General features: G+C 36.3%; 23 non-coding genes and 51 pseudogenes across 23 annotated transcripts; all 74 read right to left on the minus strand.

Moving 5' to 3' along the window:
- Positions 1-533: 533 nt before the first annotated feature.
- On the minus strand, positions 534-652 carry LOC122336027. Its single transcript, XR_006249089.1, has one exon. It is a non-coding gene; the product is annotated as a 5S ribosomal RNA (ribosomal RNA).
- A 276-nt stretch (positions 653-928) lies between these two features.
- On the minus strand, positions 929-1047 carry LOC122335978. Its single transcript, XR_006249040.1, has one exon. It is a non-coding gene; the product is annotated as a 5S ribosomal RNA (ribosomal RNA).
- A 282-nt stretch (positions 1048-1329) lies between these two features.
- LOC122336037 lies at positions 1330-1448 on the minus strand (annotated as a pseudogene).
- A 284-nt stretch (positions 1449-1732) lies between these two features.
- Positions 1733-1841, minus strand: LOC122336144 (annotated as a pseudogene).
- Positions 1842-2119: 278 nt separating this feature from the next.
- Positions 2120-2238, minus strand: LOC122336145 (annotated as a pseudogene).
- Positions 2239-2516: 278 nt separating this feature from the next.
- On the minus strand, positions 2517-2635 carry LOC122336124 (annotated as a pseudogene).
- Positions 2636-2913: 278 nt separating this feature from the next.
- Positions 2914-3032, minus strand: LOC122335989. Its single transcript, XR_006249051.1, has one exon. It is a non-coding gene; the product is annotated as a 5S ribosomal RNA (ribosomal RNA).
- A 276-nt stretch (positions 3033-3308) lies between these two features.
- On the minus strand, positions 3309-3417 carry LOC122336153 (annotated as a pseudogene).
- Positions 3418-3699: 282 nt separating this feature from the next.
- On the minus strand, positions 3700-3818 carry LOC122336115 (annotated as a pseudogene).
- A 282-nt stretch (positions 3819-4100) lies between these two features.
- Positions 4101-4219, minus strand: LOC122336074. Its single transcript, XR_006249098.1, has one exon. It is a non-coding gene; the product is annotated as a 5S ribosomal RNA (ribosomal RNA).
- Positions 4220-4499: 280 nt separating this feature from the next.
- LOC122336071 lies at positions 4500-4620 on the minus strand (annotated as a pseudogene).
- A 274-nt stretch (positions 4621-4894) lies between these two features.
- Positions 4895-5013, minus strand: LOC122336143 (annotated as a pseudogene).
- Positions 5014-5289: 276 nt separating this feature from the next.
- LOC122336112 lies at positions 5290-5408 on the minus strand (annotated as a pseudogene).
- Positions 5409-5683: 275 nt separating this feature from the next.
- On the minus strand, positions 5684-5802 carry LOC122336127 (annotated as a pseudogene).
- Positions 5803-6082: 280 nt separating this feature from the next.
- LOC122336146 lies at positions 6083-6201 on the minus strand (annotated as a pseudogene).
- Positions 6202-6478: 277 nt separating this feature from the next.
- LOC122336149 lies at positions 6479-6598 on the minus strand (annotated as a pseudogene).
- A 276-nt stretch (positions 6599-6874) lies between these two features.
- LOC122336075 lies at positions 6875-6993 on the minus strand (annotated as a pseudogene).
- A 277-nt stretch (positions 6994-7270) lies between these two features.
- Positions 7271-7389, minus strand: LOC122336114 (annotated as a pseudogene).
- A 272-nt stretch (positions 7390-7661) lies between these two features.
- Positions 7662-7782, minus strand: LOC122336156 (annotated as a pseudogene).
- A 276-nt stretch (positions 7783-8058) lies between these two features.
- On the minus strand, positions 8059-8176 carry LOC122336155 (annotated as a pseudogene).
- Positions 8177-8452: 276 nt separating this feature from the next.
- On the minus strand, positions 8453-8570 carry LOC122336154 (annotated as a pseudogene).
- Positions 8571-8848: 278 nt separating this feature from the next.
- Positions 8849-8967, minus strand: LOC122335961. Its single transcript, XR_006249023.1, has one exon. It is a non-coding gene; the product is annotated as a 5S ribosomal RNA (ribosomal RNA).
- A 279-nt stretch (positions 8968-9246) lies between these two features.
- LOC122336131 lies at positions 9247-9364 on the minus strand (annotated as a pseudogene).
- Positions 9365-9644: 280 nt separating this feature from the next.
- On the minus strand, positions 9645-9763 carry LOC122336000. Its single transcript, XR_006249062.1, has one exon. It is a non-coding gene; the product is annotated as a 5S ribosomal RNA (ribosomal RNA).
- Positions 9764-10041: 278 nt separating this feature from the next.
- On the minus strand, positions 10042-10159 carry LOC122336108 (annotated as a pseudogene).
- Positions 10160-10435: 276 nt separating this feature from the next.
- LOC122336040 lies at positions 10436-10554 on the minus strand (annotated as a pseudogene).
- Positions 10555-10832: 278 nt separating this feature from the next.
- Positions 10833-10951, minus strand: LOC122336051 (annotated as a pseudogene).
- A 280-nt stretch (positions 10952-11231) lies between these two features.
- LOC122336126 lies at positions 11232-11350 on the minus strand (annotated as a pseudogene).
- Positions 11351-11625: 275 nt separating this feature from the next.
- Positions 11626-11744, minus strand: LOC122336011. The gene has a single exon (XR_006249073.1). It is a non-coding gene; the product is annotated as a 5S ribosomal RNA (ribosomal RNA).
- Positions 11745-12022: 278 nt separating this feature from the next.
- Positions 12023-12142, minus strand: LOC122336073 (annotated as a pseudogene).
- Positions 12143-12420: 278 nt separating this feature from the next.
- LOC122336041 lies at positions 12421-12539 on the minus strand (annotated as a pseudogene).
- A 278-nt stretch (positions 12540-12817) lies between these two features.
- Positions 12818-12939, minus strand: LOC122336088 (annotated as a pseudogene).
- A 283-nt stretch (positions 12940-13222) lies between these two features.
- LOC122336022 lies at positions 13223-13341 on the minus strand. Its single transcript, XR_006249084.1, has one exon. It is a non-coding gene; the product is annotated as a 5S ribosomal RNA (ribosomal RNA).
- A 276-nt stretch (positions 13342-13617) lies between these two features.
- Positions 13618-13736, minus strand: LOC122336123 (annotated as a pseudogene).
- Positions 13737-14011: 275 nt separating this feature from the next.
- On the minus strand, positions 14012-14130 carry LOC122336113 (annotated as a pseudogene).
- A 278-nt stretch (positions 14131-14408) lies between these two features.
- On the minus strand, positions 14409-14527 carry LOC122336164 (annotated as a pseudogene).
- Positions 14528-14804: 277 nt separating this feature from the next.
- On the minus strand, positions 14805-14923 carry LOC122336141 (annotated as a pseudogene).
- Positions 14924-15197: 274 nt separating this feature from the next.
- Positions 15198-15316, minus strand: LOC122336147 (annotated as a pseudogene).
- A 272-nt stretch (positions 15317-15588) lies between these two features.
- Positions 15589-15707, minus strand: LOC122336142 (annotated as a pseudogene).
- Positions 15708-15983: 276 nt separating this feature from the next.
- On the minus strand, positions 15984-16102 carry LOC122336132 (annotated as a pseudogene).
- Positions 16103-16378: 276 nt separating this feature from the next.
- LOC122336118 lies at positions 16379-16497 on the minus strand (annotated as a pseudogene).
- A 278-nt stretch (positions 16498-16775) lies between these two features.
- LOC122336042 lies at positions 16776-16894 on the minus strand (annotated as a pseudogene).
- A 277-nt stretch (positions 16895-17171) lies between these two features.
- Positions 17172-17290, minus strand: LOC122336033. The gene has a single exon (XR_006249094.1). It is a non-coding gene; the product is annotated as a 5S ribosomal RNA (ribosomal RNA).
- Positions 17291-17572: 282 nt separating this feature from the next.
- Positions 17573-17691, minus strand: LOC122336044. Its single transcript, XR_006249095.1, has one exon. It is a non-coding gene; the product is annotated as a 5S ribosomal RNA (ribosomal RNA).
- A 279-nt stretch (positions 17692-17970) lies between these two features.
- On the minus strand, positions 17971-18089 carry LOC122336056. Its single transcript, XR_006249096.1, has one exon. It is a non-coding gene; the product is annotated as a 5S ribosomal RNA (ribosomal RNA).
- A 279-nt stretch (positions 18090-18368) lies between these two features.
- Positions 18369-18487, minus strand: LOC122336068. Its single transcript, XR_006249097.1, has one exon. It is a non-coding gene; the product is annotated as a 5S ribosomal RNA (ribosomal RNA).
- Positions 18488-18766: 279 nt separating this feature from the next.
- LOC122336150 lies at positions 18767-18884 on the minus strand (annotated as a pseudogene).
- Positions 18885-19157: 273 nt separating this feature from the next.
- On the minus strand, positions 19158-19276 carry LOC122336120 (annotated as a pseudogene).
- Positions 19277-19553: 277 nt separating this feature from the next.
- Positions 19554-19672, minus strand: LOC122336081. The gene has a single exon (XR_006249099.1). It is a non-coding gene; the product is annotated as a 5S ribosomal RNA (ribosomal RNA).
- Positions 19673-19951: 279 nt separating this feature from the next.
- On the minus strand, positions 19952-20070 carry LOC122336093. The gene has a single exon (XR_006249100.1). It is a non-coding gene; the product is annotated as a 5S ribosomal RNA (ribosomal RNA).
- Positions 20071-20348: 278 nt separating this feature from the next.
- On the minus strand, positions 20349-20467 carry LOC122336055 (annotated as a pseudogene).
- A 282-nt stretch (positions 20468-20749) lies between these two features.
- On the minus strand, positions 20750-20868 carry LOC122336190. The gene has a single exon (XR_006249131.1). It is a non-coding gene; the product is annotated as a 5S ribosomal RNA (ribosomal RNA).
- A 276-nt stretch (positions 20869-21144) lies between these two features.
- On the minus strand, positions 21145-21263 carry LOC122336096 (annotated as a pseudogene).
- Positions 21264-21541: 278 nt separating this feature from the next.
- LOC122336097 lies at positions 21542-21660 on the minus strand (annotated as a pseudogene).
- Positions 21661-21939: 279 nt separating this feature from the next.
- LOC122336080 lies at positions 21940-22057 on the minus strand (annotated as a pseudogene).
- A 280-nt stretch (positions 22058-22337) lies between these two features.
- LOC122336105 lies at positions 22338-22456 on the minus strand. The gene has a single exon (XR_006249101.1). It is a non-coding gene; the product is annotated as a 5S ribosomal RNA (ribosomal RNA).
- Positions 22457-22736: 280 nt separating this feature from the next.
- LOC122336043 lies at positions 22737-22855 on the minus strand (annotated as a pseudogene).
- A 275-nt stretch (positions 22856-23130) lies between these two features.
- On the minus strand, positions 23131-23249 carry LOC122336029. The gene has a single exon (XR_006249091.1). It is a non-coding gene; the product is annotated as a 5S ribosomal RNA (ribosomal RNA).
- A 282-nt stretch (positions 23250-23531) lies between these two features.
- Positions 23532-23650, minus strand: LOC122336111 (annotated as a pseudogene).
- A 280-nt stretch (positions 23651-23930) lies between these two features.
- Positions 23931-24049, minus strand: LOC122336091 (annotated as a pseudogene).
- A 275-nt stretch (positions 24050-24324) lies between these two features.
- LOC122335967 lies at positions 24325-24443 on the minus strand. Its single transcript, XR_006249029.1, has one exon. It is a non-coding gene; the product is annotated as a 5S ribosomal RNA (ribosomal RNA).
- A 282-nt stretch (positions 24444-24725) lies between these two features.
- On the minus strand, positions 24726-24844 carry LOC122336030. The gene has a single exon (XR_006249092.1). It is a non-coding gene; the product is annotated as a 5S ribosomal RNA (ribosomal RNA).
- A 282-nt stretch (positions 24845-25126) lies between these two features.
- LOC122336076 lies at positions 25127-25245 on the minus strand (annotated as a pseudogene).
- A 279-nt stretch (positions 25246-25524) lies between these two features.
- On the minus strand, positions 25525-25643 carry LOC122336032 (annotated as a pseudogene).
- Positions 25644-25923: 280 nt separating this feature from the next.
- Positions 25924-26042, minus strand: LOC122336117. The gene has a single exon (XR_006249102.1). It is a non-coding gene; the product is annotated as a 5S ribosomal RNA (ribosomal RNA).
- A 278-nt stretch (positions 26043-26320) lies between these two features.
- Positions 26321-26439, minus strand: LOC122336026. The gene has a single exon (XR_006249088.1). It is a non-coding gene; the product is annotated as a 5S ribosomal RNA (ribosomal RNA).
- Positions 26440-26715: 276 nt separating this feature from the next.
- LOC122336128 lies at positions 26716-26834 on the minus strand. Its single transcript, XR_006249103.1, has one exon. It is a non-coding gene; the product is annotated as a 5S ribosomal RNA (ribosomal RNA).
- Positions 26835-27114: 280 nt separating this feature from the next.
- LOC122336069 lies at positions 27115-27233 on the minus strand (annotated as a pseudogene).
- A 278-nt stretch (positions 27234-27511) lies between these two features.
- On the minus strand, positions 27512-27630 carry LOC122336140. Its single transcript, XR_006249104.1, has one exon. It is a non-coding gene; the product is annotated as a 5S ribosomal RNA (ribosomal RNA).
- Positions 27631-27912: 282 nt separating this feature from the next.
- On the minus strand, positions 27913-28031 carry LOC122336066 (annotated as a pseudogene).
- Positions 28032-34262: 6231 nt separating this feature from the next.
- On the minus strand, positions 34263-34371 carry LOC122336159 (annotated as a pseudogene).
- A 12188-nt stretch (positions 34372-46559) lies between these two features.
- LOC122336160 lies at positions 46560-46668 on the minus strand (annotated as a pseudogene).
- Positions 46669-58859: 12191 nt separating this feature from the next.
- On the minus strand, positions 58860-58968 carry LOC122336161 (annotated as a pseudogene).
- A 6240-nt stretch (positions 58969-65208) lies between these two features.
- Positions 65209-65327, minus strand: LOC122336034 (annotated as a pseudogene).
- Positions 65328-66899: the final 1572 nt, after the last annotated feature.

The raw sequence follows: 66899 nt of genomic DNA on the forward strand, positions 1-66899 counted from the left end.
GAGGCACACTAAGTGCCATTATACTAGATAAGTAATGAATGAAATACAAAAAAATACTTCAAAATGAGCTACATTAAAGATAAGAGCATTAGTTAAGTAGTTAAAAACAGTCAAACTCTGTTTAAAGAACAGCTACTTTAAAGGCAATTGAATTAAATAAGCAGTAAGGGAAAGCAAAAGAGCTGGTCAAACTTTGACCACACTAAGGGCCAGTGTATTAGATAAGTAGTGAAAAAACTCAAAAACTTACAGCACCTGGTATTCCTAGGCAGTCTCCCGCCCCTATTTTAAAGAACACTACAAATTATACTAGATAAGTAATGAATGAAATACAAAAAAATAAAAATACTTCAAAATGAGCTACATTAAAGATAAGAGCATTAGTTAAGTAGTAAAAACAGTCAAACTCTGTTTAAAGAACAGCTACTTTAAAGGCAATTGAATTAAATAAGCAGTAAGGAAAGCAAAGAGAGCTGTTCAAACTTTGACCACACTAAGGGCCAGTGTATTAGATAAGTAGTGAAAAAACTCAAAACTTACAGCACCTGGTATTCCTAGGCAGTCTCCCATCCAAGTACTAACTAGGCCCAACTCTGCTTAGCTTCTGAGATCAGACGAGATCAGGCGTGAACAGGGTGGTATGGCCATAAGCAAAAGCTGCTGCAAAAAGCCCCTATTTTAAGGTGAGGCACACTAAGTGCCATTATACTAGATAAGTAATGAATGAAATACAAAAAAAATACTTCAAAATGAGCTACATTAAAGATAAGAGCATTAGTTAAGTAGTTAAAAACAGTCAAACTCTGTTTAAAGAACAGCTACTTTAAAGGCAATTGAATTAAATAAGCAGTAAGGGAAAGCAAAGAGCTGGTCAAACTTTGACCACACTAAGGGGCCAGTGTATTAGATAAGTAGTGAAAAAACTCAAAACTTACAGCACCTGGTATTCCTAGGCAGTCTCCCATCCAAGTACTAACTAGGCCCAACTCTGCTTAGCTTCTGAGATCAGACGAGATCAGGCGTGAACAGGGTGGTATGGCCGTAAGCGAAAGCTGCTGCAAAAAGCCCCCTATTTTAAGGTGAGGCACACTAAGTGCCATTATACTAGATAAGTAATGAATGAAATACAAAAAAAAAAAAATACTTCAAAATGAGCTACATTAAAGATAAGAGCATTAGTTAAGTAATTAAAAACAGTCAAACTCTGTTTAAAGAACAGCTACTTTAAAGGCAATTGAATTAAATAAGCAGTAAGGGAAAGCAAAGAGCTGGTCAAACTTTGACCACACTAAGGGCCAGTGTATTAGATAAGTAGTGAAAAAACTTAAAAACTTACAGCACCTGGTATTCCTAGGCAGGATCCCATCCAAGTACTAACTAGGCCCAACTCTGCTTAGCTTCTGAGATCAGACGAGATCAGGTGTGAACAGGGTGGTATGGCCGTAAGCAAAAGCTGCTACTAAAAGCCCCCTATTTTAAGGTGAGGCACACTAAGTGCCATTATACTAGATAAGTAATGAATGAAATACAAAAAAAAAAAAAAATACTTCAAAATGAGCTACATTAAAGATAAGAGCATTAGTTAAGTAGTTAAAAACAGTCAAACTCTGTTTAAAGAACAGCTACTTTAAAGGCAATTTAATTAAATAAGCAGTAAGGGAAAGCAAAGAGCTGGTCAAACTTTGACCACACTAAGGGCCAGTGTATTAGATAAGTAGTGAAAAAACTCAAAAACCTACAGCACCTGGTATTCCTAGGCAGTCTCCTATCCAAGTACTAACTAGGCCCAACTCTGCTTAGCTTCTGAGATCAGGCGTGAACAGGGTGGTATGGCCGTAAGCAAAAGCTGCTGCAAAAAGCCCCCTATTTTAAGGTGAGGCACACTAAGTGCCATTATACTAGATAAGTAATGAATGAAATACAAAAAAAAATACTTCAAAATGAGCTACATTAAAGATAAGAGCATTAGTTAAGTAGTTAAAAACAGTCAAACTCTGTTTAAAGAACAGCTACTTTAAAGGCAATTGAATTAAATAAGCAGTAAGGGAAAGCAAAGAGCTGGTCAAACTTTGACCACACTAAGGGCCAGTGTATTAGATAAGTAGTGAAAAAACTCAAAAACTTACAGCACCTGGTATTCCTAGGCAGTCTCCCATCCAAGTACTAACTAGGCCCAACTCTGCTTAGCTTCTGAGATCAGACAAGATCAGGCGTGAACAGGGTGGTATGGCCGTGGCGAAAGCTGCTGCAAAAGCCCCTATTTTAAGGTGAGGCACACTAAGTGCCATTATACTAGATAAGTAATGAATGAAATACAAAAAAAAAAAAATACTTCAAAATGAGCTACATTAAAGATAAGAGCATTAGTTAAGTAGTTAAAAACAGTCAAACTCTGTTTAAAGAACAGCTACTTTAAAGGCAATTGAATTAAATAAGCAGTAAGGAAAGCAAAGAGCTGGTCAAACTTTGACCACACTAAGAGCCAGTGTATTAGATAAGTAGTGAAAAAACTCAAAACTTTACAGCACCTGGTATTCCTAGGCAGTCTCCCATCCAAGTACTAACTAGGCCCAACTCTGCTTAGCTTCTGAGATCAGACGAGATCAGGCGTGAACAGGGTGGTATGGCCGTGTGCGAAAGCTGCTGCAAAAGCCCCTATTTTAAGGTGAGGCACACTAAGTGCCATTATACTAGATAAGTAATGAATGAAATACAAAAAAAAAAATACTTCAAAATGAGCTACATTAAAGATAAGAGCATTAGTTAAGTAGTTAAAAACAGTCAAACTCTGTTTAAAGAACAGCTACTTTAAAGGCAATTGAATTAAATAAGCAGTAAGGAAAAGCAAAGAGCTGGTCAAACTTTGACCACACTAAGGGCCAGTGTATTAGATAAGTAGTGAAAAAACTCAAAAACTTACAGCACCTGGTATTCCTAGGCAGTCTCCCATCCAAGTACTAACTAGGCCCAACTCTGCTTAGCTTCTGAGATCAGACGAGATCAGGCGTGAACAGGGTGGTATGGCCGTAAGCGAAAGCTGCTGCAAAAAGCCCCCTATTTTAAGGTGAGGCACACTAAGTGCCATTATACTAGATAAGTAATGAATGAAATACAAAAAAAAACTTCAAAATGAGCTACATTAAAGATAAGAGCATTAGTTAAGTAGTTAAAAACAGTCAAACTCTGTTTAAAGAACAGCTACTTTAAAGGCAATTGAATTAAATAAGCAGTAAGGGAAAGAAAAGAGCTGGTCAAACTTTGACCACACTATAGGCCAGTGTATTAGATAAGTAGTGAAAAAACTCAAAAACTTACAGCACCTGGTATTCCTAGGCAGTCTCCCATCCAAGTACTAACTAGGCCCAACTCTGCTTAGCTTCTGAGATCAGGAGTGAACAAGGTGGTATGGCTGTAAGCGAAAGCTGCTGCAAAAAGCCCCCTATTTTAAGGTGAGGCACACTAAGTGCCATTATACTAGATAAGTAATGAATGAAATACAAAAAAAAAAAAATACTTCAAAATGAGCTACATTAAAGATAAGAGCATTAGTTAAGTAGTTAAAAACAGTCAAACTCTGTTTAAAGAACAGCTACTTTAAAGGCAATTGAATTAAATAAGCAGTAAGGGAAAGCAAAGAGCTGGTCAAACTTTGACCACACTAAGGGCCAGTGTATTAGATAAGTAGTGAAAAAACTCAAAAACTTTCAGCACCTGGTATTCCTAGGCAGTCTCCCATCCAAGTACTAACTAGGCCCAACTCTGCTTAGCTTCTGAGATCAGACAAGATCAGGCGTGAAAAGGGTGGTATGGCCGTAAGCGAAAGCTGCTGCAAAAAGCCCCCTATTTTAAGGTGAGGCACACTAAGTGCCATTATACTAGATAAGTAATGAATGAAATACAAAAAAAAAAAAATACTTCAAAATGAGCTACATTAAAGATAAGAGCATTAGTTAAGTAGTTAAAAACAGTCAAACTCTGTTTAAAGAACAGCTACTTTAAAGGCAATTGAATTAAATAAGCAGTAAGGGAAAGCAAAGAGCTGGTCAAACTTTGACCACACTAAGGGCCAGTGTATTAGATAAGTAGTAAAAAAACTCAAAAACTTACAGCACCTGGTATTCCTAGGCAGTCTCCCATCCAAGTACTAACTAGGCCCAACTCTGCTTAGCTTCTGAGATCAGACGAGATCAGGCGTGAACAGAGTGGTATGGCCGTAAGCGAAAGCTGCTGCAAAAAGCCCCCTATTTTAAGGTGAGGCACACTAAGTGCCATTATACTAGATAAGTAATGAATGAAATACAAAAAAAAAAATACTTCAAAATGAGCTACATTAAAGATAAGAGCATTAGTTAAGTAGTTAAAAACAGTCAAACTCTGTTTAAAGAACAGCTACTTTAAAGGCAATTGAATTAAATAAGCAGTAAGGGAAAGCAAAGAGCTGGTCAAACTTTGACCACACTAAGGGCCAGTGTATTAGATAAGTAGTGAAAAAACTCAAAAACTTACAGCACCTGGTATTCCTAGGCAGTCTCCCATCCAAGTACTAACTAGGCCCAACTCTGCTTAGCTTCTGAGATCAGACGAGATCAGGCGTGAACAGGGTGTGGTATGGCCGTAAGCTAAAGCTGCTGCAAAAGCCCCTATTTTAAGGTGAGGCACACTAAGTGCCATTATACTAGATAAGTAATGAATGAAATACAAAAAAAAATACTTCAAAATGAGCTACATTAAAGATAAGAGCATTAGTTAAGTAGTTAAAAACAGTCAAACTCTGTTTAAAGAACAGCTACTTTAAAGGCAATTGAATTAAATAAGCAGTAAGGAAAGCAAAGAGCTGGTCAAACTTTGACCACACTAAGGGCCAGTGTATTAGATAAGTAGTGAAAAAACTCAAAACTTACAGCACCTGGTATTCCTAGGCAGTCTCCCATCCAAGTACTAACTAGGCCCAACTCTGCTTAGCTTCTGAGATCAGGCGAGATCAGGCGTGAACAGGGTGGTATGGACGTGCGAAAGCTGCTGCAAAAAGCCCCTATTTTAAGGTGAGGCACACTAAGTGCCATTATACTAGATAAGTAATGAATGAAATACAAAAAAAAAAATACTTCAAAATGAGCTACATTAAAGATAAGAGCATTAGTTAAGTAGTTAAAAACAGTCAAACTCTGTTTAAAGAACAGCTACTTTAAAGGCAATTGAATTAAATAAGCAGTAAGGGAAAGCAAAGAGCTGGTCAAACTTTGACCACACTAAGGGCCAGTGTATTAGATAAGTAGTGAAAAAACTCAAAACTTACAGCACCTGGTATTCCTAGGCAGTCTCCCATCAAAGTACTAACTAGGCCCAACTCTGCTTAGCTTCTGAGATCAGGCGAGATCAGGTGTGAACAGGGTGGTATGGCCGTGTGCTAAGCTGCTGCAAAAAGCCCCTATTTTAAGGTGAGGTACACTAAGTGCCATTATACTAGATAAGTAATGAATGAAATACAAAAAAAAATACTTCAAAATGAGCTACATTAAAGATAAGAGCATTAGTTAAGTAGTTAAAAACAGTCAAACTCTGTTTAAAGAACAGCTACTTTAAAGGCAATTGAATTAAATAAGCAGTAAGGAAAGCAAAGAGCTGGTCAAACTTTGACCACACTAAGAGGCCAGTGTATTAGATAAGTAGTGAAAAAACTCAAAACTTACAGCACCTGGTATTCCTAGGCAGTCTCACATCCAAGTACTAACTAGCCCCAACTCTGCTTAGCTTCTGAGATCAGACGAGATCAGGCGTGAACAGGGTGGTATGGCCGTAAGCGAAAGCTGCTGCAAAAAGCCCCCTATTTTAAGGTGAGGCACACTAAGTGCCATTATACTAGATAAGTAATGAATGAAATACAAAAAAAAAAAATACTTCAAAATGAGCTACATTAAAGATAAGAGCATTAGTTAAGTAGTTAAAAACAGTCAAACTCTGTTTAAAGAACAGCTACTTTAAAGGCAATTGAATTAAATAAGCAGTAAGGAAAGCAAAGAGCTGGTCAAACTTTGACCACACTAAGGGCCAGTGTATTAGATAAGTAGTGAAAAAACTCAAAAACTTACAGCACCTGGTATTCCTAGGCAGTCTCCCATCCAAGTACTAACTAGGCCCAACTCTGCTTAGCTTCTGAGATCAGACAAGATCAGGCGTGAACAGGGTGGTATGGCCGTGGCGAAAGCTGCTGCAAAAAGCCCTATTTTAAGGTGAGGCACACTAAGTGCCATTATACTAGATAAGTAATGAATGAAATACAAAAAAAAAAATACTTCAAAATGAGCTACATTAAAGATAAGAGCATTAGTTAAGTAGTTAAAAACAGTCAAACTCTGTTTAAAGAACAGCTACTTTAAAGGCAATTGAATTAAATAAGCAGTAAGGGAAAGCAAAGAGCTGGTCAAACTTTGACCACACTAAGGGCCAGTGTATTAGATAAGTAGTGAAAAAACTCAAAAACCTACAGCACCTGGTATTCCTAGGCAGTCTCCCATCCAAGTACTAACTAGGCCCAACTCTGCTTAGCTTCTGAGATCAGGCGAGATCAGGGTGAACAGGGTGTGGTATGGCCGTAAGCGAAAGCTGCTGCAAAAAGCCCCTATTTTAAAGTGAGGCACACTAAGTGCCATTATACTAGATAAGTAATGAATGATATACAAAAAAAAAAAATTCAAAATGATCTACATTACAGATAAGAGCATTAGTTAAGTAGTTAAAAACAGTCAAACTCTGTTTAAAATACAGCTACTTTAAAGGCAATTGAATTAAATAAGCAGTAAGGGAAAGCAAAGAGCTGGTCAAACTTTGGCCACACTAAGGGCCAGTGTATTAGATAAGTAGTGAAAAAACTCAAAACTTACAGCACCTGGTATTCCTAGGCAGTCTCCCATCCAAGTACTAACTAGGCCCAACTCTGCTTAGCTTCTGAGATCAGACGAGATCAGGCGTGAACAGGGTGGTATGGCCGTGTGCTAAAGCTGCTGCAAAAAGCCCCCTATTTTAAGGTGAGGCACACTAAGTGCCATTATACTAGATAAGTAATGAATGAAATACAAAAAAATTACTTCAAAATGAGCTACATTAAAGATAAGAGCATTAGTTAAGTAGTTAAAAACAGTCAAACTCTGTTTAAAGTACAGCTACTTTAAAGGCAATTGAATTAAATAAGCAGTAAGGGAAAGCAAAGAGCTGGTCAAACTTTGGCCACACTAAGGGCCAGTGTATTAGATAAGTAGTGAAAAAACTCAAAAGCTTACAGCACCTGGTATTCCTAGGCAGTCTCCCATCCAAGTACTAACTAGGCCCAACTCTGCTTAGCTTCTGAGATCAGACGAGATCAGGCGTGAACAGGGTGGTATTGCCGTGCGAAAGCTGCTGCAAAAAGCCCCCTATTTTAAGGTGAGGCACAGTAAGTGCCATTATACTAAAGTAATGAATGAAATACAAAAAAAAATACTTCAAAATGAGCTACATTAAAGATAAGAGCATTAGTTAAGTAGTTAAAAACAGTCAAACTCTGTTTAAAGAACAGCTACTCTAAAGGCAATTGAATTAAATAACAGTAAGGGAAAGCAAAGAGCTGGTCAAACTTTGACCACACTAAGGGCCAGTGTATTAGATAAGTAGTGAAAAAACTCAAAAACTTACAGCACCTGGTATTCCTAGGCAGTCTCCCATCCAAGTACTAACTAGGCCCAACTCTGCTTAGCTTCTGAGATCAGACGAGATCAGGCGTGAACAGGGTGTGGTATGGCCGTGGCGAAAGCTGCTGCAAAAGCCCCTATTTTAAGGTGAGGCACACTAAGTGCCATTATACTAGATAAGTAATGAATGAAATACAAAAAAAAAAATACTTCAAAATGAGCTACATTAAAGATAAGAGCATTAGTTAAGTAGTTAAAAACAGTCAAACTCTGTATAAAGAACAGCTACTCTAAAGGCAATTGAATTAAATAACAGTAAGGGAAAGCAAAGAGCTGGTCAAACTTTGACCACACTAAGGGCCAGTGTATTAGATAAGTAGTGAAAAAACTCAAAAACCTACAGCACCTGGTATTCCTAGGCAGTCTCCCATCCAAGTACTAACTAGGCCCAACTCTGCTAGCTTCTGAGATCAGACGAGATCAGGCGTGAACAGGGTGGTATGGCCGTGGCGAAAGCTGCTGCAAAAGCCCCTATTTTAAGGTGAGGCACACTAAGTGCCATTATACTAGATAAGTAATGAATGAAATACAAAAAAAAAATACTTCAAAATGAGCTACATTAAAGATAAGAGCATTAGTTAAGTAGTTAAAAACAGTCAAACTCTGTTTAAAGAACAGCTACTTTAAAGGCAATTGAATTAAATAAGCAGTAAGGGAAAGCAAAGAGCTGGTCAAACTTTGACCCCACTAAGGGCCAGTGTATTAGATAAGTAGTGAAAAAACTCAAAAACTTACAGCACCTGGTATTCCTAGGCAGTCTCCCATCCAAGTACTAACTAGGCCAACTCTGCTTAGCTTCTGAGATCAGACGAGATCAGGCGTGAACAGGGTGGTATGGCCGTGGCGAAAGCTGCTGCAAAAAGCCCCTATTTTAAGGTGAGGCACACTAAGTGCCATTATACTAGATAAGTAATGAATGAAATACAAAAAAAAAAACTTCAAAATGAGCTACATTAAAGATAAGAGCATTAGTTAAGTAGTTAAAAACAGTCAAACTCTGTTTAAAGAACAGCTACTTTAAAGGCAATTGAATTAAATAAGCAGTAAGGAAAGAAAGCAAAGAGCTGGTCAAACTTTGACCACACTAAGGGCCAGTGTATTAGATAAGTAGTGAAAAAACTCAAAACTTACAGCACCTGGTATTCCTAGGCAGTCTCCCATCCAAGTACTAACCAGGCCCAACTCTGCTTAGCTTCTGAGATCAGACGAGATCAGGCGTGAACAGGGTGGTATGGCCGTAAGCTAAAGCTGCTGCAAAAAGCCCCCTATTTTAAGGTGAGGCACACTAAGTGCCATTATACTAGATAAGTAATGAATGAAATACAAAAAAAAAAATACTTCAAAATGAGCTACATTAAAGATAAGAGCATTAGTTAAGTAGTTAAAAACAGTCAAACTCTGTTTAAAGAACAGCTACTTTAAAGGCAATTGAATTAAATAAGCAGTAAGGAAAGCAAAGAGCTGGTCAAACTTTGACCACACTAAGGGCCAGTGTATTAGATAAGTAGTGAAAAAACTCAAAAACTTACAGCACCTGGTATTCCTAGGCAGTCTCCCATCCAAGTACTAACTAGGCCCAACTCTGCTAGCTTCTGAGATCAGACGAGATCAGACGTGAACAGGGTGGTATGGCCGTAAGCGAAAGCTGCTGCAAAAAACCCCCTATTTTAAGGTGAGGCACACTAAGTGCCATTATACTAGATAAGTAATGAATGAAATACAAAAAAAAAAAAACTTCAAAATGAGCTACATTAAAGATAAGAGCATTAGTTAAGTAGTTAAAAACAGTCAAACTCTGTTTAAAGAACAGCTACTTTAAAGGCAATTGAATTAAATAAGCAGTAAGGGAAAGCAAAGAGCTGGTCAAACTTTGACCACACTAAGGGCCAGTGTATTAGATAAGTAGTGAAAAAACTCAAAAACTTACAGCACCTGGTATTCCTAGGCAGTCTCCCATCCAAGTACTAACTAGGCCCAACTCTGCTTAGCTTCTGAGATCAGACGAGATCAGGCGTGAACAGGGTGGTATGGCCGTAAGCAAAAGCTGCTGCAAAAAGCCCCTATTTTAAGGTGAGGCACACTAAGTGCCATTATACTAGATAAGTAATGAATGAAATACAAAAAAAAAAAACTTCAAAATGAGCTACATTAAAGATAAGAGCATTAGTTAAGTAGTTAAAAACAGTCAAACTCTGTTTAAAGAACAGCTACTTTAAAGGCAATTGAATTAAATAAGCAGTAAGGAAAGCAAAGAGCTGGTCAAACTTTGACCACACTAAGGGCCCAGTGTATTAGATAAGTAGTGAAAAAACTCAAAAACTTACAGCACCTGGTATTCCTAGGCAGTCTCCATCCAAGTACTAACTAGGCCCAACTCTGCTTAGCTTCTGAGATCAGGCGAGATCAGGCGTGAACAGGGTGGTATGGCCGTAAGCAAAAGCTGCTGCAAAAAGCCCCTATTTTAAGGTGAGGCACACTAAGTGCCATTATACTAGATAAGTAATGAATGAAATACAAAAAAAAATACTTCAAAATGAGCTACATTAAAGATAAGAGCATTAGTTAAGTAGTTAAAAACAGTCAAACTCTGTTTAAGAACAGCTACTTTAAAGGCAATTGAATTAAATAAGCAGTAAGGGAAAGCAAAGAGCTGGTCAAACTTTGACCACACTAAGGGCCAGTGTATTAGATAAGTAGTGAAAAAACTCAAAAACTTACAGCACCTGGTATTCCTAGGCAGTCTCCCATCCAAGTACTAACTAGGCCCAACTCTGCTTAGCTTCTGAGATCAGGCGAGATCAGGCGTGAACAGGGTGGTATGGCCGTAAGCAAAAGCTGCTGCAAAAAGCCCCCTATTTTAAGGTGAGGCACACTAAGTGCCATTATACTAGATAAGTAATGAATGAAATACAAAAAAAAAAATACTTCAAAATGAGCTACATTAAAGATAAGAGCATTAGTTAAGTAGTTAAAAACAGTCAAACTCTGTTTAAAGAACAGCTACTTTAAAGGCAATTGAATTAAATAAGCAGTAAGGAAAGCAAAGAGCTGGTCAAACTTTGACCACACTAAGGGCCAGTGTATTAGATAAGTAGTGAAAAAACTCAAAACTTACAGCACCTGGTATTCCTAGGCAGTCTCCCATCCAAGTACTAACTAGGCCCAACTCTGCTTAGCTTTTGAGATCAGACGAGATCAGGCGTGAACAGGGTGGTATGGCCATAAGCAAAAGCTGCTGCAAAAAGCCCCTATTTTAAGGTGAGGCACACTAAAAGTGCCATTATACTAGATAAGTAATGAATGAAATACAAAAAAAAAAATACTTCAAAATGAGCTACATTAAAGATAAGAGCATTAGTTAAGTAGTTAAAAACAGTCAAACTCTGTTTAAAGAACAGCTACTTTAAAGGCAATTGAATTAAATAAGCAGTAAGGAAAGCAAAGAGCTGGTCAAACTTTGACCACACTAAGGGCCAGTGTATTAGATAAGTAGTGAAAAAACTCAAAAACTTACAGCACCTGGTATTCCTAGGCAGTCTCCCATCCAAGTACTAACTAGGCCCAACTCTGCTTAGCTTCTGAGATCAGACGAGATCAGGCGTGAACAGGGTGGTATGGCCGTGGCGCTGCTGCTGCAAAAGCCCCTATTTTAAGGTGAGGCACACTAAGTGCCATTATACTAGATAAGTAATGAATGAAATACAAAAAAAAAAAAACTTCAAAATGAGCTACATTAAAGATAAGAGCATTAGTTAAGTAGTTAAAAACAGTCAAACTCTGTTTAAAGAACAGCTACTTTAAAGGCAATTGAATTAAATAAGCAGTAAGGGAAAGCAAAGAGCTGGTCAAACTTTGACCACACTAAGGGCCAGTGTATTAGATAAGTAGTGAAAAAACTCAAAACTTACAGCACCTGGTATTCCTAGGCAGTCTCCCATCCAAGTACTAACTAGGCCCAACTCTGCTTAGCTTCTGAGATCAGACGAGATCAGGCGTGAACAGGGTGGTATGGCCGTAAGCAAAAGCTGCTGCAAAAAGCCCCCTATTTTAAGGTGAGGCACACTAAGTGCCATTATACTAGATAAGTAATGAATGAAATACAAAAAAAAATACTTCAAAATGAGCTACATTAAAGATAAGAGCATTAGTTAAGTAGTTAAAAACAGTCAAACTCTGTTTAAAGAACAGCTACTTTAAAGGCAATTGAATTAAATAAGCAGTAAGGGAAAGCAAAGAGCTGGTCAAACTTTGACCACACTAAGGGCCAGTGTATTAGATAAGTAGTGAAAAAACTCAAAAACTTACAGCACCTGGTATTCCTAGGCAGTCTCCCATCCAAGTACTAACTAGGCCCAACTCTGCTTAGCTTCTGAGATCAGAGAGAGATCAGGCGTGAACAGGGTGGTATGGCCGTAAGCAAAAGCTGCTGCAAAAGCCCCTATTTTAAGGTGAGGCACACTAAGTGCCATTATACTAGATAAGTAATGAATGAAATACAAAAAAAAAAATACTTCAAAATGAGCTACATTAAAGATAAGAGCATTAGTTAAGTAGTTAAAAACAGTCAAACTCTGTTTAAAGAACAGCTACTTTAAAGGCAATTGAATTAAATAAGCAGTAAGGGAAAGCAAAGAGCTGGTCAAACTTTGACCACACTAAGGGCCAGTGTATTAGATAAGTAGTGAAAAAACTCAAAAACTTACAGCACCTGGTATTCCTAGGCAGTCTCCCATCCAAGTACTAACTAGGCCCAACTCTGCTTAGCTTCTGAGATCAGGCGAGATCAGGCGTGAACAGGGTGGTATGGCCGTAAGCTAAAGCTGCTGCAAAAGCCCCTATTTTAAGGTGAGGCACACTAAGTGCCATTATACTAGATAAGTAATGAATGAAATACAAAAAAAAAAATACTTCAAAATGAGCTACATTAAAGATAAGAGCATTAGTTAAGTAGTTAAAAACAGTCAAACTCTGTTTAAAGAACAGCTACTTTAAAGGCAATTGAATTAAATAAGCAGTAAGGGAAAGCAAAGAGCTGGTCAAACTTTGACCACACTAAGGGCCAGTGTATTAGATAAGTAGTGAAAAAACTCAAAAACTTACAGCACCTGGTATTCCTAGGCAGTCTCCCATCCAAGTACTAACTAGGCCCAACTCTGCTTAGCTTCTGAGATCAGACGAGATCAGGCGTGAACAGGGTGGTGGTATGGCCGTAAGCGAAAGCTGCTGCAAAAAGCCCCCTATTTTAAGGTGAGGCACACTAAGTGCCATTATACTAGATAAGTAATGAATGAAATACAAAAAAAAAAAAAATACTTCAAAATGAGCTACATTAAAGATAAGAGCATTAGTTAAGTAGTTAAAAACAGTCAAACTCTGTTTAAAGAACAGCTACTTTAAAGGCAATTGAATTAAATAAGCAGTAAGGGAAAGCAAAGAGCTGGTCAAACTTTGACCACACTAAGGGCCAGTGTATTAGATAAGTAGTGAAAAAACTCAAAAACTTACAGCACCTGGTATTCCTAGGCAGTCTCCCATCCAAGTACTAACTAGGCCCAACTCTGCTTAGCTTCTGAGATCAGACGAGATCAGGCGTGAACAGGGTGGTATGGCCGTAAGCGAAAGCTGCTGCAAAAAGCCCCCTATTTTAAGGTGAGGCACACTAAGTGCCATTATACTAGATAAGTAATGAATGAAATACAAAAAAAAACTTCAAAATGAGCTACATTAAAGATAAGAGCATTAGTTAAGTAGTTAAAAACAGTCAAACTCTGTTTAAAGAACAGCTACTTTAAAGGCAATTGAATTAAATAAGCAGTAAGGGAAAGCAAAGAGCTGGTCAAACTTTGGCCACACTAAGGGCCAGTGTATTAGATAAGTAGTGAAAAAACTCAAAAACTTACAGCACCTGGTATTCCTAGGCAGTCTCCCATCCAAGTACTAACTAGGCCCAACTCTGCTTAGCTTCTGAGATCAGGCGAGATCAGGCGTGAACAGGGTGGTATGGCCGTGCGAAAGCTGCTGCAAAAAGCCCCTATTTTAAGGTGAGGCACACTAAGTGCCATTATACTAGATAAGTAATGAATGAAATACAAAAAAAAAAATACTTCAAAATGAGCTACATTAAAGATAAGAGCATTAGTTAAGTAGTTAAAAACAGTCAAACTCTGTTTAAAGAACAGCTACTTTAAAGGCAATTGAATTAAATAAGCAGTAAGGAAAGCAAAGAGCTGGTCAAACTTTGACCACACTAAGGGCCAGTGTATTAGATAAGTAGTGAAAAAACTCAAAACTTACAGCACCTGGTATTCCTAGGCAGTCTCCCATCCAAGTACTAACTAGGCCCAACTCTGCTTAGCTTCTGAGATCAGACGAGATCAGGCGTGAACAGGGTGGTATGGCCGTGTAGCTAAAGCTGCTGCAAAAAGCCCCTATTTTAAGGTGAGGCACACTAAGTGCCATTATACTAGATAAGTAATAAATGAAATACAAAAAAAAAAACTTCAAAATGAGCTACATTAAAGATAAGAGCATTAGTTAAGTAGTTAAAAACAGTCAAACTCTGTTTAAAGAACAGCTACTTTAAAGGCAATTGAATTAAATAAGCAGTAGGGAAAGCAAAGAGCTGGTCAAACTTTGACCACACTAAGAGCCAGTGTATTAGATAAGTAGTGAAAAAAAACTCAAAACTTACAGCACCTGGTATTTCTAGGCAGTCTCCCATCCAAGTACTAACTAAGCCCAACTCTGCTTAGCTTCTGAGATCAGGCGAGATCAGGCGTGAACAGGGTGGTATGGCCGTGGCGAAAGCTGCTGCAAAAAGCCCCTATTTTAAAGGTGAGGCACACTAAGTGCCATTATACTAGATAAGTAATGAATGAAATACAAAAAAAAAAAACTTCAAAATGAGCTACATTAAAGATAAGAGCATTAGTTAAGTAGTTAAAAACAGTCAAACTCTGTTTAAAGAACAGCTACTTTAAAGGCAATTGAATTAAATAAGCAGTAAGGAAAAGCAAAGAGCTGGTCAAACTTTGACCACACTAAGGGCCAGTGTATTAGATAAGTAGTGAAAAAACTCAAAACTTACAGCACCTGGTATTCCTAGGCAGTCTCCCATCCAAGTACTAACTAGGCCCAACTCTGCTTAGCTTCTGAGATCAGGCGAGATCAGGCGTGAACAGGGTGGTATGGCCGTGGCGAAAGCTGCTGCAAAAAGCCCCTATTTTAAGGTGAGGCACACTAAGTGCCATTATACTAGATAAGTAATGAATGAAATACAAAAAAAAATACTTCAAAATGAGCTACATTAAAGATAAGAGCATTAGTTAAGTAGTTAAAAACAGTCAAACTCTGTTTAAAGAACAGCTACTTTAAAGGCAATTGAATTAAATAAGCAGTAAGGAAAGCAAAGAGCTGGTCAAACTTTGACCACACTAAGGGCCAGTGTATTAGATAAGTAGTGAAAAAACTCAAAACTTACAGCACCTGGTATTCCTAGGCAGTCTCCCATCCAAGTACTAACTAGGCCCAACTCTGCTTAGCTTCTGAGATCAGACAAGATCAGGCGTGAACAGGGTGGTATGGCCGTGGCGAAAGCTGCTGCAAAAGCCCCTATTTTAAGGTGAGGCACTAAGTGCCATTATACTAGATAAGTAATGAATGAAATACACAAAAAAAAACTTCAAAATGAGCTACATTAAAGATAAGAGCATTAGTTAAGTAGTTAAAAACAGTCAAACTCTGTTTAAAGAACAGCTACTTTAAAGGCAATTGAATTAAATAAGCAGTAAGGAAAAGCAAAGAGCTGGTCAAACTTTGACCACACTAAGAACCAGTGTATTAGATAAGTAGTGAAAAACTCAAAAACTTACAGCACCTGGTATTCCTAGGCAGTCTCCCATCCAAGTACTAACTAGGCCCAACTCTGCTTAGCTTCTGAGATCAGGCGAGATCAGGCGTGAACAGGGTGGTATGGCCGTGGCGAAAGCTGCTGCAAAAGCCCCTATTTTAAGGTGAGGCACACTAAGTGCCATTATACTAGATAAGTAATGAATGAAATACAAAAAAAAAAATACTTCAAAATGAGCTACATTAAAGATAAGAGCATTAGTTAAGTAGTTAAAAACAGTCAAACTCTGTTTAAAGAACAGCTACTTTAAAGGCAATTGAATTAAATAAGCAGTAAGGGAAAGCAAAGAGCTGGTCAAACTTTGACCACACTAAGGGCCAGTGTATTAGATAAGTAGTGAAAAAACTCAAAACTTACAGCACCTGGTATTCCTAGGCAGTCTCCCATCCAAGTACTAACTAGGCCCAACTCTGCTTAGCTTCTGAGATCAGGCGAGATCAGGCGTGAACAGGGTGGTATGGCCGTGGCTAAAGCTGCTGCAAAAAGCCCTATTTTAAGGTGAGGCACACTAAGTGCCATTATACTAGATAAGTAATGAATGAAATACAAAAAAAAAAATACTTCAAAATGAGCTACATTAAAGATAAGAGCATTAGTTAAGTAGTTAAAAACAGTCAAACTCTGTTTAAAGAACAGCTACTTTAAAGGCAATTGAATTAAATAAGCAGTAAGGGAAAGCAAAGAGCTGGTCAAACTTTGACCACACTAAGGGCCAGTGTATTAGATAAGTAGTGAAAAAACTCAAAACTTACAGCACCTGGTATTCCTAGGCAGTCTCCCATCCAAGTACTAACTAGGCCCAACTCTGCTTAGCTTCTGAGATCAGGCGAGATCAGGCGTGAACAGGGTGGTATGGCCGTGTGCGAAAGCTGCTGCAAAAAGCCCCTATTTTAAGGTGAGGCACACTAAGTGCCATTATACTAGATAAGTAATGAATGAAATACAAAAAAAAAAATACTTCAAAATGAGCTACATTAAAGATAAGAGCATTAGTTAAGTAGTTAAAAACAGTCAAACTCTGTTTAAAGAACAGCTACTTTAAAGGCAATTGAATTAAATAAGCAGTAAGGGAAAGCAAAGAGCTGGTCAAACTTTGACCACACTAAGGGCCAGTGTATTAGATAAGTAGTGAAAAAACTCAAAACTTACAGCACCTGGTATTCCTAGGCAGTCTCCCATCCAAGTACTAACTAGGCCCAACTCTGCTTAGCTTCTGAGATCAGGCGAGATCAGGCGTGAACAGGGTGGTATGGCCGTAAGCAAAAGCTGCTGCAAAAAGCCCCCTATTTTAAGGTGAGGCACACTAAGTGCCATTATACTAGATAAGTAATGAATGAAATACAAAAAAAAATACTTCAAAATGAGCTACATTAAAGATAAGAGCATTAGTTAAGTAGTTAAAAACAGTCAAACTCTGTTTAAAGAACAGCTACTTTAAAGGCAATTGAATTAAATAAGCAGTAAGGGAAAGCAAAGAGCTGGTCAAACTTTGACCACACTAAGGGCCAGTGTATTAGATAAGTAGTGAAAAAACTCAAAACTTACAGCACCTGGTATTCCTAGGCAGTCTCCCATCCAAGTACTAACTAGGCCCAACTCTGCTTAGCTTCTGAGATCAGACGAGATCAGGCGTGAACAGGGTGGTATGGCCGTAAGCGAAAGCTGCTGCAAAAAGCCCCCTATTTTAAGGTGAGGCACACTAAGTGCCATTATACTAGATAAGTAATGAATGAAATACAAAAAAAAAAAAAAAACTTCAAAATGAGCTACATTAAAGATAAGAGCATTAGTTAAGTAGTTAAAAACAGTCAAACTCTGTTTAAAGAACAGCTACTTTAAAGGCAATTGAATTAAATAAGCAGTAAGGAAAGCAAAGAGCTGGTCAAACTTTGACCACACTAAGGGCCAGTGTATTAGATAAGTAGTGAAAAAACTCAAAAACTTACAGCACCTGGTATTCCTAGGCAGTCTCCCATCCAAGTACTAACTAGGCCCAACTCTGCTTAGCTTCTGAGATCAGACGAGATCAGGCGTGAACAGGGTGGTATGGCCGTAAGCGAAAGCTGCTGCAAAAGCCCCTATTTTAAGGTGAGGCACACTAAGTGCCATTATACTAGATAAGTAATGAATGAAATACAAAAAAAAAAAATACTTCAAAATGAGCTACATTAAAGATAAGAGCATTAGTTAAGTAGTTAAAAACAGTCAAACTCTGTTTAAAGAACAGCTACTTTAAAGGCAATTGAATTAAATAAGCAGTAAGGGAAAGCAAAGAGCTGGTCAAACTTTGACCACACTAAGAACCAGTGTATTAGATAAGTAGTGAAAAAACTCAAAAACTTACAGCACCTGGTATTCCTAGGCAGTCTCCCATCCAAGTACTAACTAGGCCCAACTCTGCTTAGCTTCTGAGATCAGACGAGATCAGGCGTGAACAGGGTGGTATGGCCGTAAGCTAAAGCTGCTGCAAAAAGCCCCTATTTTAAGGTGAGGCACACTAAGTGCCATTATACTAGATAAGTAATGAATGAAATACAAAAAAAAATACTTCAAAATGAGCTACATTAAAGATAAGAGCATTAGTTAAGTAGTTAAAAACAGTCAAACTCTGTTTAAAGAACAGCTACTTTAAAGGCAATTGAATTAAATAAGCAGTAAGGGAAAGCAAAGAGCTGGTCAAACTTTGACCACACTAAGGGCCAGTGTATTAGATAAGTAGTGAAAAAAAACTCAAAAACTTACAGCACCTGGTATTCCTAGGCAGTCTCCCATCCAAGTACTAACTAGGCCCAACTCTGCTTAGCTTCTGAGATCAGACGAGATCAGGCGTGAACAGGGTGGTATGGCCGTAAGCAAAGCTGCTGCAAAAAGCCCCTATTTTAAGGTGAGGCACACTAAGTGCCATTATACTAGATAAGTAATGAATGAAATACAAAAAAAAAAAAATACTTCAAAATGAGCTACATTAAAGATAAGAGCATTAGTTAAGTAGTTAAAAACAGTCAAACTCTGTTTAAAGAACAGCTACTTTAAAGGCAATTGAATTAAATAAGCAGTAAGGGAAAGCAAAGAGCTGGTCAAACTTTGACCACACTAAGGGCCAGTGTATTAGATAAGTAGTGAAAAAACTCAAAACTTACAGCACCTGGTATTCCTAGGCAGTCTCCCATCAAGTACTAACTAGGCCCAACTCTGCTTAGCTTCTGAGATCAGGCGAGATCAGGCGTGAACAGGGTGGTATGGCCGTGCGAAAGCTGCTGCAAAAATCCCCTATTTTAAGGTGAGGCACACTAAGTGCCATTATACTAGATAAGTAATGAATGAAATACAAAAAAAAACTTCAAAATGAGCTACATTAAAGATAAGAGCATTAGTTAAGTAGTTAAAAACAGTCAAACTCTGTTTAAAGAACAGCTACTTTAAAGGCAATTGAATTAAATAAGCAGTAAGGGAAAGCAAAGAGCTGGTCAAACTTTGGCCACACTAAGGGCCAGTGTATTAGATAAGTAGTGAAAAAACTCAAAAACTTACAGCACCTGGTATTCCTAGGCAGTCTCCCATCCAAGTACTAACTAGGCCCAACTCTGCTTAGCTTCTGAGATCAGGCGAGATCAGGCGTGAACAGGGTGGTATGGCCGTGTGAAAGCTGCTGCAAAAAGCCCCTATTTTAAGGTGAGGCACACTAAGTGCCATTATACTAGATAAGTAATGAATGAATGAAAAAAAAAAAAAAATACTTCAAAATGAGCTACATTAAAGATAAGAGCATTAGTTAAGTAGTTAAAAACAGTCAAACTCTGTTTAAAGAACAGCTACTTTAAAGGCAATTGAATTAAATAAGCAGTAAGGAAAGCAAAGAGCTGGTCAAACTTTGACCACACTAAGGGCCAGTGTATTAGATAAGTAGTGAAAAAACTCAAAACTTACAGCACCTGGTATTCCTAGGCAGTCTCCCATCCAAGTACTAACTAGGCCCAACTCTGCTTAGCTTCTGAGATCAGACGAGATCAGGCGTGAACAGGGTGGTATGGCCGTAAGCAAAAGCTGCTGCAAAAAGCCCCCTATTTTAAGGTGAGGCACACTAAGTGCCATTATACTAGATAAGTAATGAATGAAATACAAAAAAAAAAATACTTCAAAATGAGCTACATTAAAGATAAGAGCATTAGTTAAGTAGTTAAAAACAGTCAAACTCTGTTTAAAGAACAGCTACTTTAAAGGCAATTGAATTAAATAAGCAGTAAGGGAAAGCAAAGAGCTGGTCAAACTTTGACCACACTAAGGGCCAGTGTATTAGATAAGTAGTGAAAAAACTCAAAACTTACAGCACCTGGTATTCCTAGGCAGTCTCCCATCCAAGTACTAACTAGGCCCAACTCTGCTTAGCTTCTGAGATCAGACGAGATCAGGCGTGAACAGGGTGGTATGGCCGTAAGCAAAAGCTGCTGCAAAAAGCCCCCAATTTTAAGGTGAGGCACACTAAGTGCCATTATACTAGATAAGTAATGAATGAAATACAAAAAAAAATACTTCAAAATGAGCTACATTAAAGATAAGAGCATTAGTTAAGTAGTTAAAAACAGTCAAACTCTGTTTAAATAACAGCTACTTTAAAGGCAATTGAATTAAATAAGCAGTAAGGGAAAGCAAAGAGCTGGTCAAACTTTGACCACACTAAGGGCCAGTGTATTAGATAAGTAGTGAAAAAACTCAAAAAATTACAGCACCTGGTATTCCTAGGAAGTCTCCCATCCAAGTAATAACTAGGCCCAACTCTGCTTAGCTTCTGAGATCAGATGAGATCAGGCGTGAACAGGGTGGTATGGCCGTAAGCGAAAGCTGCTGCAAAAGGCCCCCTATTTTAAGGTGAGGCACACTAAGTGCCATTATACTAGATAAGTAATGAATGAAATACAAAAAAAAAAAAAAACTTCAAAATGAGCTACATTAAAGATAAGAGCATTAGTTAAGTAGTTAAAAACAGTCAAACTCTGTTTAAAGAACAGCTACTTTAAAGGCAATTGAATTAAATAAGCAGTAAGGGAAAGCAAAGAGCTGGTCAAACTTTGACCACACTAAGGGCCAGTGTATTAGATAAGTAGTGAAAAAACTCAAAAACTTACAGCACCTGGTATTCCTAGGCAGTCTCCCATCCAAGTACTAACTAGGCCCAACTCTGCTTAGCTTCTGAGATCAGATGAGATCAGGCGTGAACAGGGTGGTATGGCCGTAAGCAAAAGCTGCTGCAAAAAGCCCTATTTTAAGGTGAGGCACACTAAGTGCCATTATACTAGATAAGTAATGAATGAAATACAAAAAAAAAAACTTCAAAATGAGCTACATTAAAGATAAGAGCATTAGTTAAGTAGTTAAAAACAGTCAAACTCTGTTTAAAGAACAGCTACTTTAAAGGCAATTGAATTAAATAAGCAGTAAGGGAAAGCAAAGAGCTGGTCAAACTTTGACCACACTAAGGGCCAGTGTATTAGATAAGTAGTGAAAAAACTCAAAAACTTACAGCACCTGGTATTCCTAGGCAGTCTCCCATCCAAGTACTAACTAGGCCCAACTCTGCTTAGCTTCTGCAATCAGACGAGATCAGGCGTGAACAGGGTGGTATGGCCGTAAGCTAAAGCTGCTGCAAAAAGCCCCCAATTTAAAGGTGAGGCACACTAAGTGCCATTATACTAGATAAGTAATGAATGATATACAAAAAAAAATACTTCAAAATGAGCTACATTAAAGATAAGAGCATTAGTTAAGTAGTTAAAAACAGTCAAACTCTGTTTAAAGAACAGCTACTTTAAAGGCAATTGAATTAAATAAGCAGTAAGGGAAAGCAAAGAGCTGGTCAAACTTTGACCACACTAAGGGCCAGTGTATTAGATAAGTAGTGAAAAAACTCAAAAACTTACAGCACCTGGTATTCCTAGGCAGTCTCCCATCCAAGTACTAACTAGGCCCAACTCTGCTTAGCTTCTGCAATCAGACGAGATCAGGCGTGAACAGGGTGGTATGGCCGTAAGCTAAAGCTGCTGCAAAAAGCCCCCTATTTTAAGGTGAGGCACACTAAGTGCCATTATACTAGATAAGTAATGAATGATATATAAAAAAAAAAATACTTCAAAATGAGCTACATTAAAGATAAGAGCATTAGTTAAGTAGTTAAAAACAGTCAAACTCTGTTTAAAGAACAGCTACTTTAAAGGCAATTGAATTAAATAAGCAGTAAGGGAAAGCAAAGAGCTGGTCAAACTTTGACCACACTAAGGGCCAGTGTATTAGATAAGTAGTGAAAAAACTCAAAACTTACAGCACCTGGTATTCCTAGGCAGTCTCCCATCCAAGTACTAACTAGGCCCAACTCTGCTTAGCTTCTGAGATCAGACGAGATCAGGCGTGAACAGGTGGTATGGCCGTAAGCTAAAGCTGCTGCAAAAAGCCCCTATTTTAAGGTGAGGCACACTAAGTGCCATTATACTAGATAAGTAATGAATGAAATACAAAAAAAAAAAAATACTTCAAAATGAGCTACATTAAAGATAAGAGCATTAGTTAAGTAGTTAAAAACAGTCAAACTCTGTTTAAAGAACAGCTACTTTAAAGGCAATTGAATTAAATAAGCAGTAAGGGAAAGCAAAGAGCTGGTCAAACTTTGACCACACTAAGGGCCAGTGTATTAGATAAGTAGTGAAAAAACTCAAAACTTACAGCACCTGGTATTCCTAGGCAGTCTCCCATCCAAGTACTAACTAGGCCCAACTCTGCTTAGCTTCTGAGATCAGACGAGATCAGGCGTGAACAGGGTGGTATGGCCGTAAGCTAAAGCTGCTGCAAAAAGCCCCCTATTTTAAGGTGAGGCACACTAAGTGCCATTATACTAGATAAGTAATGAATGAAATACAAAAAAAAAAATACTTCAAAATGAGCTACATTAAAGATAAGAGCATTAGTTAAGTAGTTAAAAACAGTCAAACTCTGTTTAAAGAACAGCTACTTTAAAGGCAATTGAATTAAATAAGCAGTAAGGGAAAGCAAAGAGCTGGTCAAACTTTGACCACACTAAGGGCCAGTGTATTAGATAAGTAGTGAAAAAACTCAAAAACTTACAGCACCTGGTATTCCTAGGCAGTCTCCCATCCAAGTACTAACTAGGCCCAACTCTGCTTAGCTTCTGAGATCAGGCGAGATCAGGCGTGAACAGGGTGGTATGGCCGTAAGCTAAAGCTGCTGCAAAAAGCCCCTATTTTAAGGTGAGGCACACTAAGTGCCATTATACTAGATAAGTAATGAATGAAATACAAAAAAAATATTTCAAAATGAGCTACATTAAAGATAAGAGCATTAGTTAAGTAGTTAAAAACAGTCAAACTCTGTTTAAAGAACAGCTACTTTAAAGGCAATTGAATTAAATAAGCAGTAAGGAAAGCAAAGAGCTGGTCAAACTTTGACCACACTAAGGGCCAGTGTATTAGATAAGTAGTGAAAAAACTCAAAAACTTACAGCACCTGGTATTCCTAGGCAGTCTCCCATCCAAGTACTAACTAGGCCCAACTCTGCTTAGCTTCTGAGATCAGACGAGATCAGGCGTGAACAGTGTGGTATGGCCGCAAGCTAAAGCTGCTGCAAAAAGCCCCCTATTTTAAGGTGAGGCACACTAAGTGCCATTATACTAGATAAGTAATGAATGAAATACAAAAAAAAAAAAATACTTCAAAATGAGCTACATTAAAGATAAGAGCATTAGTTAAGTAGTTAAAAACAGTCAAACTCTGTTTAAAGAACAGCTACTTTAAAGGCAATTGAATTAAATAAGCAGTAAGGGAAAGCAAAGAGCTGGTCAAACTTTGACCACACTAAGGGCCAGTGTATTAGATAAGTAGTGAAAAAACTCAAAAACTTACAGCACCTGGTATTCCTAGGCAGTCTCCCATCCAAGTACTAACTAGGCCCAACTCTGCTTAGCTTCTGAGATCAGGCGAGATCAGGCGTGAACAGGGTGGTATGGCCGTGCGTAAGCTAAAAGCTGCTGCAAAAGCCCCTATTTTAAGGTGAGGCACACTAAGTGCCATTATACTAGATAAGTAATGAATGAAATACAAAAAAAAACTTCAAAATGAGCTACATTAAAGATAAGAGCATTAGTTAAGTAGTTAAAAACAGTCAAACTCTGTTTAAAGAACAGCTACTTTAAAGGCAATTGAATTAAATAAGCAGTAAGGGAAAAGCAAAGAGCTGGTCAAACTTTGCCACACACTAAGGGCCAGTGTATTAGATAAGTAGTGAAAAACTCAAAAACTTACAGCACCTGGTATTCCTAGGCAGTCTCCCATCCAAGTACTAACTAGGCCCAACTCTGCTTAGCTTCTGAGATCAGACGAGATCAGGCGTGAACAGGGTGGTATGGCCGTAGCGCTAAAGCTGCTGCAAAAAGCCCCTATTTTAAGGTGAGGCACACTAAGTGCCATTATACTAGATAAGTAATGAATGAAATACAAAAAAAAACTTCAAAATGAGCTACATTAAAGATAAGAGCATTAGTTAAGTAGTTAAAAACAGTCAAACTCTGTTTAAAGAACAGCTACTTTAAAGGCAATTGAATTAAATAAGCAGTAAGGAAAGCAAAGAGCTGGTCAAACTTTGACCACACTAAGGGCCAGTGTATTAGATAAGTAGTGAAAAAACTCAAAAACTTACAGCACCTGGTATTCCTAGGCAGTCTCCCATCCAAGTACTAACTAGGCCCAACTCTGCTTAGCTTCTGAGATCAGACGAGATCAGGCGTGAACAGTGTGGTATGGCCGTAAGCTAAAGCTGCTGCAAAAAGCCCCTATTTTAAGGTGAGGCACACTAAGTGCCATTATACTAGATAAGTAATGAATGAAATACAAAAAAAAAAAAAAATACTTCAAAATGAGCTACATTAAAGATAAGAGCATTAGTTAAGTAGTTAAAAACAGTCAAACTCTGTTTAAAGAACAGCTACTTTAAAGGCAATTGAATTAAATAAGCAGTAAGGGAAAGCAAAGAGCTGGTCAAACTTTGACCACACTAAGAGCCAGTGTATTAGATAAGTAGTGAAAAAACTCAAAACTTACAGCACCTGGTATTCCTAGGCAGTCTCCCATCCAAGTACTAACTAGGCCCAACTCTGCTTAGCTTCTGAGATCAGACGAGATCAGGCATGAACAGGGTGGTATGGCCGTAAGCGAAAGCTGCTGCAAAAAGCCCCCTATTTTAAGGTGAGGCACACTAAGTGCCATTATACTAGATAAGTAATGAATGAAATACAAAAAAAAAAAAATACTTCAAAATGAGCTACATTAAAGATAAGAGCATTAGTTAAGTAGTTAAAAACAGTCAAACTCTGTTTAAAGAACAGCTACTTTAAAGGCAATTGAATTAAATAAGCAGTAAGGGAAAGCAAAGAGCTGGTCAAACTTTGACCACACTAAGGGCCAGTGTATTAGATAAGTAGTGAAAAAACTCAAAAACTTACAGCACCTGGTATTCCTAGGCAGTCTCCCATCCAAGTACTAACTAGGCCCAACTCTGCTTAGCTTCTGAGATCAGACGAGATCAGGCGTGAACAGGGTGGTATGGCCGTGTGCGAAAGCTGCTGCAAAAAGCCCCCTATTTTAAGGTGAGGCACACTAAGTGCCATTATACTAGATAAGTAATGAATGAAATACAAAAAAAAAATACTTCAAAATGAGTTACATTAAAGATAAGAGCATTAGTTAAGTAGTTAAAAACAGTCAAAACTCTGTTTAAAGAACAGCTACTTTAAAGGCAATTGAATTAAATAAGCAGTAAGGGAAAGCAAAGAGCTGGTCAAACTTTGACCACACTAAGGGCCAGTGTATTAGATAAGTAGTGAAAAACTCAAAAAATTACAGCACCTGGTATTCCTAGGCAGTCTCCCATCCAAGTACTAACTAGGCCCAACTCTGCTTAGCTTCTGAGATCAGACGAGATCAGGCGTGAACAGGGTGGTATGGCCGTAAGCTAAAGCTGCTGCAAAAGCCCCTATTTTAAGGTGAGGCACACTAAGTGCCATTATACTAGATAAGTAATGAATGAAATACAAAAAAAAAAAAATACTTCAAAATGAGCTACATTAAAGATAAGAGCATTAGTTAAGTAGTTAAAAACAGTCAAACTCTGTTTAAAGAACAGCTACTTTAAAGGCAATTGAATTAAATAAGCAGTAAGGGAAAGCAAAGAGCTGGTCAAACTTTGACCACACTAAGGGCCAGTGTATTAGATAAGTAGTGAAAAAACTCAAAAACTTACAGCACCTGGTATTCCTAGGCAGTCTCCCATCCAAGTACTAACTAGGCCCAACTCTGCTTAGCTTCTGAGATCAGACGAGATCAGGCGTGAACAGGGTGGTATGGCCGTAAGCGAAAGCTGCTGCAAAAAGCCCCCTATTTTAAGGTGAGGCACACTAAGTGCCATTATACTAGATAAGTAATGAATGAAATACAAAAAAAAATACTTCAAAATGAGCTACATTAAAGATAAGAGCATTAGTTAAGTAGTTAAAAACAGTCAAACTCTGTTTAAAGAACGGCTTCTTTAAAGGCAATTGAATTAAATAAGCAGTAAGGGAAAGCAAAGAGCTGGTCAAACTTTGACCACACTAAGGGCCAGTGTATTAGATAAGTAGTGAAAAAACTCAAAAACTTACAGCACCTGGTATTCCTAGGCAGTCTCCCATCCAAGTACTAACTAGGCCCAACTCTGCTTAGCTTCTGAGATCAGACGAGATCAGGCGTGAACAGGGTGGTATGGCTGTAAGCAAAAGCTGATGCAAAAACCCCCTATTTTAAGGTGAGGCACACTAAGTGCCATTATACTAGATAAGTAATGAATGAAATACAAAAAAAAAAACTTCAAAATGAGCTACATTAAAGATAAGAGCATTAGTTAAGTAGTTAAAAACAGTCAAACTCTGTTTAAAGAACAGCTACTTTAAAGGCAATTGAATTAAATAAGCAGTAAGGGAAAGCAAAGAGCTGGTCAAACTTTGACCACACTAAGAACCAGTGTATTAGATAAGTAGTGAAAAAACTCAAAACTTACAGCACCTGGTATTCCTAGGCAGTCTCCCATCCAAGTACTAACTAGGCCCAACTCTGCTTAGCTTCTGAGATCAGACGAGATCAGGCGTGAACAGGGTGGTATGGCCGTAAGCGAAAGCTGCTGCAAAAAACCCCCTATTTTAAGGTGAGGCACACTAAGTGCCATTATACTAGATAAGTAATGAATGAAATACAAAAAAAAAAATACTTCAAAATGAGCTACATTAAAGATAAGAGCATTAGTTAAGTAGTTAAAAACAGTCAAACTCTGTTTAAAGAACAGCTACTTTAAAGGCAATTGAATTAAATAAGCAGTAAGGGAAAGCAAAGAGCTGGTCAAACTTTGACCACACTAAGGGCCAGTGTATTAGATAAGTAGTGAAAAAACTCAAAAAATTACAGCACCTGGTATTCCTAGGCAGTCTCCCATCCAAGTACTAACTAGGCCCAACTCTGCTTAGCTTCTGAGATCAGGCGAGATCAGGCGTGAACAGGGTGGTATGGCCGTAAGCGAAAGCTGCTGCAAAAAGCCCCCTATTTTAAGGTGAGGCACACTAAGTGCCATTATACTAGATAAGTAATGAATGAAATACAAAAAAAAATACTTCAAAATGAGCTACATTAAAGATAAGAGCATTAGTTAAGTAGTTAAAAACAGTCAAACTCTGTTTAAAGAACAGCTACTTTAAAGGCAATTGAATTAAATAAGCAGTAAGGGAAAGCAAAGAGCTGGTCAAACTTTGACCACACTAAGGGCCAGTGTATTAGATAAGTAGTGAAAAAACTCAAAAACTTACAGCACCTGGTATTCCTAGGCAGTCTCCCATCCAAGTACTAACTAGGCCCAACTCTGCTTAGCTTCTGAGATCAGACGAGATCAGGCGTGAACAGGGTGGTATGGCCGTAAGCAAAAGCTGCTGCAAAAAGCCCCCTATTTTAAGGTGAGGCACACTAAGTGCCATTATACTAGATAAGTAATGAATGAAATACAAAAAAAAAAAAATACTTCAAAATGAGCTACATTAAAGATAAGAGCATTAGTTAAGTAGTTAAAAACAGTCAAACTCTGTTTAAAGAACAGCTACTTTAAAGGCAATTGAATTAAATAAGCAGTAAGGGAAAGCAAAGAGCTGGTCAAACTTTGACCACACTATAGGCCAGTGTATTAGATAAGTAGTGAAAAAACTCAAAAACTTACAGCACCTGGTATTCCTAGGCAGTCTCCCATCCAAGTACTAACTAGGGCCAACTCTGCTTAGCTTCTGAGATCTGACGAGATCAGGCGTGAACAGGGTGGTATGGCCATAAGCGAAAGCTGCTGCAAAAAGCCCCCTATTTTAAGGTGAGGCACACTAAGTGCCATTATACTAGATAAGTAATGAATGAAATACAAAAAAAATAATTCTTCAAATGAGCTACATTAAAGATAAGAGCATTAGTTAAGTAGTTAAAAACAGTCAAACTCTGTTTAAAGAACAGCTACTTTAAAGGCAATTGAATTAAATAAGCAGTAAGGGAAAGCAAAGAGCTTGTCAAACTTTGACCACACTAAGGGCCAGTGTATTAGACAAGTAGTGAAAAAACTCAAAAACTTACAGCACCTAGTATTCCTAGGCAGTCTCCCATCCATGTACTAACTAGGCCCAACTCTGCTTAGCTTCTGAGATCAGAGAGATCAGGCGTTTTTTTTTTTTTTTTTATTTTTTTTACACAAACAAACGATACAAACTACAATAAACCACCTGAAGGGGGAACCCTTTTACATGGGGAGTACACCTTTGTAAAATTAAACATAAAATTAACATACATAGGTTCCGACATCCGACTCTTTTAAAACATACATAAAATCAACTGTCGTCATCAGGCATCTTCCAGTCAAATTCTTCAAAGATCTTATATACATCATAAGTAAAAATGTGATAAAAGTCATTGAGTTTTCCCAAGTTCTTGTAGTAACAATACAAATATTTCAGATAGTTTTCAGCTTTTTCTTCAATATTCTTTCAATATCCAAGACAGATTTCTCTCTTTTTGCCACCACCCTTCTCTCCCATATTGCTCCTTTCATTAGCATGACAAGAAGATTAATGATTTTGCTATTTTTACACTCCTTATATTCACCCAACATTACAATTTTATTCCATTCTGATTCGTCTTCATAGTGCTCTCCTTTCAAAAGTTCAAACAGTCTTTTGCATTAGTTTTTAAAATGTCCAGTTCTTTGCAATATAAAAACAGGTGCAGGAAGCCTTCATCCTCTTTGTTGCACACCTTACAGATGGAGCTCTGCTCCATTCCAATCTTAATGTAAAATCACGTCTGTAAAAATAGCTTTGTGTCTGATTAAAAATTCCAGGTTTCCCAGTTTCGTTTCAACTATCCTTCCTTTTATGTTACTCCATATGTTTTCTTCTTTCAAGTCTTTATATTTCTGCTTCCAATAGTCATTTGCTTTAGGTTTCTTAAAAATCGTATCTCTAAAAACACCATAAAACATTTTGACAGTACATTCCTTGAAAATATGTAGTTTCTCTCTAAAAATAGCGTTCACATCTTTCTCCGGTTCACCTGGCTCCATATTTTCAATTTTTTCAATCCAGTCTTTTGGTATTGCGTTTTTAATCATGCAGTACTTATTTATGATTTCTTGTTTGGTATAGTCCTCCTTAGCTTCTTCCATAGTGTCAAAAACATATTGAACTGGTAAAAATCCCTCTTTGAACTCATACAGAACATCTCTTACTCTCGCTATCCCCACATCCCACCATTTCTTAAAAAACAACTCTTTTCCTTGATTCACAATATTCTTGTTTAAAAACAATGGTTGATTTAAAATGTCCTCTCGTCCCTTCGGGATGTAATGCACATGCTTTAAAAACTCTCCCCAGGCACTCAACTGTTCCTTGTAAAAATCTGGCAAATCTTTCCACATCCAGTTTTTCGTTCTCATCCATAAAATATTCTCCCCCATATTGACATTGCCACATTTGTTTAAAAAATACAACATAGTTTTTTTCCAAACAGTTTCAATTCTTGCATCCAGATATTTCTTCACCAGTTTAACTCTCAAACATTTCTTCCTTTGTGCAACATCAATAAGACCCAAGCCGCCTTTCTCAACAGCCCCTACAAGGGTGTCATCACGCAAATCCTCGGTGGCTTTCCCTCCCATAAATACTCAGTAAAACATTTTTTCAATCTTTTTTCAACCCACAGAGGCATACTTGTAACATATAAAAAATAACAAATCTTTGAAGTCATTAAAACATTCAAAATTAAGACCTTTCCTTTCAAGCACAGATTTCTTGTTTTCCACCAGTTCATCCTTCTTTCAATATCTCCTAAAATTCCTTCCCACATGATCTCATTTGTTTTCTTGTCATCCTCTCCCATGCTAACTCCTAAAATCTTCATTTCCTTAACTTCTTTAAAGTTAAAAGTGTCTGTTAAGGCTGGGGCTCCGCCAAATCTCATGTACATTGTTTTATCCTCATTTATTTTCCCCCCGGATTTATTACAGAATTCCTGAACTACGTCCATAGCCACCTTAACACTATGTACGTCTCTTACTATTAACGTTGTGTCATCTGCGTATTGGAAAATCCTATTCTCTGATCTACCTCCTTCAATATCGATTCCTCTCACATTCTTCTCTCCTCTTACTGCTAAGCCCAGAGGCTCTGCCACCAAGGAATATAAAAGCGCTGAAAGGGGACATCCCTGCCTTACAGATCTTGTGAGCTTAAAACATTTAGTTAAAAAACCATTGCATTTAATCCTCGTCACCACTCCTTTGTATAAAATCTTAATCCATCTGATAAAATTTTCCCCGAAGCCAAAACTCTTTAAAATCCCAAATAAAAACTGATGCTCCACTCGGTCGAAGGCTTTTTCAAATCAAGACTTACAATGTAACCTTCAGATTTTTGTCCTTTATATAACTTATTGTGTCCCTAATACTAATTGTAGTATCTGATATATCTCTGCCTTTCACTCCATATGCTTGATTTGTCTTGATAATTTTTGGCATCACCTCCTTTAGTCTATTAGCTAAAACCTTAGATAAAATTTTTAAGTCAGTGTTCAACATTGTCAAAGGTCTGTAATTTTTCAATTCTTTTTTATCTCCTTTCTTCTTATAAATAATTTTCATTAAACCCATACTCATTCTTAAATTCATGTGTCCCTTATTAAAAATGTCATCATACACTTCCTTTAAAATGCCAATTAAAATACCCTTGAAAACAATATAAAATTCATTGCCTAGACCATCAATTCCTGGACTTTTATTCCTGTTCAATTCGTTAATGGCTCTTTCTATTTCTCCTTCATTTATTTCCATATCGCAAGCTTCTTTGTCTTCTTTTTCAACTTTTGTTTCAATTATGTTGAACAATTCTTCACATTCATCTTGCACCCCTTCAGTTGTAAAAAGTTTCTCATAATACATTTTTATCTCTTCTAGTATTTCTTTGTTATCCTTTATTTCTTCTCCATACTCATTTTTAATAGCTGTTATCATTTCAGCTTTCCCCTTCCTCTTTTCTAGATTAAAGAAAAATTTTGTACATTTCTCTCCTTCCACTATATATCTAGCTTTACTTCTTAAACGTGCACCTTCATATTTTTCTTCTTCTAAAACTTTAAGTTTATCTTCCAGATCTTTTATTTTTGACACATTCTTCTCATTATTCTGATTAAGCTCCTTTCTAAGTTCTCTCTTGTTTTTATTTCTGTGTACCTTTTACATCTCTCCACCGATCTACAAAACTGTATAGTATGTCTTTTAATTAGAAACTTAACGTTTTCCCACCATATCCTTTTATCTTCCACATACATTTCATTCTGTTTTTCTTTTTCTATCAATTCTTTTATGTCTTGGACATAGCTGTCTCTTTTTAAAACCTCAGCATTTAAAACCCAAACACCTGGCCCCCTTTTAATCGTGCTCCAGTCCACTTTCATAAATAGTGGCTTATGGTCATAAACTTGTTTCCTCATATCTCATATCTTCAATAAAACCCTCTACATTTCTTGAACACAAAATAAAATCAATTCTCGTTTGGCACATAAAATTCCCTACCATTTGCCTTCTAGAATATTGTCTTCTTTTCCCATTTCTCTCTCGCCACACATCTACCATATTATTGTTTTTCATCAACAAATTCAATTCCTTCCTTCCTGTATCGGTTTTAAAAACCATTCCGTCAGCCATATCTAACTTGCTTAAAACAGTATTAAAATCCCCCAATACAATAGCATACTTATATTTCATTAAAAATATCCTTAGATCCTTAAAAAATCCTCTTTTCCTTCTCTTCAACAGGCGCATGGACATTTACCACAATTACTTTGTTGTCATCATGTTCCATTTCTATTGCCAAACATTTCCCTACATCATCTTTGTAAACAACTTTGTAAACCACATTCGTGTTTCTTCTTATTAAAAAGGCCACCCCTCTGCCATATCTTTTATCCTCATTGCTGCATAATATATCACCATCCCATCTTTTGCTTATTTCACATTTGTGCTTTTCTCTCCAGTTTGTTTCTTGCAATACTATTACATCTACATTTTTAAACATCTCTTTCACCTTTTCAAACTTGTTAAAATCTAAGAGCCCTCTGGCATTAAATGTAGCCAGACTTAAAACCATAAAAAATGAATAAATAAAAACGTTCATAAAACCAATGTCTTTAGCTTGTGTCATCCAAACCCTTTAACAGTTCAAATCGATTCTTTAAAAAGTCTTTGTTAGCATTTCTTTTCTTTATCCCATCTAAACTGGGTTTTACCTTGATTTGACGTTTTCTTATGCTTATTTTTGATGTTCCTACTGCCATTTCTTCTGTGTCGTCTTTAACATCCTCATCTGCATCCGAAATATCCTCAAAGTCCCTAGTAATGTCGATCGGTGCCAAAATTCCTTCTGTCTGTTTCGCTTGTGCATGCTGGTCTTTTTGTTCCTCCATGATTTTACATCGTCTGTCTTGTGATTGTCTGTCCTCCTCATTCTTCTCTGTCTCATCAATAATGTTTTGAACTTCAGTCTTCTCCATTTGTTTCAAACGTTCATTGTCCATATGTTCTCCAACCCCCTGGCCCTCAATAATGTCTTTGCCCGCCGCTTGATTTTCTCTTTGCTGTGGTAAGCCTTCTTCTTGTTCGACTACGCTGTCCCGCTCATGCACCTGCCCACTCACATGAGTCTCTTCATCCACATACCAACAATCACACTTATTTAAAACCTTTTTACAATCCGGGCACTTAACCGCATTGCAATCCCTGGCAAAATGTCCTCTCTCTCACACTTAAAGCACTTAAAATCTGGGCAGTCTTTCAAGACGTGCTCAGGGCTCATGCACAGCCGACAGGTTTTAACCTGATGGCTGTGCATCACCCTAAAATACTGAAGCCCTTCAGCTGTTTCCAGCCTTGTGCTGTACGGAGAGACACTACTTCCCTTGGGAAGCGACATTTTACAAATCGTGTGCCATCTTCAACAGTTGTGCCCGGATAAACACGTCTCTTGATGTCCGAAATAGGGTAACTCCCCACCCTTGCAGTTTATCTAAAAATATCTGATCGTCAATGTAAGCGGGCATGTGCATGAATGAGACAACGTAGTCTCTGTTTTGCAACCTCTTTACTTCGCACAGTGTCTCTTTTATCATTAAACCTTCAACCAACAGTTCAACATCGTCGATATTCTCTAATGTCACTTCGTATTCCTTATTTTGTTTAGGTCTTACCGCCAAGACATTTCCTTTGCCGACCTTTTCCGTTACAGCTTTTATGATGTCCTCAGCCCTCGCATTCACATTACAGATGTCCACCGTCACAGTTGCTTCTTTCAGGTAATCCTTCTTTGACTTGTTTCTCTTTTGTTCCTTATCTTTTGCATTCCCATCTCGTCGTTTATTTCCAGTTCCGTGTTCATTAACCAATTCTGTTTCTCCAGCCAAGTCCAAGTTCATAGCCATCTGTCCGTCCGCCATAGATGAAAGAAAAAAAAAAAAAAAAAAAAAAAAAAAAAAAAAAAAACTGAATAAAACCACCTTCCAGACAGCACTAGGCTGCTGTTAGGTGGTTTAAACACTCACAAAAACACACAAAAACTAAATTAAAGTCCGAAAAAGTTCACAAAATAAACACTAATAATAAACACAAAATGGAGGAGAGCCTTCCTCTCCCAACTACTGCTGCCAGTCACTTTCTGTGTGCTCTCTAGCGCCAACAGGGTGGTATGGCCGTGGCTAAAGCTGCTGCAAAAAGCCCCCTATTTTAAGGTGAGGCACACTAAGTGCCATTATACTAGATAAGTAATGAATGAAATACAAAAAAAAAAAAATACTTCAAAATGAGCTACATTAAAGATAAGAGCATTAGTTAAGTAGTTAAAAACAGTCAAACTCTGTTTAAAGAACAGCTACTTTAAAGGCAATTGAATTAAATAAGCAGTAAGGGAAAGCAAAGAGCTGGTCAAACTTTGACCACACTAAGGGTCAGTGTATTAGATAAGTAGTGAAAAAAACTCAAACACTTACAGCACCTGGTATTCCTAGGCAGTCTCCCATCCAAGAACTAACTAGGCCCAACTCTGCTTAGCTTCTGAGATCAGGCGTGAACAGGGTGGTATGGCCGTAAGCAAAAGCTGCTGCAAAAAGCCCTCTATTTTAAGGTGAGGTACACTAAATTGCCATTATACTAGATAAGTAATGAATGAAATACAAAAAAATACTTCAAAATGAGCTACATTAAAGATAAGAGCATTAGTTAAGTAGTTAAAAACAGTCAAACTCTGTTTAAAAACAGCTACTTTAAAGGCAATTGAATTAAATAAGCAGTAAGGGAAAGCAAAGAGCTGGTCAAACTTTGACCACACTATGGGCCAGTGTATTAGATAAGTAGTGAAAAACTCAAAACTTACAGCACCTGGTATTCCTAGGCAGTCTCCCATCCAAGTACTAACTAGGCCCAACTCTGCTTAGCTTCTGAGATCAGACGAGATCAGGCGTGAATTTTTTTTTTTTTTTTTTTTTTTTTTATTAAAATATTTTTCAATCAATCAAATACAATAAAAACATACTTTCTCTTGTACAATATCCACATCACATATCTCATAATTTCATACATTATTTAAACAAATTCTTCGCTCTCCGGTAGCCCCCACATAAAATCTTTTAAAACACGATAGACATTTCGTGTAAAAACAACATAAAATGCATCTAGGATTTTTTCACTTTTAAAATACACATACAATTTGTCCATATATATTTCAGTTTTCCTTTTAAAGACAGTCCAAACATCCAAAACAATTTGTTCCTTTTTGGCCACAATTCTCCTCTCCCATATTGCACTTTTCATTAACATCACAAACAGATTAATAAAGGCTTTGTTTTTACACTTCTTTTCCCATCCAAACATCAACACTCTGTTCCATTCCATTCCATTTTCATCCCATTCTTCAGTCAAGTCTTTGATTAAACATTTACATTTCCTTAAAAATGCCTCCAGTTCCTTACAATATAAAAACAGATGTAAAATCCCCTCTTCTTTTTCTTTGCACACTTTGCACATTGCATGTTGTTCCATCCCTATTTTTTGTAAAATAACTTCAGTAAAAACAACTTTGTGTCTTATAAAATACTCCAAACATTCCAACTTTGTTTCGACACACTTCCCCCTCATGTTTCTCCATATACATTCTTCTTTTAGATTGTTGAATTTTTCCACCCAGTACTTATTTACAGTTGGCTCTTTAAAAACACCATCTCTAAAAACACAATAAAACATTTTTACAGTACATCCCTTAAAATCATAAAATTTTTCCGCCAGTTTCACATTAAAATGTTCCTCTGTTTGCTCTTCTTCTGTACTCTCTATTCTTTTAATCCACTCTTTAGGTATTGCTTTTTTAAGGATTTCATATTTGTTTGTTATTTCTTGTTTGCTATATTCTTCTTTTGCTTCATCCATTGCATCCACAATATATTGTATTGGTAAAAACCCTCTTTAAATTCATACAAGACATCTCTCACTCTTGTTATCCCCACTTCCATCCATTTCTTAAAAAATAGTTCTTTGTCTTGTTTTAAAATGTTGTTATTTAAGAACAGGGGTTGATTTAAAATGTTTTCTCTTCTTTGAGGGTTGTATACAATTTTACTTAAAAATTTTCCCCAGGCACTAAACATTTCTCTGTAAAACTCAGGTAATCCTTCTGTCATCCAAATTTTTGTTTTCATCCATAAAATACCATCCCCCATGTTAAAATTCCCACATTTGTTTAAAAAGTATTTCATTGTTTTTTTCCACTCAAATTTGCTCTCTTCTTGTAGGTATTTCTTTACTATTTTAACTCTCAAAGCATTTTTTCTCTGTTCTACATCCATTAAACCTAATCCCCCCTTTTCCACCGCCCCTAAAATCGTATTATATGCTATTCTTGCTGGTTTTCCCTCCCATAAAAAGTCAAGAAAACATTTCTTCAACCTCTTTTCTGTCCACAAAGGCATCTCAGATACATTTAAAACATACCACAGCTTAGAAACCATTAAAACATTCAATATTAAAACCTTCCCTTTTAAGTTTAGTGTTCTCAGTTTCCAAAAGTTTAACCTTCTCTCTATTTCTGTTACTAGTTCCTCCCACATTTCATCTCTTACTTTTCTCTCATTTTTCCCCATTAAAATTCCTAAAATCTTAATTTGTTCCACTTCCTTGAAGTTAAAACAATCCGTTAAAATCATAGCTTTCCCAAATCTGATATATACTGTTTTCTCCTCATTTATTTTACTCCCAGATCCTTTACAAAATTCTTTTACAACATTCATAACTTCTTTGACACTATCCTTTCCTTTTACAATTATCGTTGTGTCATCAGCATATTGATAAACCTTCCCTTCATTGTTTTCGTCAATTTCTATACCTATTATTCCTTCTTTTTGTTTTATAGCCAGTCCCAATGGTTCTGATACAAGTGAATAAAGTAAAGCTGAAAGCGGACAACCCTGCCTAATTGATCTTGTGATTTTAAAACAGTCTGTTAAAACCCATTACATTTTATCCTTGTTAAAGCACCCTTGTATAAAATCTCTATCCATTTGATAAAATTCCCCAAAACCAAAACTCCTTAAAACCTCAAATAAATACCTGTGTTCCACCTATCAAAAGCTTTTTCAAAGTCCAAACTAATTATATATCCATCTTCACCTTTATCCTTCATGTACCATATTGTATCTCTTATACTCATTTTTATGTCATCTATATCCCTTCCTTTCACTCCGTATGCTTGGTTTGTTTCAATTATGCTTGCATAACTTCCTTTAATCTGTTTGCTAAAACCTTGGCTAAAATTTTAAGATCCGTGTTCAACATTGTAATTGGCCTATAGTTTTTTAAATCTATTTTTTCACCCTTCCTTTTATATACCAGCTTCATTAACCCCATCCTCGTTCTTTCATTAATTTCTTCTTTTTCAAAAATTTCTTTAAAAACCTCATTTAAAATCTTTGTTAAAACCCCTTTAAAACATACATAAAATTCAGTTCCCAAACCGTCTATTCCCGGACTCTTTTTTTTATTCAGTTCATTTATTGCTCTTTCGATCTCTTCTTCTCTGATTACTTGGTCACAATCTTTTTTATCTTCCTCACTTACTTTTGCTTTTATCTGATTCAGCAGTTTCTTTTTTTCCTTCTCTTCCACGCCCCTTGCACTAAACAGATCCTCATAAAAATCCTTTATTTCTTTTAAAATATTTTCATTACCTTCTACAATTTCTCCATTTTTCCCTCGTATTTCCTTTATAATATCAGCTTTCCCTTTCTTTTTTTCCAAATCAAAAAAGAATTTTGTGCATTTTTCACCCTCCACAAGATATTTAGCTTTGCTTCTTAACCTCGCCCCCTCATATTCTTTTTCTTCTATTTCTTTCAGTCTTCCCTCCATTTCCTTTATCTTTAGTATGTCTTTATTTTCTTTATTCAATTCAATTTCCAAACTCTTCTTTATTTCTCTTTCTTTGAACCTTTTGCATTTCCTCAAAGTACTACAATATTTGATTGAAAATTTTTTGATTAAAAATTTGACATTCTCCCACCAGATTCTCTTATCCTCTGTATACATTTCATTTTCCTTTTCCTTTTCAATGACCTCTTTAACCTTCAAAACATAGTCTTCATTCTTTAAAATCTCTGTATTTAAAATCCATACTCCCGGACCCCTTTGCATGTTGCTCCAATCTATTTTAAAACGTAAAAACTTATGATCACTAAAACTGGTTTCTTCATATCTGATTTTTTCAATAAAATTCCCTACATTTCTTGTACATAACACATAATCAATTCTTGTTTTACAAATAAAGTTCCCTACTATTTGCCTTCTTGAAAACTCCTTTTTTCCTCCATTCATTTCCCTCCACACATCTATTAAGTTATTTTCTCTCATCAGTTCCTTTAATTCATTTCTCCCTGTGTCTGATTTAAAAACCATTCCCTCCGCCATATCCTGCTTGCTAAAAACAGTATTAAAATCCCCATCATTATTATTTCTTTATACTTCTTTACAATATTTCTTAAAACATTAAAAAACTCTTTCTTTTCTTTCTCTTCTGTTGGTGCGTGTACATTGGCTAAAATCAGTTCACGTCCTTCACAATTTACTTCAACCACCATACATTTCCCCATCTTATCTTTATACACTACATTGCTTGAATTAAAAACATTTTTTCTCATTAAAAAAGCCACTCCTCTTCCAAGCCTTCCATCTCCATTGTTATACAAAATATCTCCATCCCATTTCTTTTTATAGTCCACCATCACACTCTCTTTCCAATTTGTTTCTTGCAAAACGATAACATCTTCTCCTTTACATTTTTCTTTCACTCTTTCAAACTTTCTCATGTCCATCAGTCCTTGCATTAAAAGTAACACAACTAAAAACCATTAAAAAAGAAAAAAAATAAATACTTAAAACCATTATTCTCCATCTTCTCCTCCAGCCCTCTTAACGCTTCATACCTGTTTGCACTTGTCATTATTTTTTTTCCTTGCATTTTCCACGTTTGGTTTTACCTTTATTGTTCTCCTTCTTATTTGTCCTCTCTCCTCTGTCTTTTCCCATACTGTTTGTCCTTGTTTCTTCTTCACTGTCCATTTCTTTGCTTTGAACTTCTATTCCTTGTCCATCTCTCTCCACATCATCTAGAAAAGTTTTAAAACTGTCCGCTATTTCCATTTCCGTCCACTGAGTGTCCTGTTCTGTTGTCTGTTCCTTGTCTTTGTCATTCTCTTTTTCTCCTTCACGTTCCTCTATGTTGTCTGATTCCTCTTCTGTTTCTTTTTGTTGTAGTCCTTCTTCCTCTTGTTCTTCATCAATTTGTCTTTCCTCCTCGTTGTTTCCTTCATGCACCTGTCCGCCCATCCGATCTTCCCTACCTCCTTCCTCTCCCTCCATCCAACATTCACATTTATTTAAAACTCCATGACACTCCGGGCATCTGACAGCATTGCAATCTCTTGCAAAATGTCCCCTCTCCTCGCACTTATAGCACTTAAAATCTGGGCATTCTTTAAGCAGGTGTCCTGGGCTCATGCACAGCCTACAGGTCTTCACCTGATGGCTGTGCATCACCCTAAAATACTGCGGCCCCTCGGCTGTTTCCAACTTTGTGCTATATGGCAACGATGTCACTTCTTTGGGGAATCTAACTTTTAGGAACCTTGTTCCGTCCTCAATGTCAGTGCCCGGGTAGCATCTTCTTTTAACATTTGACATGGGATTAACTCCCCATCCTTCCAATTTCCCTAAAATTTTATTATCATCAAGATAGACGGGCAGGTGCATGAAGGAAACAACGTAATCTCTATTTTGCAATTTTTTATCTCGCAGTTCACCCCTTTTATTAAAAGTCCATCAGTCAATTCCACATGCTTCTTCCTTTTCCATTGTAAGTTCATATTCTTTTCCTTGCCTTGGTCTTAACGCCAAAATATTCCCATTTCCACATTTATCCGTCACCGCTTTTATAATATCCACAGCTCTCACCTCACTTACATTCTCCACATTCACAATCACAGTCGCCTCCTTTAAATATCTTCTTCTGCCAAACTTGTCTCTTTGTGTCTAGGTTTTTTCCATGTTCTTCTCGTTGTCGGTAATCCAGACCAGTGTCGCTTTGTCATACGTGTCTCGCCATCCAGTCCAGTGTCGCTTTGCCGTGCCTCTTCCTCGTGCCAGTCCAGTGTCGTTTGCCATGCTTGTTCCTCGTGCCAGTCCAATATCGTTTCCCATGCTTCTTCCTCGTGCCAGTCCAGAGTCGTTTGCCATGCTTGTTCCTCGTGCCAGTCCAGTGTCGTTTGCCGTTAATCCGTCCATTGAAAAAAAGGAGAAAAGAGAAAAATAAAGGCGTAACCACCCTCCAGCAAGCAAAAATGCTGCTGTTGGGTGGTTTTATAACTGAAAAAACAAACAAAAACTAACTTTAACTAAAGAAAAAAGCAAAATACAAAGACAAAAAATTAACACAAAATGGAGGAGAGCCTTCCTCTCCCTACTGCAGCCAACAACTTCCTGTGTGCTCTCTAGCGCCAACAGGGTGGTATGGCCGTAAGCGAAAGCTGCTGCAAAAAGCCCCCTATTTTAAGGTGAGGCACACTAAGTGCCATTATACTAGATAAGTAATGAATGAAATACAAAAAAAAAAATACTTCAAAATGAGCTACATTAAAGATAAGAGCATTAGTTAAGTAGTTAAAAACAGTCAAACTCTGTTTAAAGAACAGCTACTTTAAAGGCAATTGAATTAAATAAGCAGTAAGGGAAAGCAAAGAGCTGGTCAAACTTTGACCACACTAAAGGCCAGTGTATTAGATAAGTAGTGAAAAAACTCAAAAACTTACAGCACCTGGTATTCCTATGCAGTCTCCCATCCAAGTACTAACTAAGCCCAACTCTGCTTAGCTTCTGAGATCAGACGAGATCAGGCGTGAATTTTTTTTTTTTTTTTTTTTTTTTTTTTTTTTTTTTTTTTTATTATTTTTACACAAACGATACAAACTACAATAAACCACCTGAAGGGGAAACCCTTTTACATGGGGGGAGTACACCTTTGTAAAATTAAACATAAAATTAACATACATAGGTTCCGACATCCGACTCTTTTAAAACATACATAAAATCAACTGTCGTCATCAGGCATCTTCCAGTCAAATTCTTCAAAGATCTTATATACATCATAAGTAAAAATGTGATAAAAGTCATTGAGTTTTCCCAAGTTCTTGTAGTAACAATACAAATATTTCAGATAGTTTTCAGCTTTTTCTTCAATATTCTTTCAATATCCAAGACAGATTTCTCTCTTTTTGCCACCACCCTTCTCTCCCATATTGCTCCTTTCATTAGCATGACAAGAAGATTAATGATTTTGCTATTTTTACACTCCTTATATTCACCCAACATTACAATTTTATTCCATTCTGATTCGTCTTCATAGTGCTCTCCTTTCAAAAGTTCAAACAGTCTTTTGCATTTAGTTTTAAAATGTCCAGTTCTTTGCAATATAAAAACAGGTGCAGGAAGCCTTCATCCTCTTTGTTGCACACCTTACAGATGGAGCTCTGCTCCATTCCAATCTTGTGTAAAATCACGTCTGTAAAAATAGCTTTGTGTCTGATTAAAAATTCCAGGTTTCCCAGTTTCGTTTCAACTATCCTTCCTTTTATGTTACTCCATATGTTTTCTTCTTTCAAGTCTTTATATTTCTGCTTCCAATAGTCATTTGCTTTAGGTTTCTTAAAAATCGTATCTCTAAAAACACCATAAAACATTTTGACAGTACATTCCTTGAAAATATGTAGTTTCTCTCTAAAAATAGCGTTCACATCTTTCTCCGGTTCACCTGGCTCCATATTTTCAATTTTTTCAATCCAGTCTTTTGGTATTGCGTTTTTAATCATGCAGTACTTATTTATGATTTCTTGTTTGGTATAGTCCTCCTTAGCTTCTTCCATAGTGTCAAAAACATATTGAACTGGTAAAAATCCTCTTTGAACTCATACAGAACATCTCTTACTCTCGCTATCCCCACATCCCACCATTTCTTAAAAACAACTCTTTTCCTTGATTCACAATATTCTTGTTTAAAAACAATGGTTGATTTAAAATGTCCTCTCGTCCTTCGGGATGTAATGCACATGCTTTAAAAACTCTCCCCAGGCACTCAACTGTTCCTTGTAAAAATCTGGCAAATCTTTCCACATCCAGTTTTTCGTTCTCATCCATAAAATATTCTCCCCCATATTGACATTGCCACATTTGTTTAAAAATACAACATAGTTTTTTCCAAACAGTTTCAATTCTTGCATCCAGATATTTCTTCACCAGTTTAACTCTCAAACATTTCTTCCTTTGTGCAACATCAATAAGACCCAAGCCGCTTTTCTCAACAGCCCCACAAGGGTGTCATACGCAATCCTCGGTGGCTTTCCTCCCATAAATACTCAGTAAAACATTTTTTCAATCTTTTTTCAACCCACAGAGGCATACTTGTAACATATAAAAAATAACAAATCTTTGAAGTCATTAAAACATTCAAAATTAAGACCTTTCCTTTCAAGCACAGATTTCTTGTTTTCCACCAGTTCATCCTTCTTTCAATATCTCCTAAAATTCCTTCCCACATGATCTCATTTTTTTTCTTGTCATCCTCTCCCATGCTAACTCCTAAAATCTTTATTTCCTTAACTTCTTTAAAGTTAAAAGTGTCTGTTAAGGCTGGGGCTTCGCCAAATCTCATGTACATTGTTTTATCCTCATTTATTTTCCCCCCGGATTTATTACAGAATTCTGAACTACGTCCATAGCCACCTTAACACTATGTACGTCTCTTACTATTAACGTTGTGTCATCTGCGTATTGGAAAATCCTATTCTCTGATCTACCTCCTTCAATATCGATTCCTCTCACATTCTTCTCTCCTCTTACTGCTAAGCCCAGAGGCTCTGCCACCAAGGAATATAAAAGCGCTGAAAGGGGACATCCCTGCCTTACAGATCTTGTGAGCTTAAAACATTTAGTTAAAAACCATTGCATTTAATCCTCGTCACCACTCCTTTGTATAAAATCTTAATCCATCTGATAAAATTTTCCCGAAGCCAAAACTCTTTAAAATCCCAAATAAAAACTGATGCTCCACTCGGTCGAAAGCTTTTTCAAATCAAGACTTACAATGTAACCTTCCAGATTTTTGTCCTTTATATAACTTATTGTGTCCCTAATACTAATTGTAGTATCTGATATATCTCTGCCTTTCACTCCATATGCTTGATTTGTCTTGATAATTTTTGGCATCACCTCCTTTAGTCTATTAGCTAAAACCTTAGATAAAATTTTTAAGTCAGTGTTCAACATTGTCAAAGGTCTGTAATTTTTCAATTCTTTTTATCTCCTTTCTTCTTATAAATAATTTTCATTAAACCCATACTCATTCTTAAATTCATGTGTCCCTTATTAAAAATGTCATCATACACTTCCTTTAAAATGCCAATTAAAATACCCTTGAAAACAATATAAAATTCATTGCCTAGACCATCAATTCCTGGACTTTTATTCCTGTTCAATTCGTTAATGGCTCTTTCTATTTCTCCTTCATTTATTTCCATATCGCAAGCTTCTTTGTCTTCTTTTTCAACTTTTGTTTCAATTATGTTGAACAATTCTTCACATTCATCTTGCACCCCTTCAGTTGTAAAAGTTTCTCATAATACATTTTTATCTCTTCTAGTATTTCTTTGTTATCCTTTATTTCTTCTCCATACTCATTTTTAATAGCTGTTATCATTTCAGCTTTCCCCTTCCTCTTTTCTAGATTAAAGAAAAATTTTGTACATTTCTCTCCTTCCACTATATATCTAGCTTTACTTCTTAAACGTGCACCTTCATATTTTTCTTCTTCTAAAACTTTAAGTTTATCTTCCAGATCTTTTATTTTTGACACATTCTTCTCATTATTCTGATTAAGCTCCCTTTCTAAGTTCTCTCTTGTTTTTATTTCTGTGTACCTTTTACATCTCTCCACCGATCTACAAAACTGTATAGTATGTCTTTTAATTAGAAACTTAACGTTTTCCCACCATATCCTTTTATCTTCCACATACATTTCATTCTGTTTTTCTTTTTCTATCAATTCTTTTATGTCTTGGACATAGCTGTCTCTTTTTAAAACCTCAGCATTTAAAACCCAAACACCTGGCCCCCTTTTAATCGTGCTCCAGTCCACTTTCATAAATAGTGGCTTATGGTCACTTAAACTTGTTTCCTCATATCTCATATCTTCAATAAAACCTCTCTACATTTCTTGAACACAAAATAAAATCAATTCTCGTTTGGCACATAAAATTCCCTACCATTTGCCTTCTAGAATATTGTCTTCTTTTCCCATTTCTCTCTCGCCACACATCTACCATATTATTGTTTTTCATCAACAAATTCAATTCCTTCCTTCCTGTATCGGTTTTAAAAACCATTCCGTCAGCCATATCTAACTTGCTTAAAACAGTATTAAAATCCCCAATACAATAGCATACTTATATTTCATTAAAAATATCCTTAGATCCTTAAAAATCCTCTTTTCCTTCTCTTCAACAGGCGCATGGACATTTACCACAATTACTTTGTTGTCATCATGTTCCATTTCTATTGCCAAACATTTCCCTACATCATCTTTGTAAACAACTTTGTAAACCACATTCGTGTTTCTTCTTATTAAAAAGGCCACCCTCTGCCATATCTTTTATCCTCATTGCTGCATAATATATCACCATCCCATCTTTTGCTTATTTCACATTTGTGCTTTTCTCTCCAGTTTGTTTCTTGCAATACTATTACATCTACATTTTTAAACATCTCTTTCACCTTTTCAAACTTGTTAAAATCTAAGAGCCCTCTGGCATTAAATGTAGCCAGACTTAAAACCATAAAAAATGAATAAATAAAAACGTTCATAAAACCAATGTCTTTAGCTTGTGTCATCCAAACCCTTTAACAGTTCAAATCGATTCTTTAAAAAGTCTTTGTTAGCATTTCTTTCTTTATCCCATCTAAACTGGGTTTTACCTTGATTTGACGTTTTCTTATGCTTATTTTTGATGTTCCTACTGCCATTTCTTCTGTGTCGTCTTTAACATCCTCATCTGCATCCGAAATATCCTCAAAGTCCCTAGTAATGTCGATCGGTGCCAAAATTCCTTCTGTCTGTTTCAGCTTGTGCATGCTGGTCTTTTTGTTCCTCCATGATTTTACATCGTCTGTCTTGTGATTGTCTGTCCTCCTCATTCTTCTCTGTCTCATCAATAATGTTTTGAACTTCAGTCTTCTCCATTTGTTTCAAACGTTCATTGTCCATATGTTCTCCAACCCCTGGCCCTCAATAATGTCTTTGCCACGCCGCTTGATTTTCTCTCTTTGCTGTGGTAAGCCTTCTTCTTGTTCGACTACGCTGTCCCGCTCATGCACCTGCCCACTCACATGAGTCTCTTCATCCACATACCAACAATCACACTTATTTAAAACCTTTTTTACAATCCGGGCACTTAACCGCATTGCAATCCCTGGCAAAATGTCCTCTCCTCACACTTAAAGCACTTAAAATCTGGGCAGTCTTTCAAGATTTGTGCTCAGGGCTCATGCACAGCCGACAGGTTTAACCTGATGGCTGTGCATCACCCTAAAATACTGAAGCCCTTCAGCTGTTTCCAGCCTTGTGCTGTACGGGAGAGACACTACTTCCTTGGGAAGCGACATTTTACAAATCGTGTGCCATCTTCAACAGTTGTGCCCGGATAAACACGTCTCTTGATGTCCGAAATAGGGGTAACTCCCCACCTTGCAGTTTATCTAAAAATATCTGATCGTCAATGTAAGCGGGCATGTGCATGAATGAGACAACGTAGTCTCTGTTTTGCAACCTCTTTACTTCGCACAGTGTCTCTTTTATCATTAAACCTTCAACCAACAGATCAACATCGTCGATATTCTCTAATGTCACTTCATTCCTTATTTTGTTTAGGTCTTACCGCCAAGACATTTCCTTTGCCGACCTTTTCCGTTACAGCTTTTATGATGTCCTCAGCCCTCGCATTCACATTACAGATGTCCACCGTCACAGTTGCTTCTTTCAGGTAATCCTTCTTTGACTTGTTTCTCTTTTGTTCCTTATCTTTTGCATTCCCATCTCGCTCGTTTATTTCCAGTTCCGTGTTCATTAACCAATTCTGTTTCTCCAGCCAAGTCCAAGTTCATAGCCATCTGTCCGTCCGCCATAGATGAAAGAAAAAAAAAAAACTGAATAAAACCACCTTCCAGACAGCACTAGGCTGCTGTTAGGTGGTTTAAGCACTCACAAAAACACACAAAAACTAAATTAAAGTCCGAAAAAGTTCACAAAATAAACACTAATAATAAACACAAAATGGAGGAGAGCCTTCCTCTCCCAACTACTGCCAAGTCACTTTCTGTGTGCTCTCTAGCGCCAACAGGGTGGTATGGCCGTAAGTTTAAAGCTGCTGCAAAAAGCCCCCTATTTTAAGGTGAGGCACACTAAGTGCCATTATACTAGATAAGTAATGAATGAAATACAAAAAAAAAAATACTTCAAAATGAGCTACATTAAAGATAAGAGCATTAGTTAAGTAGTTAAAAACAGTCAAACTCTGTTTAAAGAACAGCTACTTTAAAGGCAATTGAATTAAATAAGCAGTAAGGGAAAGCAAAGAGCTGGTCAAACTTTGACCACACTAAGGGTCAGTGTATTAGATAAGTAGTGAAAAAACTCAAACACTTACAGCACCTGGTATTCCTAGGCAGTCTCCCATCCAAGAACTAACTAGGCCCAACTCTGCTTAGCTTCTGAGATCAGGCGTGAACAGGGTGGTATGGCCGTAAGCAAAAGCTGCTGCAAAAAGCCCTCTATTTTAAGGTGAGGTACACTAAGTGCCATTATACTAGATAAGTAATGAATGAAATACAAAAAAAAATACTTCAAAATGAGCTACATTAAAGATAAGAGCATTAGTTAAGTAGTTAAAAACAGTCAAACTCTGTTTAAAAAACAGCTACTTTAAAGGCAATTGAATTAAATAAGCAGTAAGGGAAAGCAAAGAGCTGGTCAAACTTTGACCACACTATGGGCCAGTGTATTAGATAAGTAGTGAAAAACTCAAAACTTACAGCACCTGGTATTCCTAGGCAGTCTCCCATCCAAGTACTAACTAGGCCCAACTCTGCTTAGCTTCTGAGATCAGACGAGATCAGGCGTGAATTTTTTTTTTTTTTTTTTTATTAAAATATTTTTCAATCAATCAAATACAATAAAAACATACTTTCTCTTGTACAATATCCACATCACATATCTCATAATTTCATACATTATTTAAACAAATTCTTCGCTCTCCGGTAGCCCCCACATAAAATCTTTTAAAACACGATAGACATTTCGTGTAAAAACAACATAAAATGCATCTAGGATTTTTTTCACTTTTAAAATACACATACAATTTGTCCATATATATTTCAGTTTTCCTTTTAAAGACAGTCCAAACATCCAAAACAATTTGTTCCTTTTTGGCCACAATTCTCCTCTCCCATATTGCACTTTTCATTAACATCACAAACAGATTAATAAAGGCTTTGTTTTTACACTTCTTTTCCCATCCAAACATCAACACTCTGTTCCATTCCATTCCATTTTCATCCCATTCTTCAGTCAAGTCTTTGATTAAACATTTACATTTCCTTAAAAATGCCTCCAGTTCCTTACAATATAAAAACAGATGTAAAATCCCTCTTCTTTTTCTTTGCACACTTTGCACATTGCATGTTGTTCCATCCCTATTTTTTGTAAAATAACTTCAGTAAAAACAACTTTGTGTCTTATAAAATACTCCAAACATTCCAACTTTGTTTCGACACACTTCCCCCTCATGTTTCTCCATATACATTCTTCTTTTAGATTGTTGAATTTTTCCACCCAGTACTTATTTACAGTTGGCTCTTTAAAAACACCATCTCTAAAAACACAATAAAACATTTTTACAGTACATCCCTTAAAAATCATAAAATTTTTCCGCCAGTTTCACATTAAAATGTTCCTCTGTTTGCTCTTCTTCTGTACTCTCTATTCTTTTAATCCACTCTTTAGGTATTGCTTTTTTAAGGATTTCATATTTGTTTGTTATTTCTTGTTTGCTATATTCTTCTTTTGCTTCATCCATTGCATCCACAATATATTGTATTGGTAAAAACCCTCTTTAAATTCATACAAGACATCTCTCACTCTTGTTATCCCCACTTCCATCCATTTCTTAAAAATAGTTCTTTGTCTTGTTTTAAAATGTTGTTATTTAAGAACAGGGGTTGATTTAAAATGTTTTCTCTTCTTTGAGGGTTGTATACAATTTTACTTAAAAATTTTCCCCAGGCACTAAACATTTCTCTGTAAAACTCAGGTAATCCTTCTGTCATCCAAATTTTTGTTTTCATCCATAAAATACCATCCCCATGTTAAAATTCCCACATTTGTTTAAAAAGTATTTCATTGTTTTTTCCACTCAAATTTGCTCTCTTCTTGTAGGTATTTCTTTACTATTTTAACTCTCAAAGCATTTTTTCTCTGTTCTACATCCATTAAACCTAATCCCCCCTTTTCCACCGCCCCTAAAATCGTATTATATGCTATTCTTTGCTGGTTTTCCTCCCATAAAAAGTCAAGAAAACATTTCTTCAACCTCTTTTCTGTCCACAAAGGCATCTCAGATACATTTAAAACATACCACAGCTTAGAAACCATTAAAACATTCAATATTAAAACCTTCCCTTTTAAGTTTAGTGTTCTCAGTTTCCAAAAGTTTAACCTTCTCTCTATTTCTGTTACTAGTTCCTCCCACATTTCATCTCTTACTTTTCTCTCATTTTTCCCCATTAAAATTCCTAAAATCTTAATTTGTTCCACTTCCTTGAAGTTAAAACAATCCGTTAAAATCATAGCTTTCCCAAATCTGATATATACTGTTTTCTCCTCATTTATTTTACTCCCAGATCCTTTACAAAATTCTTTTACAACATTCATAACTTCTTTGACACTATCCTTTCCTTTTACAATTATCGTTGTGTCATCAGCATATTGATAAACCTTCCCTTCATTGTTTTCGTCAATTTCTATACCTATTATTCCTTCTTTTTGTTTTATAGCCAGTCCCAATGGTTCTGATACAAGTGAATAAAGTAAAGCTGAAAGCGGACAACCCTGCCTAATTGATCTTGTGATTTTAAAACAGTCTGTTAAAAACCCATTACATTTTATCCTTGTTAAAGCACCCTTGTATAAAATCTCTATCCATTTGATAAAATTCCCCCCAAAACCAAAACTCCTTAAAACCTCAAATAAATACCTGTGTTCCACCCTATCAAAAGCTTTTTCAAAGTCCAAACTAATTATATATCCATCTTCACCTTTATCCTTCATGTACCATATTGTATCTCTTATACTCATTTTTATGTCATCTATATCCCTTCCTTTCACTCCGTATGCTTGGTTTGTTTCAATTATGCTTGGCATAACTTCCTTTAATCTGTTTGCTAAAACCTTGGCTAAAATTTTAAGATCCGTGTTCAACATTGTAATTGGCCTATAGTTTTTTAAATCTATTTTTTCACCCTTCCTTTTATATACCAGCTTCATTAACCCCATCCTCGTTCTTTCATTAATTTCTTCTTTTTCAAAAATTTCTTTAAAAACCTCATTTAAAATCTTTGTTAAAACCCTTTAAAACATACATAAAATTCAGTTCCCAAACCGTCTATTCCCGGACTCTTTTTTTTTTTATTCAGTTCATTTATTGCTCTTTCGATCTCTTCTTCTCTGATTACTTGGTCACAATCTTTTTATCTTCCTCACTTACTTTTGCTTTTATCTGATTCAGCAGTTTCTTTTTTCCTTCTCTTCCACGCCCTTGCACTAAACAGATCCTCATAAAAATCCTTTATTTCTTTTAAAATATTTTCATTACCTTCTACAATTTCTCCATTTTTCCCTCGTATTTCCTTTATAATATCAGCTTTCCTTTCTTTTTTTCCAAATCAAAAAGAATTTTGTGCATTTTTCACCCTCCACAAGATATTTAGCTTTGCTTCTTAACCTCGCCCCATATTCTTTTTTTTTTTCTATTTTCTTTCAGTCTTCCCTCCATTTCCTTTATCTTTAGTATGTCTTTATTTTCTTTATTCAATTCAATTTCCAAACTCTTCTTTATTTCTCTTTCTTTGAACCTTTTGCATTTCCTCAAAGTACTACAATATTTGATTGAAAATTTTTTGATTAAAAATTTGACATTCTCCCACCAGATTCTCTTATCCTCTGTATACATTTCATTTTCCTTTTTCCTTTTCAATGACCTCTTTAACCTTCAAAACATAGTCTTCATTCTTTAAAATCTCTGTATTTAAAATCCATACTCCCGACCCCTTTGCATGTTGCTCCAATCTATTTTAAAACGTAAAAACTTATGATCACTAAAACTGGTTTCTTCATATCTGATTTTTTCAATAAAATTCCCTACATTTCTTGTACATAACACATAATCAATTCTTGTTTTACAAATAAAGTTCCCTACTATTTGCCTTCTTGAAAACTCCTTTTTTCCTCCATTCATTTCCCTCCACACATCTATTAAGTTATTTTCTCTCATCAGTTCCTTTAATTCATTTCTCCTGTGTCTGATTTAAAAACCATTCCCTCCGCCATATCCTGCTTGCTAAAAACAGTATTAAAATCCCCATCATTATTATTTCTTTATACTTCTTTACAATATTTCTTAAAACATTAAAAAACTCTTTCTTTTCTTTCTCTTCTGTTGGTGCGTGTACATTGGCTAAAATCAGTTCACGTCCTTCACAATTTACTTCAACCACCATACATTTCCCCATCTTATCTTTATACACTACATTGCTTGAATTAAAAACATTTTTTCTCATTAAAAAAGCCACTCCTCTTCCAAGCCTTCCATCTCCATTGTTATACAAAATATCTCCATCCCATTTCTTTTTATAGTCCACCATCACACTCTCTTTCCAATTTGTTTCTTGCAAAACGATAACATCTTCTCCTTTACATTTTTCTTTCACTCTTTCAAACTTTCTCATGTCCATCAGTCCCCTTGCATTAAAAGTAACACAACTAAAAACCATTAAAAAAAAGAAAAATAAATACTTAAAAACCATTATTCTCCATCTTCTCCCTCCAGCCCTCTTAACGCTTCATACCTGTTTGCACTTGTCATTATTTTTTTCCTTGCATTTTCCACGTTTGGTTTTACCTTTGTTGTTCTCCTTCTTATTTGTCCTCTCCCCTCTGTCTTTTCCCATACTGTTTGTCCTTGTTTCTTCTTCACTGTCCATTTCTTTGCTTTGAACTTCTATTCCTTGTCCATCTCTCTCCACATCATCTAGAAAAGTTTTAAAACTGTCCGCTATTTCCATTTCCGTCCACTGAGTGTCCTGTTCTGTTGTCTGTTCCTTGTCTTTGTCATTCTCTTTTTCTCCTTCACGTTCCTCTATGTTGTCTGATTCCTCTTCTGTTTCTTTTTGTTGTAGTCCTTCTTCCTCTTGTTCTTCATCAATTTGTCTTTCCTCCTCGTTGTTTCCTTCATGCACCTGTCCGCCCATCCGATCTTCCCTACCTCCTTCCTCTCCCTCCATCCAACATTCACATTTATTTAAAACTCCATGACACTCCGGGCATCTGACAGCATTGCAATCTCTTGCAAAATGTCCCCTCTCCTCGCACTTATAGCACTTAAAATCTGGGCATTCTTTAAGCAGGTGTCCTGGGCTCATGCACAGCCTACAGGTCTTCACCTGATGGCTGTGCATCACCCTAAAATACTGCGGCCCCCTCGGCTGTTTCCAACTTTGTGCTATATGGCAACGATGTCACTTCTTTGGGAATCTAACTTTTAGGAACCTTGTTCCGTCCTCAATGTCAGTGCCCGGTAGCATCTTCTTTTAACATTTGACATGGGATTAACTCCCCATCCTTCCAATTTCCCTAAAATTTTATTATCATCAAGATAGACGGGCAGGTGCATGAAGGAAACAACGTAATCTCTATTTTGCAATTTTTTTATCTCGCAGTTCACCCCTTTTATTAAAAGTCCATCAGTCAATTCCTCACATGCTTCTTCCTTTTCCATTGTAAGTTCATATTCTTTTCCTTGCCTTGGTCTTAACGCCAAAATATTCCCATTTCCACATTTATCCGTCACCGCTTTTATAATATCCACAGCTCTCACCTCACTTACATTCTCCACATTCACAATCACAGTCGCCTCCTTTAAATATCTTCTTCTGCCAAACTTGTCTCTTGTGTCTAGGTTTTTTCCATGTTCTTCTCGTTGTCGGTAATCCAGACCAGTGTCGTTTGTCATACGTGTCTCGCCATCCAGTCCAGTGTCGTTTGCCGTGCCTCTTCCTCGTGCCAGTCCAGTGTCGTTTGCCATGCTTGTTCCTCGTGCCAGTCCAATATCGTTTCCCATGCTTCTTCCTCGTGCCAGTCCAGAGTCGTTTGCCATGCTTGTTCCTCGTGCCAGTCCAGTGTCGTTTGCCGTTAATCCGTCCATTGAAAAAAAGGAGAAAAGAGAAAAATAAAAAGGCGTAACCACCCTCCAGCAAGCAAAAATGCTGCTGTTGGGTGGTTTTATAACTGAAAAAAACAAACAAAAAACTAACTTTAACTAAAGAAAAAGCAAAATACAAAGACAAAAATTAACACAAAATGGAGGAGAGCCTTCCTCTCCCTACTGCAGCCAACAACTTCCTGTGTGCTCTCTAGCGCCAACAGGGTGGTATGGCCGTGTTTAAAGCTGCTGCAAAAGCCCCTATTTTAAGGTGAGGCACACTAAGTGCCATTATACTAGATAAGTAATGAATGAAATACAAAAAAAAATACTTCAAAATGAGCTACATTAAAGATAAGAGCATTAGTTAAGTAGTTAAAAACAGTCAAACTCTGTTTAAAGAACAGCTACTTTAAAGGCAATTGAATTAAATAAGCAGTAAGGGAAAGCAAAGAGCTGGTCAAACTTTGACCACACTAAAGGCCAGTGTATTAGATAAGTAGTGAAAAACTCAAAACTTACAGCACCTGGTATTCCTATGCAGTCTCCCATCCAAGTACTAACTAAGCCCAACTCTGCTTAGCTTCTGAGATCAGACGAGATCAGGCGTGAATTTTTTTTTTTTTTTTTTTTTTTTTTTTTTATTTTTTACACAAACGATACAAACTACAATAAACCACCTGAAGGGGAAACCCTTTTACATGGGGAGTACACCTTTGTAAAATTAAACATAAAATTAACATACATAGGTTCCGACATCCGACTCTTTTAAAACATACATAAAATCAACTGTCGTCATCAGGCATCTTCCAGTCAAATTCTTCAAAGATCTTATATACATCATAAGTAAAAATGTGATAAAAGTCATTGAGTTTTCCCAAGTTCTTGTAGTAACAATACAAATATTTCAGATAGTTTTCAGCTTTTTTTCAATATTCTTTCAATATCCAAGACAGATTTCTCTCTTTTTGCCACCACCCTTCTCTCCCATATTGCTCCTTTCATTAGCATGACAAGAAGATTAATGATTTTGCTATTTTTACACTCCTTATATTCACCCAACATTACAATTTTATTCCATTCTGATTCGTCTTCATAGTGCTCTCCTTTCAAAAGTTCAAACAGTCTTTTGCATTTAGTTTTTAAAATGTCCAGTTCTTTGCAATATAAAAACAGGTGCAGGAAGCCTTCATCCTCTTTGTTGCACACCTTACAGATGGAGCTCTGCTCCATTCCAATCTTGTGTAAAATCACGTCTGTAAAAATAGCTTTGTGTCTGATTAAAAATTCCAGGTTTCCCAGTTTCTGTTTCAACTATCCTTCCTTTTATGTTACTCCATATGTTTTCTTCTTTCAAGTCTTTATATTTCTGCTTCCAATAGTCATTTGCTTTAGGTTTCTTAAAAATCGTATCTCTAAAAACACCATAAAACATTTTGACAGTACATTCCTTGAAAATATGTAGTTTCTCTCTAAAAATAGCGTTCACATCTTTCTCCGGTTCACCTGGCTCCATATTTTCAATTTTTTCAATCCAGTCTTTTGGTATTGCGTTTTTAATCATGCAGTACTTATTTATGATTTCTTGTTTGGTATAGTCCTCCTTAGCTTCTTCCATAGTGTCAAAAACATATTGAACTGGTAAAATCCTCTTTGAACTCATACAGAACATCTCTTACTCTCGCTATCCCCACATCCCACCATTTCTTAAAAAACAACTCTTTTCCTTGATTCACAATATTCTTGTTTAAAAACAATGGTTGATTTAAAATGTCCTCTCGTCCCTTCGGGATGTAATGCACATGCTTTAAAAACTCTCCCCAGGCACTCAACTGTTCCTTGTAAAAATCTGGCAAATCTTTCCACATCCAGTTTTTCGTTCTCATCCATAAAATATTCTCCCCCATATTGACATTGCCACATTTGTTTAAAAAATACAACATAGTTTTTTCCAAACAGTTTCAATTCTTGCATCCAGATATTTCTTCACCAGTTTAACTCTCAAACATTTCTTCCTTTGTGCAACATCAATAAGACCTAAGCCGCTTTTCTCAACAGCCCCTACAAGGGTGTCATACGCAATCCTCGGTGGCTTTCCTCCCATAAATACTCAGTAAAACATTTTTTCAATCTTTTTCAACCCACAGAGGCATACTTGTAACATATAAAAATAACAAATCTTTGAAGTCATTAAAACATTCAAAATTAAGACCTTTCCTTTCAAGCACAGATTTCTTGTTTTCCACCAGTTCATCCTTCTTTCAATATCTCCTAAAATTCCTTCCCACATGATCTCATTTTTTTCTTGTCATCCTCTCCCATGCTAACTCCTAAAATCTTTATTTCCTTAACTTCTTTAAAGTTAAAAGTGTCTGTTAAGGCTGGCTTCGCCAAATCTCATGTACATTGTTTTATCCTCATTTATTTTCCCCAGATTTATTACAGAATTCCTGAACTACGTCCATAGCCACCTTAACACTATGTACGTCTCTTACTATTAACGTTGTGTCATCTGCGTATTGGAAAATCCTATTCTCTGATCTACCTCCTTCAATATCGATTCCTCTCACATTCTTCTCTCCTCTTACTGCTAAGCCCAGAGGCTCTGCCACCAAGGAATATAAAAGCGCTGAAAGGGGACATCCCTGCCTTACAGATCTTGTGAGCTTAAAACATTTAGTTAAAAACCATTGCATTTAATCCTCGTCACCACTCCTTTGTATAAAATCTTAATCCATCTGATAAAATTTTCCCGAAGCCAAAACTCTTTAAAATCCCAAATAAAAACTGATGCTCCACTCGGTCGAAAGCTTTTTCGAAATCAAGACTTACAATGTAACCTTCCAGATTTGTGTCCTTTATATAACTTATTGTGTCCCTAATACTAATTGTAGTATCTGATATATCTCTGCCTTTCACTCCATATGCTTGATTTGTCTTGATAATTTTTGGCATCACCTCCTTTAGTCTATTAGCTAAAACCTTAGATAAAATTTTTAAGTCAGTGTTCAACATTGTCAAAGGTCTGTAATTTTTCAATTCTTTTTTATCTCCTTTCTTCTTATAAATAATTTTCATTAAACCCATACTCATTCTTAAATTCATGTGTCCCTTATTAAAAATGTCATCATACACTTCCTTTAAAATGCCAATTAAAATACCCTTGAAAACAATATAAAATTCATTGCCTAGACCATCAATTCCTGGACTTTTATTCCTGTTCAATTCGTTAATGGCTCTTTCTATTTCTCCTTCATTTATTTCCATATCGCATAAGCTTCTTTGTCTTCTTTTTCAACTTTTGTTTCAATTATGTTGAACAATTCTTCACATTCATCTTGCACCTTTCAGTTGTAAAAAGTTTCTCATAATACATTTTTATCTCTTCTAGTATTTCTTTGTTATCCTTTATTTCTTCTCCATACTCATTTTTAATAGCTGTTATCATTTCAGCTTTCCCTTCCTCTTTTCTAGATTAAAGAAAAATTTTGTACATTTCTCTCCTTCCACTATATATCTAGCTTTACTTCTTAAACGTGCACCTTCATATTTTTCTTCTTCTAAAACTTTAAGTTTATCTTCCAGATCTTTTATTTTTGACACATTCTTCTCATTATTCTGATTAAGCTCCTTTCTAAGTTCTCTCTTGTTTTTATTTCTGTGTACCTTTTACATCTCTCCACCGATCTACAAAACTGTATAGTATGTCTTTTAATTAGAAACTTAACGTTTTCCCACCATATCCTTTTATCTTCCACATACATTTCATTCTGTTTTTCTTTTCTATCAATTCTTTTATGTCTTGGACATAGCTGTCTCTTTTAAAACCTCAGCATTTAAAACCCAAACACCTGGCCCCCTTTTAATCGTGCTCCAGTCCACTTTCATAAATAGTGGCTTATGGTCACTTAAACTTGTTTCCTCATATCTCATATCTTCAATAAAACCCTCTACATTTCTTGAACACAAAATAAAATCAATTCTCGTTTGGCACATAAAATTCCCTACCATTTGCCTTCTAGAATATTGTCTTCTTTTCCCATTTCTCTCTCGCCACACATCTACCATATTATTATTGTTTTTCATCAACAAATTCAATTCCTTCCTTCCTGTATCGGTTTTAAAAACCATTCCGTCAGCCATATCTAACTTGCTTAAAACAGTATTAAAATCCCCAATACAATAGCATACTTATATTTCATTAAAAATATCCTTAGATCCTTAAAAAAATCCTCTCTTTTCCTTCTCTCAACAGGCGCATGGACATTTACCACAATTACTTTGTTGTCATCATGTTCCATTTCTATTGCCAAACATTTCCCTACATCATCTTTGTAAACAACTTTGTAAACCACATTCGTGTTTCTTCTTATTAAAAAGGCCACCCTCTGCCATATCTTTTATCCTCATTGCTGCATAATATATCACCATCCCATCTTTTGCTTATTTCACATTTGTGCTTTTCTCTCAGTTTGTTTCTTGCAATACTATTACATCTACATTTTTAAACATCTCTTTCACCTTTTCAAACTTGTTAAAATCTAAGAGCCCTCTGGCATTAAATGTAGCCAGACTTAAAACCATAAAAAATGAATAAATAAAAACGTTCATAAAACCAATGTCTTTAGCTTGTGTCATCCAAACCCTTTAACAGTTCAAATCGATTCTTTAAAAAGTCTTTGTTAGCATTTCTTTTCTTTATCCCATCTAAACTGGGTTTTACCTTGATTTGACGTTTTCTTATGCTTATTTTTGATGTTCCTACTGCCATTTCTTCTGTGTCGTCTTTAACATCCTCATCTGCATCCGAAATATCCTCAAAGTCCCTAGTAATGTCGATCGGTGCCAAAATTCCTTCTGTCTGTTTCGCTTGTGCATGCTGGTCTTTTTTGTTCCTCCATGATTTTACATCGTCTGTCTTGTGATTGTCTGTCCTCCTCATTCTTCTCTGTCTCATCAATAATGTTTTGAACTTCAGTCTTCTCCATTTGTTTCAAACGTTCATTGTCCATATGTTCTCCAACCCCTGGCCTCAATAATGTCTTTGCCCGCCGCTTGATTTTCTCTTTGCTGTGGTAAGCCTTCTTCTTGTTCGACTACGCTGTCCCGCTCATGCACCTGCCCACTCACATGAGTCTCTTCATCCACATACCAACAATCACACTTATTTAAAACCTTTTTACAATCCGGGCACTTAACCGCATTGCAATCCCTGGCAAAATGTCCTCTCTCCTCACACTTAAAGCACTTAAAATCTGGGCAGTCTTTCAAGACGTGCTCAGGCTCATGCACAGCCGACAGGTTTTAACCTGATGGCTGTGCATCACCCTAAAATACTGAAGCCCTTCAGCTGTTTCCAGCCTTGTGCTGTACGGGAGAGACACTACTTCCCTTGGGAAGCGACATTTTACAAATCGTGTGCCATCTTCAACAGTTGTGCCCGGATAAACACGTCTCTTGATGTCCGAAATAGGGGTAACTCCCCACCCTTGCAGTTTATCTAAAAATATCTGATCGTCAATGTAAGCGGGCATGTGCATGAATGAGACAACGTAGTCTCTGTTTTGCAACCTCTTTACTTCGCACAGTGTCTCTTTTTATCATTAAACCTTCAACCAACAGATCAACATCGTCGATATTCTCTAATGTCACTTCGTATTCCTTATTTTGTTTAGGTCTTACCGCCAAGACATTTCCTTTGCCGACCTTTTCCGTTACAGCTTTTATGATGTCCTCAGCCCTCGCATTCACATTACAGATGTCCACCGTCACAGTTGCTTCTTTCAGGTAATCCTTCTTTGACTTGTTTCTCTTTTGTTCCTTATCTTTTGCATTCCCATCTCGTCGTTTATTTCCAGTTCCGTGTTCATTAACCAATTCTGTTTCTCCAGCCAAGTCCAAGTTCATAGCCATCTGTCCGTCCGCCATAGATGAAAGAGAAAAAAAAAAAAAAAAAAAAAAAAAAAAAAAAAAACTGAATAAAACCACCTTCCAGACAGCACTAGGCTGCTGTTAGGTGGTTTAAGCACTCACAAAAACACACAAAAAACTAAATTAAAGTCCGAAAAAGTTCACAAAATAAACACTAATAATAAACACAAAATGGAGGAGAGCCTTCCTCTCCCAACTACTGCCAAGTCACTTTCTGTGTGCTCTCTAGCGCCAACAGGGTGGTATGGCCGTAAGCGAAAGCTGCTGCAAAAAGCCCCCTATTTTAAGGTGAGGCACACTAAGTGCCATTATACTAGATAAGTAATGAATGAAATACAAAAAAAAAAATACTTCAAAATGAGCTACATTAAAGATAAGAGCATTAGTTAAGTAGTTAAAAACAGTCAAACTCTGTTTAAAGAACAGCTACTTTAAAGGCAATTGAATTAAATAAGCAGTAAGGGAAAGCAAAGAGCTGGTCAAACTTTGACCACACTAAGGGTCAGTGTATTAGATAAGTAGTGAAAAAACTCAAACACTTACAGCACCTGGTATTCCTAGGCAGTCTCCCATCCAAGAACTAACTAGGCCCAACTCTGCTTAGCTTCTGAGATCAGGCGTGAACAGGGTGGTATGGCCGTAAGCAAAAGCTGCTGCAAAAAGCCCTCTATTTTAAGGTGAGGTACACTAAGTGCCATTATACTAGATAAGTAATGAATGAAATACAAAAAAAAATACTTCAAAATGAGCTACATTAAAGATAAGAGCATTAGTTAAGTAGTTAAAAACAGTCAAACTCTGTTTAAAAAACAGCTACTTTAAAGGCAATTGAATTAAATAAGCAGTAAGGGAAAGCAAAGAGCTGGTCAAACTTTGACCACACTATGGGCCAGTGTATTAGATAAGTAGTGAAAAAACTCAAAAACTTACAGCACCTGGTATTCCTAGGCAGTCTCCCATCCAAGTACTAACTAGGCCCAACTCTGCTTAGCTTCTGAGATCAGACGAGATCAGGCGTGAATTTTTTTTTTTTTTTATTTTATTAAATATTTTTCAATCAATCAAATACAATAAAAAACATACTTTCTCTTGTACAATATCCACATCACATATCTCATAATTTCATACATTATTTAAACAAATTCTTCGCTCTCCGGTAGCTCCCACATAAAATCTTTTAAAACACGATAGACATTTCGTGTAAAAACAACATAAAATGCATCTAGGATTTTTTCACTTTTAAAATACACATACAATTTGTCCATATATATTTCAGTTTTCCTTTTAAAGACAGTCCAAACATCCAAAACAATTTGTTCCTTTTTGGCCACAATTCTCCTCTCCCATATTGCACTTTTCATTAACATCACAAACAGATTAATAAAGGCTTTGTTTTTACACTTCTTTTCCCATCCAAACATCAACACTCTGTTCCATTCCATTCCATTTTCATCCCATTCTTCAGTCAAGTCTTTGATTAAACATTTACATTTCCTTAAAAATGCCTCCAGTTCCTTACAATATAAAAACAGATGTAAAATCCCTCTCTTCTTTTCTTTGCACACACTTTGCACATTGCATGTTGTTCCATCCCTATTTTTTGTAAAATAACTTCAGTAAAAACAACTTTGTGTCTTATAAAATACTCCAAACATTCCAACTTTGTTTCACACACTTCCCCTCATGTTTCTCCATATACATTCTTCTTTTAGATTGTTGAATTTTTCCACCCAGTACTTATTTACAGTTGGCTCTTTAAAAACACCATCTCTAAAAACACAATAAAACATTTTTACAGTACATCCCTTAAAATCATAAAATTTTTCCGCCAGTTTCACATTAAAATGTTCCTCTGTTTGCTCTTCTTCTGTACTCTCTATTCTTTTAATCCACTCTTTAGGTATTGCTTTTTTAAGGATTTCATATTTGTTTGTTATTTCTTGTTTGCTATATTCTTCTTTTGCTTCATCCATTGCATCCACAATATATTGTATTGGTAAAAACCCTCTTTAAATTCATACAAGACATCTCTCACTCTTGTTATCCCCACTTCCATCCATTTCTTAAAAAATAGTTCTTTGTCTTGTTTTAAAATGTTGTTATTTAAGAACAGGGGTTGATTTAAAATGTTTTCTCTTCTTTGAGGGTTGTATACAATTTTACTTAAAAATTTTCCCCAGGCACTAAACATTTCTCTGTAAAACTCAGGTAATCCTTCTGTCATCCAAATTTTTGTTTTCATCCATAAAATACCATCCCCCATGTTAAAATTCCCACATTTGTTTAAAAAGTATTTCATTGTTTTTTCCACTCAAATTTGCTCTCTTCTTGTAGGTATTTCTTTACTATTTTAACTCTCAAAGCATTTTTTCTCTGTTCTACATCCATTAAACCTAATCCCCCCTTTTCCACCGCCCCTAAAATCGTATTATATGCTATTCTTGCTGGTTTTCCTCCCATAAAAAGTCAAGAAAACATTTCTTCAACCTCTTTTCTGTCCACAAAGGCATCTCAGATACATTTAAAACATACCACAGCTTAGAAACCATTAAAACATTCAATATTAAAACCTTCCCTTTTAAGTTTAGTGTTCTCAGTTTCCAAAAGTTTAACCTTCTCTCTATTTCTGTTACTAGTTCCTCCCACATTTCATCTCTTACTTTTCTCTCATTTTTCCCCATTAAAATTCCTAAAATCTTAATTTGTTCCACTTCCTTGAAGTTAAAACAATCCGTTAAAATCATAGCTTTCCCAAATCTGATATATACTGTTTTCTCCTCATTTATTTTACTCCCAGATCCTTTACAAAATTCTTTTACAACATTCATAACTTCTTTGACACTATCCTTTCCTTTTACAATTATCGTTGTGTCATCAGCATATTGATAAACCTTCCCTTCATTGTTTTCACAATTTCTATACCTATTATTCCTTCTTTTTGTTTTATAGCCAGTCCCAATGGTTCTGATACAAGTGAATAAAGTAAAGCTGAAAGCGGACAACCCTGCCTAATTGATCTTGTGATTTTAAAACAGTCTGTTAAAACCCATTACATTTTATCCTTGTTAAAGCACCCTTTGTATAAAATCTCTATCCATTTGATAAAATTCCCCCAAAACCAAAACTCCTTAAAACCTCAAATACCCCTGTGTTCCACCCTATCAAAAGCTTTTTCAAAGTCCAAACTAATTATATATCCATCTTCACCTTTATCCTTCATGTACCATATTGTATCTCTTATACTCATTTTTATGTCATCTATATCCCTTCCTTTCACTCCGTATGCTTGGTTTTGTTTCAATTATGCTTGGCATAACTTCCTTTAATCTGTTTGCTAAAACCTTGGCTAAAATTTTAAGATCCGTGTTCAACATTGTAATTGGCCTATAGTTTTTTAAATCTATTTTTCACCCTTCCTTTTATATACCAGCTTCATTAACCCCATCCTCGTTCTTTCATTAATTTCTTCTTTTTCAAAAATTTCTTTAAAAACCTCATTTAAAATCTTTGTTAAAACCCCTTTAAAACATACATAAAATTCAGTTCCCAAACCGTCTATTCCCGGACTCTTTTTTTATTCAGTTCATTTATTGCTCTTTCGATCTCTTCTTCTCTGATTACTTGGTCACAATCTTTTTATCTTCCTCACTTACTTTTGCTTTTATCTGATTCAGCAGTTTCTTTTTTTCCTTCTCTTCCACGCCCCTTGCACTAAACAGATCCTCATAAAAATCCTTTATTTCTTTTAAAATATTTTCATTACCTTCTACAATTTCTCCATTTTTCCCTCGTATTTCCTTTATAATATCAGCTTTCCTTTCTTTTTTTCCAAATCAAAAAGAATTTTGTGCATTTTTCACCCTCCACAAGATATTTAGCTTTGCTTCTTAACCTCGCCCCTCATATTCTTTTTCTTCTATTTCTTTCAGTCTTCCCTCCATTTCCTTTATCTTTAGTATGTCTTTATTTTCTTTATTCAATTCAATTTCCAAACTCTTCTTTATTTCTCTTTCTTTGAACCTTTTGCATTTCCTCAAAGTACTACAATATTTGATTGAAAATTTTTTGATTAAAAATTTGACATTCTCCCACCAGATTCTCTTATCCTCTGTATACATTTCATTTTCCTTTTCCTTTTCAATGACCTCTTTAACCTTCAAAACATAGTCTTCATTCTTTAAAATCTCTGTATTTAAAATCCATACTCCCGGACCCCTTTGCATGTTGCTCCAATCTATTTTAAAACGTAAAAACTTATGATCACTAAAACTGGTTTCTTCATATCTGATTTTTTCAATAAAATTCCCTACATTTCTTGTACATAACACATAATCAATTCTTGTTTTACAAATAAAGTTCCCTACTATTTGCCTTCTTGAAAACTCCTTTTTCCTCCATTCATTTCCTCCACACATCTATTAAGTTATTTTCTCTCATCAGTTCCTTTAATTCATTTCTCCCTGTGTCTGATTTAAAAACCATTCCTCCCGCCATATCCTGCTTGCTAAAAACAGTATTAAAATCCCCATCATTATTATTTCTTTATACTTCTTTACAATATTTCTTAAAACATTAAAAACTCTTTCTTTTCTTTTTCTCTTCTGTTGGTGCGTGTACATTGGCTAAAATCAGTTCACGTCCTTCACAATTTACTTCAACCACCATACATTTCCCCATCTTATCTTTATACACTACATTGCTTGAATTAAAAACATTTTTTCTCATTAAAAAGCCACTCCTCTTCCAAGCCTTCCATCTCCATTGTTATACAAAATATCTCCATCCCATTTCTTTTTATAGTCCACCATCACACTCTCTTTCCAATTTGTTTCTTGCAAAACGATAACATCTTCTCCTTTACATTTTTCTTTCACTCTTTCAAACTTTCTCATGTCCATCAGTCCCCTTGCATTAAAAGTAACACAACTAAAAACCATTAAAAAAAGAAAAATAAATACTTAAAACCATTATTCTCCATCTTCTCCCTCCAGCCCTCTTAACGCTTCATACCTGTTTGCACTTGTCATTATTTTTTCCTTGCATTTTCCACGTTTGGTTTTACCTTTATTGTTCTCCTTCTTATTTGTCCTCTCTCCCCTCTGTCTTTTCCCATACTGTTTGTCCTTGTTTCTTCTTCACTGTCCATTTCTTTGCTTTGAACTTCTATTCCTTGTCCATCTCTCTCCACATCATCTAGAAAAGTTTTAAAACTGTCCGCTATTTCCATTTCCGTCCACTGAGTGTCCTGTTCTGTTGTCTGTTCCTTGTCTTTGTCATTCTCTTTTTCTCCTTCACGTTCCTCTATGTTGTCTGATTCCTCTTCTGTTTCTTTTTGTTGTAGTCCTTCTTCCTCTTGTTCTTCATCAATTTGTCTTTCCTCCTCGTTGTTTCCTTCATGCACCTGTCCGCCCATCCGATCTTCCCTACCTCCTTCCTCTCCCTCCATCCAACATTCACATTTATTTAAAACTCCATGACACTCCGGGCATCTGACAGCATTGCAATCTCTTGCAAAATGTCCCCTCTCCTCGCACTTATAGCACTTAAAATCTGGGCATTCTTTAAGCAGGTGTCCTGGGCTCATGCACAGCCTACAGGTCTTCACCTGATGGCTGTGCATCACCCTAAAATACTGCGGCCCCTCGGCTGTTTCCAACTTTGTGCTATATGGCAACGATGTCACTTCTTTGGGAATCTAACTTTTAGGAACCTTGTTCCGTCCTCAATGTCAGTGCCGGGTAGCATCTTCTTTTAACATTTGACATGGGATTAACTCCCCATCCTTCCAATTTCCCTAAAATTTTATTATCATCAAGATAGACGGGCAGGTGCATGAAGGAAACAACGTAATCTCTATTTTGCAATTTTTTTATCTCGCAGTTCACCCCTTTTATTAAAAGTCCATCAGTCAATTCCTCACATGCTTCTTCCTTTTCCATTGTAAGTTCATATTCTTTTCCTTGCCTTGGTCTTAACGCCAAAAATATTCCCATTTCCACATTTATCCGTCACCGCTTTTATAATATCCACAGCTCTCACCTCACTTACATTCTCCACATTCACAATCACAGTCGCCTCCTTTAAATATCTTCTTCTGCCAAACTTGTCTCTTGTGTCTAGGTTTTTTCCATGTTCTTCTCGTTGTCGGTAATCCAGACCAGTGTCGTTTGTCATACGTGTGTCTCGCCATCCAGTCCAGTGTCGCTTGCCGTGCCTCTTCCTCGTGCCAGTCCAGTGTCGTTTGCCATGCTTGTTCCTCGTGCCAGTCCAATATCGCTTTCCCATGCTTCTTCCTCGTACAGTCCAGAGTCGCTTTGCCATGCTTGTTCCTCGTGCCAGTCCAGTGTCGTTTGCCGTTAATCCGTCCATTGAAAAAAGGAGAAAAGAGAAAATAAAAAGGCGTAACCACCCTCCAGCAAGCAAAAATGCTGCTGTTGGGTGGTTTTATAACTGAAAAAAAAAACAAAAACTAACTTTAACTAAAGAAAAAGCAAAATACAAAGACAAAAATTAACACAAAATGGAGGAGAGCCTTCCTCTCCCTACTGCAGCCAACAACTTCCTGTGTGCTCTCTAGCGCCAACAGGGTGGTATGGCCGTGTTTCTAAAGCTGCTGCAAAAGCCCCTATTTTAAGGTGAGGCACACTAAGTGCCATTATACTAGATAAGTAATGAATGAAATGAAAAAAAAAAAAATACTTCAAAAATGAGCTACATTAAAGATAAGAGCATTAGTTAAGTAGTTAAAAACAGTCAAACTCTGTTTAAAGAACAGCTACTTTAAAGGCAATTGAATTAAATAAGCAGTAAGGGAAAGCAAAGAGCTGGTCAAACTTTGACCACACTAAAGGCCAGTGTATTAGATAAGTAGTGAAAAAACTCAAAAACTTACAGCACCTGGTATTCCTATGCAGTCTCCCATCCAAGTACTAACTAAGCCCAACTCTGCTTAGCTTCTGAGATCAGACGAGATCAGGCGTGAACAGGGTGGTATGGCCGTAAGCGAAATCTGCTGCAAAAAGCCCCCTATTTTAAGGTGAGGCACACTAAGTGCCATTATACTAAAGTAATGAATGAAATACAAAAAAAAAATACTTCAAAATGAGCTACATTAAAGATAAGAGCATTAGTTAAGTAGTTAAAAACAGTCAAACTCTGTTTAAGGAACAGCTACTTTAAAGGCAATTGAATTAAATAAGCAGTAAGGGAAAGCAAAGAGCTGGTCAAACTTTGACCACACTAAGGGCCAGTGTATTAGATAAGTAGTGAAAAAACTCAAAAACTTACAGCACCTGGTATTCCTAGGCAGTCTCCCATCCAAGTACTAACTAGGCCCAACTCTGCTTAGCTTCTGAGATCAGACGAGAATTTTTTTTTTTTTTTTTTTTATTAGAAAAATATGATAAAAACATAAAGTTTACAATTCATCACTTAGTCCATCCAGTACAGCAAGTCTCTTTCTATACACTTTGTATTTTTACATTTTCTTCAATTAAATAAAATACATTAAATACTAAAAAGAAAAACATCATCAAAATCATTCTGTTACTGGCATTTTTAAATCAAACTTTTACAAACATTGTACATATCTGAATCAAACACTTTGTAAAAGTCTTGCAATTTGTTTTCTTGCATAAAATAACAATGTAAATGTTCTACATATTTCTCAAACTTCCTTTTGAAAACATTCCATACATCTATTACATTTTCCTGTTTTTTTTGCCTCTGCTCTTCTTTTCCCATATTGCACATTTCATTAGCATGACAATCAAATTTATCATCTTTTTGTGTTTACACTTTTCTTCTATACCCAACAATATCACTCTGCTCCATTCTATTTTTTTCTCTTTTTGTTCCCCTCTTAACATTTCGATTAGTCTTTTACAGGTTTCATTAAAATGTCCAATTCTCTGCAATTTAAAAACAAGTGTAAAAAAATTTTCGTTTTCAGCATTGCAGACTTTACATCTTTCACTTGGTTCCATTCCTATTTTTTCAATAAAACATCAGTAAAAACCGCTTTGTGCCTAATAAGAAACTCTAAGCTTTCCAGTCGTGCATCTATCATTCTTCCTTTCATGTTATTCCAAATGTCATCTTCCTTAAGATCTTCAAATTTCTGTACCCAATACATATTGACGACAGGTTTCTTAAAGATTCCTCTCTAAAGAAATCATAAATCATTTTGACCGTGCATTCTTTAAAATAAAATTGTTTTTCTCCCAACTTCACAAATACCTCTTTCTCTTGCTGCTCTTCTTCCATGTTTTCTATTTGTTTTATCCACTCTTTGGGTATTGCTTCTTTTATTACTTCATATTTATTTCTTATTTCTGTTTTATTAAAATCCTCTTTAGCCTCTTCCATTATGTCTATTATGTGCTGCATTGGTAAAAACCCTCCTTAAATTCATATAAAACATCTCTGATTCTTGTGATCCCAACATCCCACCATTTCTTATAAAAAATCTCTTTCCCTTGGTTTAAAATGCCATTGTTTAGAAATAAAGGCTGATTTAAAATGCTCTCTCGACCTTGTGGATTAAAATTAACATTAATTAAAAATTTCCCCCAGGC

This window comes from Puntigrus tetrazona, unplaced genomic scaffold (assembly GCF_018831695.1).
Source record: "Puntigrus tetrazona isolate hp1 unplaced genomic scaffold, ASM1883169v1 S000000962, whole genome shotgun sequence".
Classification (NCBI taxonomy): Eukaryota; Metazoa; Chordata; class Actinopteri; order Cypriniformes; family Cyprinidae; genus Puntigrus; species Puntigrus tetrazona.